This window comes from Miniopterus natalensis, chromosome 4, assembly GCF_054644295.1.
Source record: "Miniopterus natalensis isolate mMinNat1 chromosome 4, mMinNat1.hap1, whole genome shotgun sequence".
NCBI lineage: Eukaryota > Metazoa > Chordata > Mammalia > Chiroptera > Miniopteridae > Miniopterus > Miniopterus natalensis.
Window position 1 is genome coordinate 95,475,735 of NC_142084.1, and position 70,322 is coordinate 95,546,056.

At 52.8% G+C, this 70,322-nt stretch overlaps 1 protein-coding gene across 1 annotated transcript; it reads left to right on the forward strand.

The window, feature by feature from the left end:
* The first annotated feature begins 7,936 nt into the window (after positions 1-7,936).
* Positions 7,937-43,479, forward strand: NSG2 (neuronal vesicle trafficking associated 2). The gene is made up of 4 exons (XM_016208780.2): positions 7,937-8,065; positions 19,372-19,455; positions 41,316-41,426; positions 43,288-43,479. The coding sequence occupies exons 1-4, from the start codon at positions 7,937-7,939 to the stop codon at positions 43,477-43,479; spliced, it is 516 nt and encodes a 171-aa protein (XP_016064266.1).
* The last annotated feature ends 26,843 nt before the right edge of the window (positions 43,480-70,322 follow it).

Sequence of the window (70,322 nt, forward strand, 5' to 3'; positions counted from 1 at the left end):
TTCAATTCTGGCCAAGGGCATGTACCTGGGTTGCAGGCTCGATCCCCAGCCCTGGTCAGCACTCAAGGCAGCTAATCTGTGTGTGTGTCTCACATCCATTCACATCAGTGTTTCTGTCTCTCCCACTCTTTGAAAAGCAATGGGAAAAATACCCTGCAGTGAGGATTAAAAACAAACAAAAACCCCAAGCAAGTAAGACTTAGCTACGAAGAGACTTTTCATGGGGAATACTAAATAAAGTTCTCTTTCCTTGGTGGAGATACAGTTTATCCCCTGGGAGGGGACACTCACATCCTGGGTGCACTTTGTTTAAGAACCACAGGAATATTAAAAAATATTGAAAACATCACTAATAACCAGGAAAATGCAAATCAAAACCACAATGAAATCTCTCCTCACAGCTGTTAGAATGGCTGTTATCAAAAGATGGAAAAGATCTGTGTTGGCGAGGCTGTGGAGCAGTGGAACCCGTGTGCATGCTAGGTGGGAATGTAAGTCAGCACAGCCACTGCAGGAGACGGCATGGGGGGACCTCAAAAACTTGAAAGTACAACTACCATATAACCCAGCTGTCCGCTTCTGGGTATAGATCCAGAGGAAATGAAAACAGTGCCTCCTTGGGGTGCCTGAGCCCCAAGTTCGCTGCAGCAGTAACCCCAGGAGCCGAGATACGGAGCCAGCCTGTGCTCGTCATGGAGAGTGTAAAGATGTGAAGCACGCACACATACACAAAACGGAATATTACTTAGGCTTTAAAAAGAAGGAGATTCTGTCATTTGTGTCAACTTGGATGAAGCCGGAGGACATGCTAAGTGAAATCAGCCAGGCCCAGAAGGACACGTCCTGCATAGTTTCACTCATGTAGACCCAACAACAGTCGAACTCAAAGCAGCGGGATGGTGGTTGTGGGGGCGGGGGATGGGAGTGGGGCGGTGTTGACAGGGTGCAGCTTCAGTTGTGCGGGTGAGTGGCTCCGGAGGCCAGCGTGCCCGCAGTCACTACAGTGACCAATGCTCTATTGTGTATGGTAGTCTCCCTTATGCACAAATTGGGTTTCTGTGGTTTCAGTTACTCAGAGTCAACCGTGGTCCGAAAATATTAAATGGAAAATTCCTGAAATAAACAGTTCCCAAGCTTTAAATTGTGTGCCATTGTGAGTAGTGTGATGAAATCTCCTGCTGTCCTGCTCCCTCCCGCCTGGGACATGAATCATCCCACTTGGTTATCAGATCTGCTGTCGCAGTGTAACGGTGCTCGGGTTCGAGTAACCCTCATTTTACTTAATAATGGCCCCGAAGCTCAAGAGTAGTGATCCTAGTGGTTCGAATATGTCGAAGAGAAGCTGTAAAGTACTTTAAGTGAAAAGATAAGATGTGTAGGAACAAACAGTATAGGGAGGCTTCAGCACTAGCCCCGGTTTCAGGCGTCCGCTGGTCTGGGAACGTGTTGGTGCTTGAAACTTGCCGAGAGAGTTGATCTTAAGTGTCCCCCACACACGGTAACTGACGCGACGGATATGTTCATTAGATTGGTTGTGGGATCACTTCGCAATGTACACCTATATCAAAACATGGCATTTCACCCCTTAAATAAATACAGTATTTATTTGGTGATTATACTTTAATGAAACTGGGAGGGGGAAAAAATAACATGTTTGTAGTCTGTTCTCTCTGGTGGATTAGAGGGTCTCAGGGCCATACAGGAATTTCCCGCAAGGTCTCCCACGATGCCCACATTCAACTCTTTGATTTCACCACGTGGCTTACTCATCTCTTATAGATCCACTGTCGGGGTTTTTAAAGTTTGTTTTCTAGAACTCAATAGATTTTTTTTTCTCTAGCAGAAGATCATTCATGTTTGTTCCATTAATTGAAAATAACATATTTTGGGGAGATAAGGGAAAAGTATTAAGAAAAGATGAAAATCACCCGTAAGATCATCCAGGGAAAAAACCCTATAAACATTTTAGTATCTTTAAATCTTTATATTTTCACCTAGTTGAGATGTTTAAACAATTTGATTCCTCTTTTTACTTAACATTATAACCATTTCCCATGTTAATGCAATATTCTATGACATTTTTAATGACTGAATAATATTTCATCATATGGAATGAACCAAAATTTACACATCCACCCCCTGGTCATTAATATTTAGGTTGGAAGAACTCAGTCCCGGTTCTTACTTGAATAATCACAAATAATCACGTAATTTTAAGGAATAGTGGATATTTCAACACAGAAGAACAGAGTGCGAAGGGAGCATGTACAAGAAGAGTCGAAAATAGTCTGGGGTCTCAGGAGACCTTTCTGAGGAAGTCATATTGAAACCGCTCTGAAGAATCCTAAGAAATTAATTAAAGGAGTGGAAACCTCAGAGGAAACATCATGTGGTAAGTCTCCCGGTTGGGGAGGAGTGTGTGTGAGGCCAGGAAGGGGGAGGGTGGCAGGTGGCGACGCTTGTTGGGTACGCAGGGACAAATCATAAAGAACCTTAGAGGCTAAGTTTGAGATTTTGGTGTTTATCTTTTTTTTTAAGCCTCTGAAGAGTTCTAGGTGAGGAACGCACGTCACCAGAATTCCCTTGTACAGAGGCTGCTTGGACTGTGGCGTGAAAAGCAGATGGGTGGGGAGGAGGCACGGTTGTCAGGAGGCGTGGGAGCTGGGAAGCCACGGGGGGCTAGGGGAGTCGTGGAGGTAGACAGGGTGGGCTGATGCGGGAGAGGTTTGGGAGGACAGTCATCAGGCCCGGTGGCCGGGTGTGGGAGTGAGACAGAGGTCAGGAAGGCCTTCGTTCCCGGCTGCAGCCCGCCGACGGGGCCACGTGGAGGAGCGGGGCGGGGGAGAGCTGAGTGCCTTGTTGGGCATGTTGAGATTCTGAACCATTCAGATGAAGATGTCAAGGGAGCAGCTGTATTTTGGGACCTGAGTCCAGAAGAAATCTCTGCTGGAGATAAAATTTAGGAGTTACAGGCATATGAACGGCACCTGAAGGCGCAGGGTGTGATTGCCAAGTGTGACATGGAGAGAGCCGGGGACAGCTGCTGCGCTGCCTAGGTGGATCGCCCTTCAGGCCTGAAAGTCCTTGTCCCTAGCTGTTGGGCGACAGCCTTAGCTATTCGCCCTGTCCAGGAATTGGCCTGAGCCGAAGGCAGTCACCTTGCCCAAGGTCTTAACCTGCTGGGGGAGGGCACCCAACTGCATCTCAACTAAGCGCAGCTAAAAGGGCCACCCTATCCGCAGAGGTGCTCGTGGGACTGACTGAAGGGTTTGTCACGAATATATTACAGTCCAGGTTGTCTGTCCGACCGAGTCTGCTCCTTTCCTTCCCTCCCTCATGCTGAGAGCCCTCCCTCCTGAACGTCCTGCATCCAAAGCTCTCAGACTTGGCTTTGGAGGAGCCTGTTCTGCAATCAGCCTTCCCGCCCAATTGCGGACAGCCTTCCACTAGGAGACGCAGGTGAGGGGGTCACTTAGCAGAAGAGCCCCTTGGAAAGCCTTTGCAAGATGAAGTTCGAGGCAAAATACAAAAACTTCCTCAAAAAGCCCCCTATCCTCATCAAGTCACTGCTTTCTGAGTGCCTGCCCCGGCTGCCATTGGAAGGGTTCTCCGTGTCACCGCCTGCTATTGAGCTGATGTCCGTTTGCACCCACAGGGCTGGCTTCCCTAATTTGGAGAGTCCCCTCCTGTCTCTAGCCAATGGGGGGAGTTTCAGCTGCCTTTCTGCCTTTGCCTCTGCCTCTCCATTGTCTTTTTTTCCCCTTTAAGTCAAAAGTAGGCAATGACCCACTTCCTTTTTAAGAGGTAGGAGAACCTCATGCTTCTCAGAGCTTTCTGGCTGCTGTTATTTGAAATTTAAATATAGAGCTCCTAGTGAGAGCCTGAGCACAGCACCCTTTTATGCTTGCCTCTGGGAGATTCTTAGAACAGATTTCTGAAAGGCTTATATTTCTATCACACCATCAAATTTGGAATAACATTCTTAAACTGAAAACAAGATCTGTGATGAGACATTTAAAGTGCTTTTATCATCTCCTTCACTGGAGATCTATCTGTACATGGAAACAAAACAAAACACTTAATGCCAAGATGCTCTGAAACCGATCGTAGAAGCATCCCAGATTCGTTGAAACTTAGGCATGTCAAATAATTATTTTCACATGGAGCATCATTTGAGCCCATTGGAAAAAGACCCACATTGTATTCATTTTTCTCTCACTTCCAATTCTGAGAAGAGTGTCTCAGGAAATGGGAGTAAAATCAGCAAATATGCATCAGTGAAAATAAAGACTCAGGTGTAACCTCTGATGAGTGAGGGGAAAATGGGAAGCAGGGAAAGCACACACAAATGTGCGCTAATTATCTCATTTCCGCGGGAGGAGAGCAAAGGAGGTGATTTTATTCTCGAGGCTCAGAGGTGAAAGTCAATTCAAACATGTTTCTGGCATATTAAAAAATGACCAAAGACATAATTTTAAAACTTACATGTCCCTTCCAAATAACTGGAGAAAAAATGTTTATGTAGAAAACAATGAAGGAAAATCGTAAGTCATAAAAATTGTGACAAGTATAAGACAATACATGTCATTGTCAGACTTAACTATAAGGAGTTAAATCCCATATAAAAAGATTACTTAAAATGACCCAGTCAAGAAATAAAGTGCAATTTTAAAAGGCTGGGAAGAACAAATAGAAACCATGGAAGGAAGGGTTTGCAACCGTATTTTAGGAATTCAAATCACAAAACACTAAATGGACAAAGATTATTTTATATTCATTAAAGCGAAGTTCACAAGAAGATGCCACATGGTGAAACTATGTGCCAAATAACAGCTTTAATGCAAGGAGAAACTCCACAAACAGTAGTACAAAATAACAGCGCCCCCTCTAATTTCTTGACAGATCGAGCAGGTAAAAAAATCAGTGACAGAACAGAAGATTTAAATAACATACCAAACTTTATTTAATACTTATGTATGAAAATCTATATATAAAATATAATTTTTTTCTTTTATAAATAATTCATATCTTAGACCTCAAAGAAAATGTAATATACTCCTAAAAGCAGGAAATACACAGAAAACACTCTTGGACTACATACAATAAAACTAGAAACTAGTCTCCAAAGATATAAATTAGCAACAATGAAAACCAAGAGTTTACAAATTAAAATAAAAAAAACCAACAAACTTATTTTACTGAATGACTCGAGCCAGAGGAGCAAATTTTCAGTTATAAAATAGTTGAGGAGTGATAATGAAAACTCAGCTCTATGTCAGAGGTTAATTAAAGTAATAGCATTAATTTCTTTAATTATCAAACAGGAAGAAGGTGAATGGATAAACTAGATATTTGTCCCAGGAAATTCAAAAGAGAAAAATGAGAGAAACTTCAGGAAAGGAGGAAGAAGAAAAGAGATGTATTTTCAGTCATTACCTGAGGGTGTTTTTTTCCATAGCTTTTCTCCCGCACGGGCCCCGGCTGGGGCCGGGATCGAGCCTGCAACCGAGGTACGTGCCCCTGGCTGGAACCGAACCTGGGCCCTGCAGTCCTCGGGCCGACACTCTAACCACTGAGCCAAACCGGCCAGGGTGAAAATAATTTTCTTAAAGTGTAACTTCAAAAATGATTAATATAAGAGATGATTTTTAAAACGCTCATCTAATAACTGAAGAAGAGGAGGTATTTGTTTTGTACTTGTAGACATTGTCTTAAGCCCTTTACACGTATTAACTCATCTAATCCTTCTAACAACCCAATAGTATCCTCAGTTTACAATGAGGAAATTGGGGCACAGAGAGGTTAAGTAAGTACCCAAGGTCATAAATCTAGCAAATGGCCGAAGTGGGAACTGACCCCAGACACTGTGGCTCCAAACACTGTCTTTAACGCCCACACTGCACTCAAAATTATTAAGGAAAATGGTTACAAACTCATAGGAACAATAAGTAGCAATTAAAATTTTCTAAGTGAAAAAATGCACATAAATTATATGCTAAACACACACATTATTTGAAAATACTCTTTCTAAGTGATTTATGGTGAAAGCCATCTAGAACTACCATTGATGCTCAAAAGAACAAGTATTTCTTTGTTTCATGCGGTAAGAGCCACACGCTGCCCTAAGGGGGTGTTTTCAGGTCAAGAGTGAAGCTGGTAAGCCCTCTACTGCCCGGTGTGCTACTTCGGGGTACGGATAGGTGTCTGTCGTCTGGAGGACTAACACTCCTGTCCACCTTTTGAAAACACTCCCTTTCTTCCAAGAAATGCTTCTGTCCACTTCAACATGTGGCCACGGATCAGGGTTCAAGTCCCAGTTCCCGGTGCTCCAGCAGCTCTGTGGCCTTAGGTGACCTGTGTGATCACAGTGGCATTGTGAGGACTGCAGTTCACTTTCGGACCCCGCTCGCTCTGAGCTAAATGCTGTTCCCACATTGTCACATTCACACCTCCCACCAACCCCACCAGCAGGTACTGTTAGGAGTCCCATTGTGCCAACGAGGGAAGAGCCTGGAAAACTGCCCACCCACTGCACGGAGATAATAAATATCAGTCCCCTCTCTCCCTTTCCACAGGCGGAGAGTGGCCCGCGGCCTGCACCTCTCTGAGTTTCATAGATTGTTCTGGGGGATCTTCAGATTTATTCATTTATTTCCCAATAAATGTGCGTCTCCGGTTTTCCTAAAGGCCCAAAGATTGCTCGTTATATGGTATGTTACGTGTGTGTGACCAGAATCCCTCCCACTTTCTTGAAACCATTTTGTCCCGTGCTGGTTGTGGCCATGCATGAGAAACAGCAGGTGGTGCCAGATGACAGATGGTGCGGGAGCCGGGCCCGGGGGGAGGGGGCGCGAGCGAGCGCGGGGCGGGCGGGCGGCTGCCGGGAGCTCGTCCTGCTCTCGCGGCGCCGCGCGCTCCGCACTCCGGGTCCAGACGCACGCGGGGCGCTGTCCTTTCAGCACCACGAGCCCGGCCGCGGAGGGCGCTCGGCCGACCTCCCCTTGGAGTTGCCTGGAATCTGCTCTGACCCCCGAGAGCGCAGCGCAGTAAGTAGGCATTTGCTTTCGCCATAACCACTCCCCAGTATCCCCCAACCCTCCACCATCCCTTTCACCCCCGCAACAACCCGATTTTGTCTAATGATGTGCCATCAGCGGGACTGTCAAGAGACGTTCAGTTGCGCTGGGCTTCTGGGGGTGGGGTGGGAGCGCCATTCGCCTTCCAAGGGAGCTGGAGACGAGTAAATGCGATTTGTTTATTTAGTTGGCAATCTTGCAGTACAGGGCTTGCTAACTTTCCATGGAAGCAAAAAAAAAAAAAAAAAAAGGCCCTTCGCTATTGAGGAAATGGAGGCATTCCTCGCCGAATGACAGGGTCCGTTCAAGTCGGTCCCTGCCTGTTTGGTTTTTGTCTTAGGAAATTGTATCTCCTGTGCAAGCTGCGTATTATGTAAAAGGGCACGCTACCCACAGAGACAGTGAAGGTATTTGTTGTGCTTTGGGGAGGGTGCTGAAGAGAACCCAATAGAATGAAACAGCACCCAGGGTGGTGGGTGAGATTTACCATACTGCAGGGCGACCAGAATAACAGGATTCAGCTGTGCTGAGAATAAGCTTCTCCCCGAGACCCTGTCCCCACACGAGCTCTCGTGCCTTGCATATTCTGTTAAGCTTGTATATTTTTGTGTGCCTGAGTCTGGGATGCTCCCAAATTTGAGGGCTGTTGAGCCCTGTGGGCAGATGGCGTATTTTGATGGTTGAAGAAGTTGTACTGGATAATGGGAACCGTGTCAGGAAATCTAGCAGAAGACCGATGCCCCATCTCACATGGGAAGCCGCCCGAGCGAGCTGTGAGGAAGGTGTTTTTCCTCCCCACCTGGCTGCCCCCAGTAACTAGACCCCCACTGCTTGCCCAGGTCAGGAAGAAAGGCGCAAGGATGGTGAAGCTGAACGGTACCCCCAGCGAGAAGGGCACCAAGCCGCCTTCGGTGGAGGATGGCTTCCAGACCGTCCCTCTCATCACGCCCCTGGAGGTGAATCACTTGCAGCTGCCAGCTCCAGAAAAGGTAACGCAGGTCTCCCTCCTGTCAGCCCACCCTCCCCCTTCTCAGAAATAAAGCAGCAAAACATCCCACCCCCAGAGCCTTTCATTCCCGCACCAGCCAAATGCGTTCCCTTTCTTGTCAAATGTAGTCATTCCTTCCAGAGACATGACGTCACTCGTGTGATTTCAGATCTGTGGTAAGTGTTTCTTCGTGTTTTTGGTTCACACTTCCTTTTTCAAGGTTTACCAAAGCAGATGAGTCCTAATAAGCTTCTAAATGGCTTCAGAGAAAATGGTCTTGAGTATTTTGGGGAGGTGTTTCAGAAATTGACTGGTGTAGGCTTGAGGACAGAGACTTGGATGCAGGCCAACAGCATTTAGTTAGCACCTGCTAAGGGCCTGTCCCAGTGCTGGAAGTTGGTTATAAAAAGAAAGATTACAGCATCCCTACCCAGTATAACACAATGCGAGCCTCGTGGTGAAGGCTCTTCCTGAGCACTGCAGACTGTGAGCACAGGGTGGAAACAACGCAATTCCGGTGTGTGTGTGGGTGGGGAGACTGGGAGGACAGGTGAGGTGGGCTGCAGAGGACACTTGAATTTGGCTTTTGGAGGTGAGTACAAACCTTCCAGGTAGACCATGGGAGGAAAAGGCATTTAAGACTAAGGGAACGCAGGTGCAGAGCGTGGGGAGCTTGGGGACATAGCGTGGCAAGTGTAGAGTGTCTTTAGGAGGCGTGGCTGGAAATGAGTGCCTGGTGGAGGCACATCTCCTGGCAAGGGTATAGTCCATGAGGAAGGGAGGTGGGCATTTATGCACAGGTGCGTGGGGGAGGGGCTGGCCCGTGGACACAGGTGGGAGAAGCGCCACCACTGAGGAGCCACCCCCGAGCACCTGGGGTTTATCCTGTGCGCTTTTGCACACTGGATGAGGGAGGTTTGGAGGCAGACCGTGGTGTCCCCTGGCTGAAGAGCAGACAATGGCTCATTCCGTCTGTTTGATTTCCTCATTGGCGTCCCGGGAGGGCATTGTGTGTCTTAACCAATTGGCTGTATCCAGTGAACAGAAGGGGAGCCGAGCTAGATAAAGCTCCTGGCTGATTGGCTGTGGGTGGAGTCACCTGTTTTGAAAGTGCAGAGGTTGTCAATATGGGAATGGGCAGGGGGTGGCAGGAATGGAGAAGCCTCGAGTCCTCCTGAGAAACAGACAAGGTCTTTGAAAATGAAATTCGCACCGGCAGTGGACGCTGCGGTGGTGCGGAGGGACAGTGCTAAGTGGGTGTCCGGTGCAGGGGCGGCAGCGGTCTCCAGGCTTTGCCTGCACATTAGGATCACCTGGGGAGCTTTTGCAACTCCCAGAATCTAGGCCACACCCCAGAACAACTGAGTGAGAATCTCTGGAGGTTAGGCCAGGGCGTCAGTTAATTAAATCTCTCCAGGTGACTCCTGTGTGCAGCCAAAGTTGAGAACCACTGAGCTGGGAGTTGGGGTTATGTGCTCATACAGGTGAAAAGGTGAAGGGTCAGAGAAGTTTGATTAGTTATCAAGCTCAGAGAAGGGGTACGTGGTGATGCTGGAATTGGAGCCCAGATATAGTGAAAGTTGGGAGAAGGGGAGATATTCTCTGGATGCTTTATGAGGCTTCAGGAAAAATCTTTACCCTGCAGCCAACAGCTGCAGCCTCAGAGGTCTGCATGCCCCTGAGAGGTGTGCAAGGAAAAGGGATTGTGGTGCTATCACCTCTCCGCCAACTCCTACGCACACCTGCAAGCCATCCAGAGATACTGTGGCCTCTGTCCCTGTAATTCCTCCACCTCACCCCACCCCCCTGCCTCCAAGGGCTTTCTTTTCTTCTTGAGAGAGGACACAGGCCCACTCACCACTGAACACCTAGTCCAGATGGACCAAACACCTGTCCCGAAGCCTGACGGATAAATACACTGCGGACCTGCACGGAAAGGGAAACCAGTGCGTCCCAAAAGAGACAATCCCTAAAGGGACACATCCCTACGGGGGCACATCACAGGCTCCTCCTGATGTTCATGACGAAGTCTTCCTCCCAGGTGGACCTCAGTGTCCTCCTCTGTGAAGTGGGGACGATCATACCTGCCTCACAGTGGTCAGGACACAATGAGAAGTAGCCTCATATATAAAGTGCCCAGCACAAAACAGTAAGAGAATAGGAATGACCATTTGCAAGTGCTTCCTAAATGCTGGGTGCTGCTCTAAGCCACACACACACACACACACAAACTTTCACCTTTTTAATAGTTAATAGGACCCAAGAAGGAAGTTGCTACTTTAATCCAGTTTTTAAAGATGGTGGAACTTGGGCACTGAGCGGTAAAGTAACTTCCTAAGGCACATAGCTGGGAAACACCTGGCAATGTCTGGGGAACCCAGAACCCAGGGAGCGTCATTCCAGAAGCTTCCACCTTGGCAGGACCAAGGAGCCGGCTGGCCTGGGCGTCCACAGACTTGGGCTCGAGCTCGAGCTTGAGCTCAGCCGCTGACCCACAGTGCAACTTGTGGCAGTTGCTTCCCCTCATTCAGGCCTCTGTCTTCTCTTCCCTGAGTGGGAAACTGAATTAGCAGTTTTCTGTGCTGGTATTTAGGTTTTATAATCTTTACGGGAGCAAACATGCTTTCCCCTGACATTAAGACACGTGTCAAAAGTGGATTCCACTCCAGAAGCCAAATGGGCCCCCCAATTGCTTCATGGTCGTCAGATTCTGCGCCCCTTTACCAGCTGCCTTGGCTGAGGACGTGAGCAGGCTTCTTAAATTGCCCAGCCTCCTTGTGGGTAAAGTGGGATGACAATATTGGGTGGTAGTGGGCACTGGGCAGGAGCAGCGGGGTTGGGGAGGCAGGTGGACTTGTGTAGACTTGGTCCTGGGTTGGCACTGAGATTTGCCCACCGAGCAGGAGGGCCCTGGCTCTCCTGATCTCTGTAGCGTCAGTCCTGGCACGCAGTGGGCAGTGGGTAACGATGGCTGAGTGAGGCCCCTGCCCCTTGCCTAGCCTAAAGCTGGCATAACTACTCCTCCACTGGGCAGGTGAGGGATAGACAGGAATCTAAGCAGTTGATGGCTTTCTGCAGGCCGCAGGAGCAAGTTCCTGAGAGATGGATCATCAAATTTCAGGATATGCTTTTGGTTTATGTACGTGACCACAATAACCAAGATGTGCCCACAAACCCTCTTTGAGGTTACTACCGTTATCCCCACTTTACAGATGCAGAAACAGACTGAGAGAAAAGAGTGCAGCCATGATCTGCACACAGGTGTGCTGGGAGCGAGCCCCAGACAGGCGGGGCCCCGCCTCGGCCGAGCCCCAAGTGAATCGTGCGCTTGGCGAGCCAGCTGCCGGGCTCCGAGCCAGCGCTCCTTCCTTTCCACTGGTCACCTGGTCGTTACACACCCTGGCCCACCTGCTGTGGGAGGGAAGGAGTGCATACAGCTGGAGACTACTGATGCTTGGCCCGCTTCGTAGTTTGCATGGTAGACCACGTGGGCTTTGTAGTCCTAGAGACCTGGGTTCAAACCCCAGCTGAGCTATTTACTTGCCATGTGGCTTTAAGAGAGTCGCTTAGCATCTCTGGGCTATGGGTTTTTTCCACCTGTAAAGTGAGCATGATACCTACCTAATGGGGTTACTGGAGGGTGTGTGTGTGTGTGTGTGAACATTGTTTGAAGGCACACAGATGGCGCTCATTGATTCAGTTTCCTTTCCTCCATGGAATCAAGAATATATCTCCTAAAGTGGACGTTTTTGGAAGCTGATTGTAAAAGTGAAACGTGCTGAGAAGGATGGAGTTTCAAGGATGGGGGTATAGGGGCCGGGCGTGTGGACTGGGAAAGTGGGGCAAAGGAGATGCCACTCTTGTTCCTGAGTCCTGTGTCCTTCCTTGAGGCTCTTGTGGCTTCACCAGAGTGGATTTTTTCTCTCTCAGACATGGGATTAGAGAACCATCGGCCCTCCCCTAGGGAGCAGCAGAAATGCCCATCTCTGCAGGTTCCAGCTCACAGAGCCCCCGCTCTGCTTTTCAAAGACTCGTAAGAGATGGGTTAATCATAAATCACCCCGAATTGGGGGGAAGGCTCTGACTAGGCAGTTCCAACAATCAGATATAAAATGACCACTAAGCATTTTTAAAATCCCTTATAATTTAAAAACTCAATTTTTAACAAAATACATCACTCTTATGTATCAGATGGTAAAAAAATTGATGATGCCTGGTGTTGCTAGCACTGGCAGTAAGCAGGTCTTCCCAGTGTCCTCTTGTTGGTTATATAACTGGGTGCACAGCTTTTCAGAGGGTGTTTGACGTTGTTTATAAAATTTAAACTGCATACACCATTTTAGTGGTATGCGTCCAACTGGTAGAAGGTTATCCTATGGGTATAGTTTTGCAAGTATGCAAAGGCCTGTATATATTGAAAATACTGGGAACAATTGGAATATTCCACGAGAGGGAATGGGTTAAATAAGCTCTAAAATGAGGCAGATTTGCCTGGCTAACGCGCAGACACGGAGCTCAGTTAAAGCGGCTTTAACAAGCATGGCATGGGGTGAGCCCATTCGTGGGAATGCATGTGTTTTACTCTCATAATTTATAAAACAGTTTGGAAAGTCACACAAGAAAACCAGTAAATGTTTAAGGTGTAGGGATGGGGATGGGTGGGGCAGTCTGAAGATTTTTATTCTATATTTTTAATACTTTTTACCATGAGCATGTATCAAATTTTTTATTTTAAAAAAATCAGCCCAATTCCACAGATGGTAAATAGTCTGGGAGCGCATAAGGGACTTGCTCACGTTCCCACACGGAGAGACGCGTAGAGGGAGGCAGGGTCCCCGCGGTCTGAGGGAGGCTGTAAGCAGTGCTGTGTGAATTTGAGCCCTGACTCCACCGCCTGCTTGCTGTGTGATCCTGGGCAAGTGTATTAGCCACTCTGACCCTCCGACTTCTCACTGTTAAAATGGGAACAGTGAAATCTTCCTCTGAGAAAGTACTTGTCAAGTGTTTATCACAGCTTCTGGCACAGAGCAAATGCTTAATGCAGGGTTCTTGCTACCTAATCTCTGCTGCTATTGTTATTGTTATTATCATCAACTCAGTCCTGGATCTTTGTTCCTGGAGAGTAGAGCTGGCCCCGGGCTGCAAGGAGAGCTGAGCAGGAAGTGGGCTGAGCTCTGGACCATAGAGGGCAGCCCAGTGGCGGAGCTGGGGACAGGATTCCGCTCACGGAGCAGGCCTCTGCTCGGAGCAGGAGCTGGGAGCCCCCGGTAGAGGAGCCTAGGGAGACTCCCGCATCTTGCCCCTTACTCACGTTGCCGCAGAGTTGGAGAGGCAGAGGCTTATTGGGCTAACTGGTCCACCGAGGCCACGCTGGACAGCCCTCCTCTCTGCCTCTGAGGGAGCAGGGGCCCAGCAAGGAGAAGAGACTGATTCCACCTGATAGGAGAGAGCAGGATAGAAAGAGCCCCGGACTCGGGATCCACCAGTCGTTCCATTCTAGAATCCTGCTTCTGACAAAGTCTCCCTCGCTGTGTGACTATAGCAAATCCCTTTCCCTCTCTGGGCTCCCATCTTCCCATCTGTGAGCTGATGGGATTGGACAATACCCCCACGGATGTCCTTAGGGCACTGACATTTTACCCTGTCTCCTGCCCCCAATACCAAGCTTCAAGGGTCCAAGGAGAGACTCAAACCCAGAGCCATGGAGTGTGGGACAAGGAGTGAAAGGGGCACCAGGGAGAGGGGTCCCAACTAAGTATTCAGGCCCCATCTGGGCCACTTGGCCATGTCTCTTTAGAGATAGGGCTCATTCCTTCATTTGTTCAGCAGCATTTATGGAGCCCCTACTGTGTGCCAGTTGCCATAGGATCAGAGCTGGAGCATAAGGATCCTTGAATGATGACTTTTCTAGAGGGTGGCACTTGGTTCTGAGCCAGAAGCCCAGGTCCAAGGCCTGGCTCTGCCTATTTGTGGCCGTGTGAGGTCGTGGAGTCCTTTCCACTCTCCATTCCTGCCCCTCATCTGTATAATGGAGATAATCACTCCTCCCCAAGTGGCTGTGAGGACTGGCTGTGACATAGGAATAAAGCGTGGGGCACAGTGACAGGAACAGAGCGGCACCCCCTTTCTAAAATCCTGACAGGACAATCTTTGGATGTCAGCTCAGCCACTCACCAGTCCTCCAATCACAGGCAAGTGACTGAAGGCTCTGGGGCTAAATTCCTAGCCTGAAAACGGGGGACAATGGTTTTCAAGGCGAGACTCGAGGGTTGGAGAGAACGTTGTGGGGTGAGTCAGAAGGCACTGGGCCCCCAGCACGGTGCCCGGCACATAGTAGGTGCTCAGCCACCAGCCACCCTCTACCCTGCTCTGGAATCCCTTCTCTGCCGCAGGGATGAGCCGAGGGGTGCAGCTCCCATCTATTTTTGGCCTGTGCAAGTCCAGCTCATAAAAATACAATCTCGCTCCTTGTCAGCACTTCTGCGCCTTTATTTATTGTTCCTGCCAGTCCTGGGGCCTCGCTTGTGGGACCCTCTGCATTATTGATAATCCCGGGAAGTAGTATTTTAAATTTTTATGGTCTGTAGTTTGCGCCATCTGAACCACCATGTATCATCTGGCCTTGCCAGGGAGGGGATGTGCCCAGACGAGGGGTCCCCCCAGGATGAATAATTCATCCCTTTTTCACGGCGTGCTCACTTCCCAATTACGTTAAACGATGTCCTCCGTATCGGTCGCCGGCAGGACAGTGGGAACGGATATAGAAATATGAGAAGAAAACACATTTGTTTCCCTGCCCAAATCCACAACGACATTTGAAAAATCTGGAGGTTCATTTTTCCAAGTATCTCTAAACCACCCTCTGAATGACAGAGAGCAGGGGGAGTTTTTCCCTGCCCTCTCCCCACGCTTGCCCCGCTTCTGTCCCTGTTCCGGGAGCTGGGGCTCTGTTTGGCCCCGTTTGTTTTCAGCGATGAGCTTACAGCGGTTCTCTGCACTTTTATTTCCTCTCCCCCTTCTTTGCTTATGCAAGCTGATCCCCCAGGGCCCAATTAATAGCGATAGGCTTATATTTCTGTGCTTCCCCCCTTCGCAGCACTAAAAAAAGTGAGTGTTACTGTATCTCCTTCCACAGAAGGGGGGTGTCTCTGGTTGGTCTCTGCGAGGACAGGACAGCGAGCTCCGTGATGCCCAGGAGCCGGTGGATGCCAGTAGCTTTGCGGGCTGGGCGTTTGTGCCGTCACCTCTCCAGGGGTGGCCGCGGCGGCAGAGGCTGCTCTCCCTGCGAAGCACACCCGGGAAGCCCCCCTCTGCTTGTAACCCTCCCTCAGCTCCTCGCCGCCCTCCAGCTCGCCTCCAAGGTGCCTGGCGTGTGGGTCAGAGCCCCTGTCTGCCCCTCGCATCACCTGCCCGCTGCTCTGGCCACTCAAAACCACCCCTGCGTGGTTTCCCCAGGGGCTGGCCTCCGGGTGTCCTCCGAGTGTTTGCTAGAATATGCTGCCCACTCGGTGTTGGTTTGGGGAGCAGGAATGGAAACCGGGAAGCTGCCTGGAGCAGACAAGAATGCTCTGGACTAGGGGGGCAGAGTGTCACTGGACAAATGGGTTGACCCAGGAGGAAGCAGGAGCTGGTGATGGAATGGATTTGGGAAGGAGGGGAGAGGGAGGGTCATGGGAGATTCCTGGATATGATTTGACATAAATGATGGTGTGGATAATGCTACTACTTCCTGAGCTCAGATTACATGGGGAAGAAAATGTTGAGGGGCAAGGTGGGCCAGGGACCCCAAGAGCACTGCAGTGGACATGACGCATTGAGGTGCGCCAGTCTGAGGGCAGGTGTGTAGTGGGGTGATCCGGGTGCTGGGTGAGGTCCAGCTGCAGATGAAAAGGTGAGAGTTAGGAGGGCGGGGGGGCGGGTAGAGGAGGGAAGATGCCCCAAGAAATCTAACATTGAGAGTCACGCCAAAGAGGGGCCCGTCAGTAGCGGGTAGAGAGCCCAAGGAGAGACCCCCGCGGAGCCCAGGGAGGAGGGCAGTTCAAGGAGCAGCAAGCGAATGAGCCCAGAGAGCAGGACTGAGGTCAAAGGTGAGGCCGGCGGACAGCCCATCGGTCTGTCCCAGGCAAGTGGGCCAAGGCCTGCGCTGGCGTGGAGACGAGAGAACACTTTCTTGGAGGGGAAGGTAAAATACGATGTCCCAACCTGGGGTGCTTTGGAGAAAATGGGGCTTAGCTAGAGAGGGGAGCAGAGGACTGGGGCCTGACAGGGAGCCGGGTGCTCACCTGGCCCTTGGCCTGTGTTGGAACTGGGGGCGTTGAGGAGCGAGGCTCTGAAGCCAAAAGAACAGTTTTCACTAGAAAGTCACTCAGGACATCTCCGGGTGCAGGGCCAAGAGGACGTGGATTTGGAGGGCTCTGACCCCAACTCTGCCTAAACCCTGCACCCACACCCGTTACTGCAAATGGCAAATGGGATACCCCAAAAAGAAATGTTTTATATATTATACGTATCACAAATTACATATTATAAACATAGAAATTATACTCACAAGTAATATATAAAGTATATACATATAACTTGATCTAGAGGAAGTCACACAGCACATAGAAACGCTTTTGGGGTTCGATATCTCTTGTGCGGAGCACTGCCTGTGAGAGTCACCCGGGAGTGCGTAGCGCCGCTGCATGGCTTTCCATCGTATTTCTGTTTTATGAATAAACCAGTTTATCCATCCCCCTGTTAGTGGGCACCAGGGTTGTTCTCACCCAGGGGTATTATGAGAAATGCGGGTGTGGAGATTTCTGCATGTACCTTTTGGTGGACCCATTATATTTTGAGGTGTTTTTTGGTTTGTTGTTTTTTTATTTACTGGTGCCAAGAAAATCTATTGATTTTGTTATACTTATTTAGTATTTGGCTGTCGTACTAAATTCTAAGAGCTTTTCAGTTCATTTTTCTTGGAGCACATTGCATCAGATAGAAAGCTCTCACCTCCAGCGACAGAAAACCTGACACAAATTGGATGGAGGCCCAAACTGTATATATATTTGCCCCAGAGTCTAGCTTCGGACAAGTGTGACTCAAAGGGCAGGTGTCATAGGGCCCACCTCCGTTACTCTGGGTTCCTCTTGGCTCCGTCCTGCTTTGGGTGCTGCCTGGGTCTTCATCTGGCTCCCCATAGAGGCAACGGTTTTACCTCCACAGCTCCAGAGCTCAGGCCCTCACCGCAACAGGCCAGGCAGAGCTGCTGCCTGGGGACCCCCATGCAGAGCCAGGGGCTTCCTTCCCCACGCCCCTAGTCAGCACTGCCTCAGATCTCATTGGGCCAAACTGGGCACCTGGCCCACCTCTGAGCCAATCAAGTTTTGTGGCTCATAGGCTAGTATGCTCTGATTGGCTTAACCTAATTAGGGGTCATCCCTGTCATCAAGGGGGGGATCAATCCCACCCAACCACAAGTGTGGGCTGCCACAGAGTGAGGCAGGGGTGAGCTCCCAAAAAGAACGTGGGAGGAGCTTTAGACTGAAGGTGGAAATGGATGCCAGAGAAGCAGCCACAGAATGTTTATTGTGACAACTAGAAGGATATTGCCTGTAATGACTGCTCACTGTCTCATCCCGACAATAATGTATTTTCAGTTCTGTCTCCTGTTTCAACATGTCGGCCACCGCAATAGGGTCTTTCAAAGATAGTTGGAATGATGAAGATGGTTTTGAGCTTTTTGAGAAGCTTTGGGAAAGATGTTTATAAAAACAAAGAGGCAGAGGGAAGGACTAGGAAGCAGATGCTTGGTAACATTTGATGTGTGATGTGTAGATGCTTGAGACCAGTCTGCTGGCGAAGGGTCTAGGAAGGAAGGGATCAAGCCAAGTGGCCATGGAGATGGACTTGGCAATGCGGGAAGCTGTATTTGTTTTCTACTGCTGTGTAACAAGTTACAGAAAATTAAGTGGCCAGAAACAACACAAATGTATTATCTTATAGTTTTTGTCGGTCAGGAGTCCAGGCACAGATGCTGGGTTCTCTGCTCAGGGTCTCACAGGTCTAAAATCAACATGTCCGCTGGGCTGCTTCCTCACATGGCACCTGGGGTCCTCTCCAAGGCTATTCACGTTGTTGGCAGAATTCAGATACTTGTGGCTATAGGACTGAAGTCCTGTTTTCTTGAGTGACCCGTAGTTGGCTGAGCTCACTTTCAATTTCTAGAAGCTGCCCTTAGGTACTAGCTGCATGGCCTGCTCACAACACACCAGCTTCCTTCTTCAAGGCCAGTCTGCTATGATGGAGTTTTATAACTACGTCATGCCACATATGAGTGACTATCCCATTCACAGGTCCCACCCACACTTTTGAGGGAGGACATGCATACTGGGTGGGGGCAGGGGGTAGGGGTGGGGACCTAGAGGGCCATCTTAAAATGCTGCTAACCACAAACGGCCAAGGCTGTCATCAGCCCAAGGCTTTGGATCACAGGGTACAGTGACTTGTTAAATAGGCGTTATGTTATGATTATTGTCCGTATTTCACAGGTGAGGCCCTGAGGCTCAGGCAGCTTCCGTGTCCCTGTAGCCCTGTGACACTCAGCAATAGTCATGGGTGATCTGTCAGGCTCCTTTCTCCTTCCACTTTGCCTGCATAGTGGGACAGAGTTCCATGCAAGTCTTGGCAGGCTGACAATGTATCTTGGTAAGATATTAACCACTTCTGCAAAACATTCAGACTTTAGAAAAATAAGCATAGATCCAATAGCCCTTTATGTTTCTCTTTGTGGAAGTCCCTAAACCAATTTAGAATTAAGTATATGTGCAAAGGTGTAGCTACACGATGTTTATCACGGCCTGTTAGCATAACCCAAAATGTAGAAGCAGTCTAAGTGTTCAACAATAGAGGTTAATTAGATTAATTGTAGTATATGTACACACTGAATATTATGCTACATCAAAAGGCAAAATACACACTTTTCTACGTGGGAAAAAATGTTAGTATAGTGTTGTGTGATAAAAGCGGGTTATAATTCATAGAGTATAAAGCCATCATAAAAGGATCTATGTGTTTGCACAAATAGCAAGTATACATAATATCTGCATCTCTATGCATATAAAAACATCTGGAGAGGTGTGACCCAAATTGCTGCCCATGGTGGTCTCTGTTAGAACGGGAAGGGTTGTGGGTAATTTGAATTTTCTGTTTTCTTCTGTGTGCTTTGAGAGGGAGGTTCTTTGTTTTCTGCTCTTTATACAACATGCAATAAATTCTAGTGAAGTGTTTGAAGTCTCCACGCTCGCTGACTCTGCTTGAACATTCCAGGTGATCGTGAAGACAAGAACAGAGTATCAGCCCGAGCAGAAGAACAAAGGGAAGTTCCGGGTGCCGAAAATCGCCGAATTTACGGTCAGTGTCTTGATGGTGTAACCGAAAGATAAAGGTAAGGCTGGCTTGGGCTGGCTCAGACACCCCACACTAGTGGAGCTGGTCCTACTGGAGATTGGAAAATCACATGGGCTATTTCTGGACCATTTCTCGGGGCCACACTGTCTGGGTCCCTGAGTCTAATCGAATAAAAAGCTCCGCCTCTTGAGGATGACTCATGCTCTCTTCTGCTCTGCAATGTTTGGGTAACTTGGTATTGACAAATGCATTTCATTTCTCCTTTCTCTTCCTGTCCCCATCTCTCTGCCTGACCATCTCAGTCTCCAGGAAATGTGGCAAAGATGTATAAAGAAACTCAGATATTACTCAGGAGATGGTTGCAACAAAATGCAATAAAGACAAAGGGAAAGAAAAGCTGACTTCTCAGCGGAAAAACCAAGTGGTTGCCTTTCTGTTTCTCAGTGGAGGAACCTGTGTCACTGGGACAAGTTGCATGAAGGAGCCATGAAGCGTGCTCTCTGGGCTTGGAAGGAGGAGCCTCTGGGAAGTTTCCTGGGGAAGTCACTTAGGAGAGCAAGGATTGTGCAAAGGCCCTGAGGCTGGAGGGAGTCTGGTCCCAACACTGAGGCTGGGCTCTAAGAGGGGTGTGGGGAACAGGTAGAGATGAGGCAGGAGAAGTGGGCAGAGGGCAGACAATCCAAGGCCTAGTAGACTGTATGGAGGAGTTTGGGTTTTATGCTAGGAGCCTCTGAAAGGCTATAAAAAGGGGAGAGACATGATTGAGTTTGGGTTTTGACCAAAGCACTGGCTTTTATGTGGCTGATGGACTGTAGTGGGCAAGAGGAACTGTGGGGAGACTATTAGGCTACTTCAGTAGTCCAAGTAAGAGTCAACAGTGGCTCAGACAAGGATGGTGAGTGGATAGAGACATGGGGAGACCTAAAAGATGTTTAGGAGGCAAAGTCAGCCGTGGAGGCAGCAGAACAGGTGGTCCTGTGGGTGGAAGTTGGAGCAGTCTGGCTGGACTTTAGCCATGTGGCCACAAGCAGGGCAGTGAACCTCATTTATCAAATGGAGATAAAAGGAGGATTGCTGTGAGGCAACGTACAGAATACATGCAAAGCACTTGGCTCTGTACACGGTAAGCGCACAGCTAATAGTAACTGTTTTGTGTCCACTGTACGTGGGGGCTTTGAAAGTGAAAGCAGTGCTGGGTAGGTTACATGGGAATTGGCCTGTGGACATGGGTAAGCACACAGGTCCGGCTCTGTCCCTGTCTTCCTCGTGCGGAATCTGTGTTCCAGCAGCCGGAGGGAGTGTGGCATCTTCCCAGAACGGGGACTTCCAGGATGCTGACCGCTCTTTGAGAGCAGGAGTGGTTCTTATTTTTGGCTGTGGCTTCAGTGTCTGGCACACAGCCTGGGGCCAGGAAACGTGGACTTGGCCTGAGCTAACTGCAGGCGCACACAAGAGCCAGCAGGTAGCTGTGTGGGGAGGGCGGGGTACTGGGGTGTCGTACATGTGCATGGGGCCCGGGAGTAAAGGTGACCTGTCTCCTGGCGGCAGGGGGCTTCAGAATATGCCCAGATTCATGGAGAAGACTGTTTACTGCACTGTTATTTATAAAACCAACGCATTAGAAAGGGTGCTAGATTGCCGACAACTCTCTCCTGAGTCCGTAAGCAGGACCACACCCATCGGGTGGGCTATTTTAACAGTTTCCCAGAGTCGCTTTTTTTTTTTCCAGAGTAGTTTATGCTGAATTATGGGCTCCTGAGAAACTTCTTTATTTTACTTCCCTGTGCTTTCCACAGTTTATATGAGCATGTACTATTTCAATAACAAATAAAAGTAAAGTTATTTTTAAAATTTGCTCTTTTTACCAAACAGAGTGTTACAAGCTTTTGATGAAATTGTTCCTGATTTTGCAGTCATATAAAATGATGGTTATGAAGGCAAGTAATAATTCAGGCAAATGCTTCGAGAAGATCATGTGGGAAAAGCCGGGGTTACGATCGTATGTTCTCTGGGATGGGAACTATGAAAAACACAAGCGTGCAGGGCACAAGGACAGTGCGAGGCACGTGTCCAACTGCCCCTGCGCTGTGGCGGCCGCGCTGGGCCGTGGTTTTGTCGGCGCCTTTTCTCTTTGGCCGCTTTTGGCGATGTGGTTATTTTATCGCGTCGGGCACCCACGGGCTTCTGAGAAACGGGTATGATTGTCCGATCCTTGTGGGGGACGGTGGCCAGAGCGGTGGCGTGACTTGCTTACCCCACTAGCCAGCGGCAGAGCTGGCGCTCGGAGCCGCGGGCCTTCTGCTCGGTCCCACTGCCTGCAGCTGGTGAGCACAGGTTGGCACAGAAGCCTGTCAACTGAGGGGAAAGGGGGGCTGGGACCAGCCCCATGCGGCTCGGCTACATTAGGCCTGGGGGTCAGGAGGGAAAGCGCTGGGTCGGGGGCAGCCCTCTGCCTGCGCTGTCAGGGGCGGCCCTGCCCCTTGGGACAAAGTGGGAGGAATGGAGCGAAGTCCGTCGCTTATGAGAGGCTGTTCGCAGTCATTAGGCCATTTGCCTTCCTAAGAGAGCCCCCCAGGCCTGGGGGCACAGGGGGCTGATGGGAGATTAGACGGGGCATCGGGAAGGAGGCTGGGGTGGCAGTTACAAAAGTGTGGGGTCTGAGCTGGCAGCTGCAGCGCCGCTCGGGGTGCAGGTGGTTGGAGAGGGAGGGCCTGGGGGCTCCTCGGAGTTGGCTTGCCTGACTGGAACAGGGGGCTGCCATCCACTGAAGTGGGAGGCTGGGGCCCTTGGGGGGGGGGATTGGTGATCTGACCACCCTTGGAAGTAACTGGTCTGGAGCACAGGATGGAGACTGGGGCTGGAATCCAGGGCTGGAAGTCAGATACTCCGTTAGTCTCAGAGAGTATGAGGTTGGGCCGCCCTCCAGCATATTGCTCATGGCAGAGGTAACCATGGGGACAGCAAAGACGCATCCGTCCCCTGTTTCAATACCTTCGCAGAGGGGAAGCGGCTTATGACTGCACACTCAACACTGACCCGAGAGAGCAGCTCGTGGCAATTATGCTGTGAGAGAGAGGAAAGCAGGGTGGCAGACGCAGCTGAGGAAGGTGGGCTGAAAGAATTGCTGGAATTGTTGTCTTTTCTAAAGCAAGAAGGCTCTTGCAGTCATTGCCAGGGTTTACTTGAGAAGAGGGGGCCGTGCAGAGAGAAGACCTCCTTCTAAAGCTGATTTTGCTATGCAAGGTGCTATGGTAGATGCTGGTGCTGTGGGAAGGGCTGGTGCTGTGGGAGGGGTGGTGCTGTAGGGGGGCTGGTGCTGTGGGGGGCTGATGCTGTGGGAAGGGCTGATGCTGTGGGAGGGGTGGTGCTGTAGGGGGGCTGGTGCTGTGGGAAGGGCTGATGCTGTGGGAGGGGTGGTGCTGTAGGGGGGCTGGTGCTGTGGGGAGCTGGTGCTGTGGGAGGGGTGGTGCTGTGGGGGGCTGGTGCTGTGGGGGGCTGGTGCTGTGGGGGGCTGATGCTGTGGGAAGGGCTGATGCTGTAGGAGGGGCTGGTGCTGTGGGAAGGGCTGATGCTGTAGGGGGGCTGGTGCTGTGGGGGGCTGGTGCTGTGGGGGGCTGGTGCTGTGGGGGGGCTGGAGCTGTGGGAGGGGCTGGAGCTGTAGGAGGCGCTGGTGCTGTGGGGAGCTGGTGCTGTGGGAGGGGCTAGTGCTGTAGGAGGGGCTGGTGCTGTGGGAGGGGCTGGTGCTGTGGGAGGGGCTGGTGCTGTGGGAGGGGCTGGAGCTGTGGGAGGGGCTGGTGCTGTGGGAGGGGCTGGTGCTGTGGGAGGGGCTAGTGTTATGGAAGGTGGTGGAGCTTGGAAGGTGCTGGTGTCATGGAGGGTGCTGATGCATCTGGCCATGCTCTCAGCCCGGTTGTCCCTGGGCAGGTGTCACAAGGAGCTGAGTGTTGTATTTGGAGGCCGCCTGTATTAAGCTGATGAGAGATGTTCTGGGGAACTCCTGGGCTTTGCGGCTAGACTCACCTGGGCAGCTCAGATTATGTCCTCTGAGCTTTATAATCTTGAGAAAGTCCCATCATCTCTCTGAGCTCCTGATTCCTCATCAGGAAACCAGAACACTGTCTTCACATAAGCAGTCTAAGTCCTTGGCACTCTAGGTCTAATGGAGTAATCGTTTTATTGCCTTCCTGTTCAGATCCCTTTTTTCCTCCTGGGTTCTTAGCTTTCTGCCTAATTAGCTAGAGTTTGTCTATTGGCTGAGACAGACCTGGGCCTCCCTTCTCTGGCTTTCCCCTGGGAATGTGGCTGGAAAACCTAGAGGAATTGTTCAAAGGGTCGCCAGTTTAGTGTCAGAGCTCACGGGTGGTCCCAGGCTTTCAACAGTGGCCCCTGGAGCCATTTCTTTGCCTACTGGGGAGTAGTAGGCAATAGTTTTCAGTAGGCTATTTCTCAGCACATCAGCTATAACATGAATAATCCTAATATCTGCTAAAAATGCTTTTACATACGCTTTTCAGCCTAACAACAGCCTGTGAAGTTGGTCCTGGCATTACTACCCCACTGTACAGATGAGAAAACTGATGCTCAGAGAGGTAAAGTGACCACAAAGCCACTGAGCCAGGACCTGTCAGAACAAAACAACCCAGCTCTGTGCCTCTGTTTCCCACTTTCTCTGCCACACCCCTGTGCAGCCCTGCCCTGTCCATGCCAAGCCGTAGCCTCCGCCTTCTTCCCGACCTTCCGGTTTTGCTTCCCTTCCTTCCTTGTCTCCATTAATGTTTGTTCCAGGCCAGGCTCAGGCCTGTTGCTGGGAGAAACAAAGATGCACAAGACAAAATCCTTGCTCTTGATTTCGCAGATGTGTGGATTAGATGAGAATGTTCTGGCCACCTTCTCGGCTGTACTGTCCCTCTAGAGTCCCCTTCTCTGGGACACCTCCCCTGGTCCTCTCAGCTGGTTAGATGCCTCCTCAGGGCTCTGGGTCACACGGGGCCTGATGACTGCTCCTGCATTTGCAGCCACCCACCCGTGTCCCAGCCTCTGGTCCCCGGAGGGCAGGCTCACATTCGGCCCATTGTTTGTTCCCAGTTTCCAGTGTGATGCTGGCATAGAGCGGGTGTCAGGTGGGTTGGAACTTGAGCCCTGGTCTTTTGGGACAGCTTCAGTATCCATCCCTGAGTACACACCCTGGGTCAGGGGCAGTAACACACTGGCAGCTGTGGCCTAGGCCAGCCAGATGGGAGGGTGTCCAGACAGCGGGGGAAGGATCAGGGGATGCCTGCAGCCAGACCCAGAGCACAGCCAGTGGGGAGCAGGCAGAATGGGAGGGACGCATTAGTGCAAAGGGCCCGGGACTCCCCATTCCTGCCAGGCAAATGGACAGATGGGCAGGGAGAAGTGGAAATGCGAAGGCTAGAACTTGCCATCCAAAGAGCTGCTGTCTGTGGGCTATTATTAAAAGCAAACGACAACAGCAATCAGAACAGAAATAAAATAAAAGCCCAGCTGGAGCACCAGGTCTGACATGATAAGGGGTGATTTTTCACTGTTTCATCCGTCCGCTGGTCCGGTCAGCTCTGGGCTCCTGTTCTGTTCCCACATGTGATGGGCACTTCACTTATGTCATCCCTCTGCAAGGTCCTGGGGATCAGGCTGGGCACTGTCACCCCACTCGCAAGTGAGGGAGACAGACACTCCCAGGAGGCTGTGAACCAGGTATGCTCCCAGACTGTAAGCAGGTTTTAGGGGGGCTGCTCACAGGAGTGGAAGGGGAGCCAGCTGCCTGTGCATAGCTCCCCAGGGATGCTGCTGAGTTAGCCTACCTGCCAGTCCTTTCTTTCCTTCTTCTCTTTCTCGTCTATCTGGCCAAGGGATGGGCCTTGGCACTCTGCTCACATTCCCCCCAGTGCCAGCATGGGAGGCGACCCAGCGAAAGGCAGAAGCAGCCCCCCAGGGTTGGTGCCATGGCTCAGCGGGCAGAGTCCAGGCCACTCTCTCTCCTGAAAGTCTGTTTTCTGTTCTCTCTCATCTCCTGCTGCAGGCTCCTCCAGGGCCCTCTGCCTCCTTTCTCAGCCCCCTCACATCCACTCTCCCCGCCGAGGGAGGAAGCTTCCGGAAGCCCATGCCCCACAATGGCATCGCCATCCTCTGCACCCTTCTGCAGCTGCCGTTGCTCACCTGCTGCCTTCCAGGTGCCCTGAGCTGCCCAAAGCGCCGACCTGGCCCTCACCACATCGTGCACTGTAGGCCTCCCTGTCCTGCCCATCTGACTCTTCCACCGAGAATGCCTTTGTCACCTTCAGCACCGGGCAAACCCCTATTCATCCCTCAACACCCAAGTCAGGGCCCCTGGCCTGTGTGGTCTCGCCCGCCATGCCCAGTCCGTCCTTCCTCCTTGGGGCTCCCACACCTGCCCTCGGACCCTCCCTTCCAGCACCAGTTACAGTGTTGGCCCCATCGAGTTACCTGCTGTGCCTCCCACTGACTTGAGGCTGTAGGTGTCGTCTTTGCACCCCAAGAGCCTCGCCAGTCTCTGGCCACCCTCGGCACCAAAAACCATCTTTAATAACTGAGTAAACAGGTGGATGAGCACACAGAAATCTCCCCATGGCTGACGCTCCCCGTGGCTGATAGCACAGCCCGGCTGCCTCCTTTCAGTATCTGTATTTAAAATCAGGGCCTGGCTTTGCTTCTTGTCCGGCCCGTTTTCATCCAGGTCGTCTCCTCATGCCACCGTCCTAGGGAGGTGACACCCCACTTTCAGCTTTGCCATTTGCTTCTACCAATTTTTCATCAAAGCGCCAGGAACTACCTTCCGTGGGTAGGATTCTAATATTTGCTGACAGCAGCAAATGGAGATAAGCAATGTTACTTTATTATCTGTGGTCTTGGTTTTTATTGCTCTCCTATTTTTAAAAAATTTACTTTGAGGAGCATTTTAAGTAAGTTATTAAAAACACTGCCCTCTGGGTTAGGAGCAGAGCCATTTTCGGGGGTGGGGGAGGCACATTTGCATGTGAGTGCGCATGGAGAAAGGCCGCCCCTCTGGCCAGGGTTTTATTGAAAATCAGAATGAAGGTGCTGCCCGTGTTTGTGGCAGTGGCCAGGTGCTCTCTCCTGGCCCGATGCAACTGTGCAATTAGAGTGACCTTCAAAAATCTACATTTTTGTTGATAATTGAAAAGCAAGTGTGGCTTAATTTGTGTTTTTTAAACAAAACCATTTATGGTCTGTGTCAGGAGGAACGTGCTCAGGGTCTGGAGGAGGGGCTGGATGGTTCAGTGGCCGCTCCACAGCCAGTGACCGGCTGCTTCCCTTCTCCTGGATTCAAACACTGGCAAATGAATGCCGTAATAAAGAGAGTCGCATATTAAGAAATGCAGAGTAGAAGGAGACCTGGAGTTTAGTGAGTATCCTCACTCCCCAGGGGGCTCCTGCAGGGAAGGGCTAGACCTGGTCCACACCCGCTCCCCAGGGCCAGTTGTTATAAGTTTGCACACCACTTGTTCAACTGTTTGAAGCTTGTAACCAATGATAGTGGGAGTATTTACACCATGGAAATGGGCAAACCCTACAAGTCATGCCTCCTCCACTCCCCCTGCCCCCAAGAGCCCGTCTCCCAGCACTCTACTGTGAGAAAGGCAGTGTGGAAGAAGGGAAAACATGGGTTGGGGTTTGACCCCGTGGGTTTGTGTGAACTAAAGCAAGTCACCTTGCCCCTCTGAATCTGTGTCCCCCATCTGTAAAATGGGGTAACAGTGTGCACATTATAGGCCTGATGTGACGGCCAAGTGAGATAATGTAAGTCAACACTGTTCCATGGTAGCTTCCAAGTATGAGCTTCCTCTTGTTATTACATGACAGTTTCATTTCTTCTGAGCTGATCATCTGACTGGATGGAACGCTTCCACCTGGGTTGGGTCTCCTGTGGGCAGCCATGCCTGGCTCTGCCCTCCTGACATCGCCCTGGCCCAGCCGTTCCGCCTCACTCACCCTGCCCTCTGTGCCAGCTTTTGACCCACCCCCTCCATCCATTAGGAGCAGAATCAGATCTGATCACCAGATCTTGCCAGGTCTTTGATGGCTCCCTACCTCCTCCAGGCAGCAGCGTGAGGACCTTCGTGTGGCATCGCGGGCTGTTCCACAGGTGGTTCTCACTGCTGGTGCCAGTGCCTCTGCTGACTCCCTGCTCTCGTGCTGCCCGTGGTGCTCAGGGTTTCGCCAAACCATCCCGCCTCTTCACACCTCAGGTCTTTGCCTAGTCAGTGTCCTCGGCCTCTGTTGCCATCCCACATTTTCTGCCTCGTGACCCCAGGTCTCAGCTCCTCCAGAAACCTGTCCTCTGTTTCCCAAGTCAGGTCCTCATCTGGAGTCCCACAGTCCCAGCGTCTCTCTCGGCTCCTGCACCTGTCACTGCTCTGCGATGGCACTCAGGCTTCCCTGGAGTTCTCCTGTTCCCTGGCAGGGCTGCTGAAGGCAGCACTGAAGGCGGGGCTTCGTAAAGTCTTCTCAAATCCCACATGGCGGTTCTGAAAGGAAGAGGTCCGTGGCAAGGAAAACAACATTTTAAAAATTATTATTTGTAATTAGTAACAATTGCTTCCATTTTATTGAGCCCCTATTATGTGACAGGTAGTCAGCTGATCACTTTCCATTTTATATCTGCTGGAACTCATGAAGAAGGCATCGCTTTTGATGGACAGATGAGAAAACTGAGGATCAGATAGGTTAGTTAAGGGACCCAAGATCACAGAGCCAATAGGGGCCGGTCAGGCTTCTCTGACCCACAGCGCTGTGTGTCTATGAGTATGTTGGTGTGTTCTTGTTTCTAGACCATCTCCCAAATCAGGAAAGCCCGCTCATTTGGGGAATTGGCTAAATTGAACTATCCTATTAACCAATGCCGCACCAATAAATTTAATAGATAAAAGAAAAAGAAAAAAATTAAACTAAACTGAGAAGTGTTTGCTAGAATGCTAGAACCTTGCCGCCTATCCTTGCTATTTGAAAAACACTGGGCTAATTTTCCTTTGGCTTTCTTTCTTTCTTTCTTTCTCTCTTCTCTTTGTATATACTTTTGGCCAAGTCCTGAAACGCATTGAGCCAAAAGAAAACACAGAAGCAAAAGATTTCCTAAGGGAAAAATGCCGTTTTCCCCATGGCTTGTCGTGTGGCCTGCCTCGTGGTCCCATCACGCTGTGGGAGGTTTGATCTCCTGACTTTCTCTGATTTCCACGGCTACAATGCATAAGTATATTAAATGTGATTTTTTTTTTTTTTTTTAAATGTGGTGTTTAAGCTCCTGGAACTATCAGAGGAAGACAGGTCCTAATAAAGTGACTGCATGTGCAGCTTGTGGTGTCACCACCATGTTCTATAATTATAAGAAAACTAGTTGTCATAGCAACTGCCATATAGACCCAGCTCCTCCTAGAGATGCTGACAAGCTCCCAGCTCTGTGATCTGAGCACTATGGAGAGAATTTGGTTCTCTGAGGGATTCAGCTCTCACTTGGGAGATGATCACAAACTCATTCTAAGTCTCCACAACCTGGACTTGGTTGTACTGTGCAATCTGATAGACCGGGGTGCAAATGCTGGCTCCAGATCTCACTGGCTGTGTGACCCTTAGACCAGTCACCTCACCTCCAGGACCCTATTTCCTCTTTTGTAAAAAGGGGTACCAGTGCCCCCTTTGGAGGTTGTGGTATTGATTATGTTTGTATGTGCCTTGCAGAGGGCCTGTATATATATCAGGCAGCTCCCATTAACCTCTTCACTGTGAACAAATAAAAATAAAAGAATACTGAATTAGGTGGGATGCCTTTATAATCTTTATTATTATTATTAATTTGGATAGCCTTTGTGGCTAGATAACCAAATTAGTAAATAGAAATTCTAGCATGAATCACGTACATCATGGAGAGGGAGGGAGGGAGGGAGGGAGGGAGGGAAGGAGGGAGGGAGGGAGGGAGGGAGGGAGGGAGGGAGAAAATGAATATTCAGTTAGATGAGCTGACTTGAATTAGAATCCTTCCAATTTTTTTTTTCTTGTATCGCATTTCTCCAACACTAAGGAAAGGATCTATAATCTCTAAAAAAAAACAAACAAACTCTAAACAGAGTAAGAAAACCTGGTTTCTCGTCTCAGTCCCTGCGCCTCCGTTTTCCTATTTGTAAGATGAGGGAGTCCGGTGGGCTGGTCCCCAAGGGCTCTTCTGTCTTTGATGTTTGACAACAGTGGTTCTCAACCAGGGATGGTTTTGCTCCCCAGAGGACATTGAGCAGTGTCTGGAGACATTAATGGTTGTCAGAACCGGTGTGTGTGTGTGGCATTTAATGGCTTTAATGGGTAGAGGCCAGAAATGCTGCTAAGCATCCTAAGGGACAGGACGGCCCCCATAACAAAGAATCATCCTGTCCCAAATGTCAATAGTGTCGAGGCTGAGAAATCTTGGTCTGAGATTTACCACCATGGTTATTGGTCTAAAAACAGAAATCATGCCGCCGTCAACCCACCGAGATGCGTCAGATTAGGCGGGTGTTCAGTTTATTTCCTACCCATCCCCTGGATATTTGAAGCCCTAGAAAAGCTAGTAAAGGTAAAGACAGAAGACTTCTCAAGGGCCTAGGGGGCTTAATAAAAAATGAGATGGCTGTGGAAGGCGGGGTGATACGTTCCTTTGGATTTTCTTTTCTCTTGGTGCTGCATAACTCTCAAAGACCAAATGCCCTGATTTATGGGCAAACAAAGTAAAATGCACAGAATGCAATTTTAGGTCCATAAATAGCTTTATTGTGATTTTTCTATAGAGGACAGAGATGAGTCTTGTGTATATTTCAACTGGACCCTCATCTCCAGCTTCCAACAGTATAGAAAGGCATGAACTGGAAATAAGTCTCCTTTTATTTCTCTTAATAATCCTTCTCACCCCAAATATCCATTGTCTATGTCTGTGCTGTCCACATGTGGCCACATACACTTAAATTAGTGAAAATGAAACAAAATTCACAATTTAATTCCTCAGTCCCACAAGCTACATCTCAGGTGCTCAGTGGCCACATGAGCCTAGTGGCTGCCACGTTGGGCAGCTCAGATCTACGGGACACTTCAGGTTCAGAAAGACCTTCCTACGCTCCCACCCAGAGGCATCCTCTACACGTCAGCACGTGTATATTTATGTACGAACGTAGACATTTGATAGCCTTGTTCATTTTCTCAAATGGAACCATTTTATACACAGTCCTCTGTACCTTGCTTTTCCCCTTTAATAATAAATCTCAGAGCTCCTTCTGCATCAGCACATGGAGACCCTCTTCTGTCCTTGTCGGTGACTGAGATGTTCCTAATCTTTCTCAATCAGTCGCCTATTGTTCTAGTTGTCAGTCTTCCGCTGTGGTGAACTTCCTAGCTTCCTAGTGTGTGTCACACACACATGCGCCTCTTTCATATATTTTGCAAGTATATTTGGAGGGTATAAGCATCTTCATCTTAAAAGCCTTGCAGAGAGTATGTGAGTCTTCAGTTTTAATAGATTTTTCCACATCTTCCAAAACTGTCCCGCCGATCCTTCCTCCCTCATGCCTATGTATGTGTTCTCTACATTGTTAGTTTCAACAACCTTTAAAAGTTTCACCCACCTGATGGATAGAAAATGGCGCCTCAGCTTTGTCTAAATGTGTCCGTCTTTCATTATTGGTGAGATCAAGCCTCTGTCCGTGTGCTCATTGACTCTTGACCTTAGCTTCTCGCCTGGAAAACATTCTATTTGGTTGGACCCCTAAACTCATGTTTTCTTCTGGTACTTTTATGATTTTATTTCTTATGTTCAAATGTGGATCCATCTGGAATTTGTGAAGAGTAAGCTGGGAATCCAACTTTATTTCTTTGTGAATGGCCAGTTGCCAGTTGGTCTATGATCAGTAGCTAATCCTCTCTCTGACCTGATGTGCCAATTTTTAAAGATACTGCATTCCCATATGTATTTGAGTTAACTTCTGCGCTCTCTTTTCTTCCATTGCTCTGATAATTCTTTGGTATTGAAAATGAGACAATTCTTTGGTATTGAAAATTGAGACAATACCAAATTTTCTCAATACCAAATTACATAGTTTTATACTACATCTTAAGATCTATGTAAACTGGTCTTCCTCCAATCCTTTTACTTTTCAGAAACTCCTTACCCATTCTTACATGTTTGATTCTCCATATAAATATTAATATATCATTTAGGTTCTAAAAATCATGCTACTTTTTAATTGGGGTTCCATAAATTTATAGAATAATTTGAGGAGAAGCTACATCTTTAACATTTTTAGTCTATTGAGAAACAAGACTTAACTTCGCATCGGTTGAAGTCTTCATTAAGGGTTCTCAGCTGAGCTTTAAAATCATCTTTACAGTTCTTATTAACTTTATTTCAAAGAATTTTACCTGTTTTTTGTTGATATTATAAAGGGGATGGACCTTTTTTTCTGTTTATATTTTTAAACTTGTTATTTATACTTAATAAAAATGTCTCTGAATCTTGTACATTTGCCACCAGGCAGTTACAAACTTTTCATATTGTTTCTAATAATTTGTTTAAAAATTTGATTCTCTGGGTTTTCTACAGAGATAATTGTATCATCTGTCCATAATGTTAATATTGCTTCCCTTTTTTGGTATTTAGTTTTCTTATGTTATTTCTTCTTTTCAATTTTTATACTCCTAACATCATTTTCTTGTCCAATTGCATTGGTCAGTACTCTCAGGTCTAGTGTTTCTAGTGTTTGACCATGTACATTTTGATGGAATTTTTTTCTGCATTTAAGTTGATGGTCATATGGTTTGGCTTCTTTGACCTAATATTATGGTAAATTAATGTGGATAGATTTTTAAATATTAAGCTATTCTTACATGTCCTCCTTTGGTCATGGTGTAGCACTGAATTCTGCTTATTAATATATTATTTAAAATTTTTGCTTTATTAATATTGTGAGGTGGTATTGAGGTCTTTTTTGTGCTCTCTTCGTCGGGTATGGTATCAGTGTTATCTGCCTTTGTAAAGAGAACATACATACCTTTTTCTTTCTCCAAGCTCTAGAAATTTGAAAGAGTAGAGAAATAATCTGTTTCTCCAAGTTTTTTTGAAAGACAAAACAAAAGAGAATTAACCCATATAATCATCTGGCTTAATAATATATGAAAGGGGGTGGGTAGTTTTCAGTAAATATGTGAAGAATTAATAAACAAATTCCATTTGTACCTAGCTACCTACTCCTCTAAAGCTTTGAAAGATGACATTTTTGAAATGAACCCAGTGTCATTCTCTGACCTGTAACTCCCTTCAGAGACTTTTCTGAAGTGGTCCCATTCAGTCAATACGTATTTACAGAGCAGCTGCCGGTTTCCCAGGCCCTGGGGTAGGTGGTGTGGGTGATTCATGGAATGCCAGACACATCCACATCTAATGCTCCTGGAAGGCTGGCTGTAGCCAAAGTCTCCATTCACGTGAATTTGATTTTAAAGCCACATCGTTCATCATGGAAATTAACGGAGCTCAGGGCCCTGTATTTATAGTCACCTTCGGGTTTGCACGAGTTGTTCCTGGACCTACAGCCAGCATCTCGGGGCGGCACACACCCCTGCAACAGCCGCCGCCTGCGCTGGAGCTGCTGCCATCTCCGATGCTGGTCTTCAGTCAGGCCACAGTGGTCTTCGGACGGTGGAGCCCGTCAGACCTGCCTTACTCACCAGCCCCCTGTGTGACCCTCTTCTCTTTACCTCCCTGGGCGTTAGGTTTTTAACCTATGAGGATCTAGATGAAGATTCTAATTTTGTTCTGTGAGACTTAGATGAGACATCGGATAGAAAGCACTGGAACACTGTTGGCACCCAGTAGGCCTGAGTTGATCTCCTTGTTTTGGCATCTCCCCACATACCTAGCTCGGTACCAGACTAGGAAGGAGACGATCATGGGTTACTTTCAGAGCCCTTGGCTGCTCTTCCTATCTCTCAGTTTCACCCCCTCCCATTCCATTTCCAGCCAAATGGCCAAAGTCATTTTTCAACCTCAAATGGTGCCACGTCAGTTAACACAGATATTAAAAACACCCGTTAGCTCTCTGGTACTCCAGTGCATTTGTAAGTCTGCCATCCATGCTCCTTCTTGAGCTTGCCTCTGTTTCCCTATCAAGCTTTCCCTTTCCCCATCGTGTACCAGCCACACCTCCAGGCCCTTGCACAGACTGTCAGCTCTGCCCGGGTGGCCTTCTCCCCCGCCCCTTCCTGGCCTAAGAGCCCTTCCTGCAGCTGTGCTGCTCACCTTGACCCCTATAGGTCCCTCCTGAGGGCAGAGGCTGCGCATCCGTCAGCCCTGCCCCGTGTGCCTGGCCCTGGGCCTGCCGTGGACGAGGTATTCTGCCAATATCTGTTGTCGGGGACACAATTAGCCTTTAGGTTTCATGGTAAAATATGAATGAGATTTTCTCCGTTTCAGTTCTCAGAGGAGCCCTGGGAAAATAGTTCTTTAAAACACGAAAATGAGGCCAGGAACATCAATTGCGCTTCTCGGCTGTCCGGGAGCATGATTTCCCCGCGCCTCCCCGGGCTCTGCAACATAATGGGGAGCAGAGGCACCTTTCATTTAACGTGGATTTCCAGCCAAGCTCAGGCCGGGAGCCACCAAACCATTCAGCCACCAGCCTGTGAAACTCAGGGCACACACTTGAAGGGCCCCAGCCGCCTCGCATGGCCCCTTCCTTCTTTGTGAGTAACCACGAGCTGGCCGCACAGCCTCACCAATGGTGTTGCAGTTAAACACCCACGGGCCGAGGTGCCTCCGTCCACAGTGGAGGGAAAACAGGCCAGAGTCAGATGGCAGGTGGGTATTGATGGGCATCCCCGGCGTCCAGGCACTGTGCTGGCGGCATTTAGCCTCTCCTCTGACCTTCGTAGCTGCCCGATGATGGGGACATTATGTCATCCTTTCTCTGCACAGAGGACAAGTCAGAGCTTGAGACAGCGACTCGCCCGAGGCCACTCGAGTTATAGAGGAGCCATTCGTGCATCTTCTGAGCGCTCAGTTTGTTCTTATCTTCTGGACTCTGGATGTTTTAACGGATCCAGTTCCTGTCTTTGGTCAGGCTTCTAGAAGACCTGGAGCCAGCTTATTGCCCTCCTGCTGCAAGTGTGGGCACTGTTATAAGACCCGCCTCCAGTTTATGGCCATCCCCAGTCCTTCCCTTTATTTATTACTGTTTTCCTCATCTGTAAAGTGGGGACATAACCAGAATGCCTCCCACACAGGATAGTTGTGAAGACACAATGGAGAGACCCTGAGGCGCTCGAGGCAGCACTGGGCACCCCGTGAGCTCTCTGGGAGTGTCAGGGTTACTAAATCCTGGGGCCTTTATGCTGCCCTCGGTCATTTCTGAAACAAGAGAGCGGGTGATGAATGAAACTAGTTAGGTGGTGCTTACTGGCTTAGCACCGATTGATTGAGCACCTACCAGGGCCAGGCGGGGCCCTCAAGGAGCAAACAGCCAGGTCCAAACCGAACTCAGGTTTCGCCCAGGCAGGTGTCAAAGCACTTCCTCTGCCAGCTTGTTGTGGTTTCCCTCCTCCAAGCCTAGGGCTAAGGACCTTCTACACCCCCTGTTTTATTTTCTGTGTTCAGGAAGAGGCCCTGACCGAACCTCACCCTTCAGCCTTCACCCTTCAACTCTGCAAAGAGCAGCTTCTCCTGCAGGAAGGGGCGCTGATGCTCCCTCTGGGTCATGACACTCAGGGCATCCCGCCTGCCGGGTGGCGCTGGAGAGAAGGGCTGGACCCAAGGCCCAGACCCGAGCGCAGCCGCTGTGGGCACTGGGAGGAGGGAAGGTCATTCCACCAGGTCCTAGGCCCTCACCCCAGTGCTCTAGGCGGAGGTCTCTGCGGCCTGCAGGTGGGTTCTGTGTGCAGCGTCTCGTGCCTGCGGGGTAAGTCGCTCATCTTTGAGGGTCAGATGGTTCATAAGGGAAGGGCACTTCCATTATGAGAAGCCAGGGAGAGTGGGTGAGGGGCTGGGGCCAGATTCCTGCCCCAGGAAAACCAGGGGAAAGTTAATTAAGGCTGTGACTCACAGACCATTCTGATGAAATCAGGAGGTCCAGCCGGCAGCCTGCTATTTTAGTGACAGGAAGCCAAGTAATTGGCTCTCCAGGCAGCTGCTTAAAGAATGTATTTCGATAGTGACAATAACAACGCCCAGCACTGCTGGGAGCTTCACATCCGGCATCGGTGGGAGTCATCCCGTGGGCCTGGTCCTTGGGCCTGGTCCGTGGGCACTCTGATTAATCCCACATTTGTAAATAAGAAGACTGTGGCTCAGAGAAGTGCTACCACTTGCTTAGGTCACACAGCCAGTCTGGTACTAGACCCTGGCTCCTCCCACTGTCCCACCAATGATTCCTTTTTAAACCTCCGCGCCCCAGTTTCTGAATAGCCCAGAGTGAACTGCTGCACCGCTTGTACCCTGAATCTCTGGAAGCCCTTCATTTGCTCAATAATAAAGTCCAACCATGATCAAGGGAGCAGAAAAAGAGCTTCGTGGCCTGGGTGCTTGAAGCCCTTCTGCCTGCCTGTCTGGATGGGTTTGCAGCCACAATCGTTCCCCATGGAGATGGCAAGGCCGTGTGACATCTCAGTTTACCGAGTGTCGCTTTGTGACAATCGCCTCGGTAAGATGGGTGAGGGCCTTCTTGTCTGGACCACTTTTTACAGAATGTGGGTGATTGACGAGGTTGCAGTGGAAGCTCCAAGGCCTCCCCTTGCCCAGCAGCCCGGGCAGGAGGAAGGCCCAGGTGTGTTGAGCAAAAGGTAGAAACAAGAGGCTCAACGTGGCCTGGCTGTGACCCTGGGGAGTCCCCGCAATAGGCAGGGATAAGCATGTCTTCATCAGTCATTTCATGGGCTCAATAACGCTGTGCGTGGACATCTGGTGCCTGGCTTGCAGTAGATGCTCAATAAATGTTAGGTTCCTATTCTCCAACCAGCAATTCCTTCCCTGCAGGAGTCAGCGCTCCGCCGCTTTGGAGCTGTTTCGTGGACACACAATCTGACCCCTTTAATCCCCACCCTGCCCTGGACGGGAACTGGCCGCAGGTGCTCATGTGCTGCACCCTGGCTCGCCTGGGACTTCATCGCCTCCTTCTAGAACAGGTCGGGGGCAAGTCTCCCGGTCTCGGCCTTTACTGCCACCTGCTCCCGAACCAACCACTTTTGAAACCTTGTTTCCTATAAAATAGAGTTAAAAACATCGACTTTATAAGGTTGTTGAAAGGTTTAAAATGAAAGCATAGAGTTGCATCTGCTGCCCCCAGGTTAAGAGCTGGGAAGTTTCGCTTATAGTTTAGGGTCTCTGTCTTTTCTTGAAAAAGCAGATCAGCCATTATCTGGGCCTCTTCCTGTCCTTGGCAGTAGTTGCCTGGGGCAGATGGGACACGTGCCCTCCAGTCCCCTCCGGCGCCCAGCATGCCCCATTTCCTCACACCTGGACTTCCTCACTGGCTTGTGTGGTTGTGTTTGCACATAGTAGGTGTCTAGGAAAGCTCAGCTCCTTCCTGCCTGACAGGCTGTTTGAATCTGGGTGACATGTTCGATCTCTGCTTTGCATTGGTCCTTGGTTTATGGGCTTATAAAGACACAACCTCATGAAGTGAGGCCTCGGCTGCTCCATCCCGCAGGAGGCTCACTGCCAAAAGGTCTTGATATCCTTTGGTTCAAGTTTACCGATGGTGTGAACTTTCAAAATGAAAAACACTTCAGGAGGCCAGAGATGGAGCTCTCGCATAAGCCGGGCCCCTGGACCCTCATTTCTTCTTTTGAATGATTATGCCAATCGCAAATTAGACTGGGAAATGAGTTCTTGCTCTGGAATGTTCCAATTTAAAGTGTGCTTTTTGTCTTTTAAGGGTTTCACAAATATTCATGCATTCCTGGCTCCAGCCTGGCTCTCACTTCACCTCCTTCGTGCAGGGAGGCCCCTCTGGGCTCTGAGAGGGACTTGAATTCCTGCTCAGAGAAAGTCTGAGGCCGCAGATGGTCCCTTTTCCTTCCCCTTTCAAAAGGCAATTTACAGAGCAGGGTTCACCGGGGCCCAGAGAATGGGCTCTTTAATGGGTCTGCAGGGCTTCCACGGGGAGCTGGCCCCACAGTGTGGTAGCTCTGGCTTTTGGTTTGCGGGGGGGGGGGACCTGCATCCTAACAGCACCCTGGAGGCAGCCGTTCCTGGGAAGGGGGAGTGAGAGCAGAGTGGGCACAGCCTTCGGGCACCTGAGTCCCAACCCTGCAGCTCCATGCTCCGCTGTTTGTTTCCTCAGACACATGGCTTCTTTGGGTCTTATGGTCTTTGTTTATAAAATGGGAAAGGTGATAAGACCCACATTTATAGGGCTGGTTTTAAACGGCATTAATAAGAAAGTTAAAACAACCTCACTGTGGTTAATAATTCTTCATGTCCATCTTAAGCTTTTCCAGTGAAGTCATCTTGGATATGGGAGCGTGGGCCATAAGCCAAGCCAACACCCTGTCCAGGCACCGAGCCCAGCTGAGGAGTTAAACAGAGCAGGGGGGTAAACAGCACAGATGCCTGCTCTCCAGACCCGTCCTGCCATATTAGGCTCGGCGTTGCCACCCAAGGAGAACATCATGGCAAAAATTGTTCTGATCCGCTCACTTACTGACCTGCCTGCTGCAGACCAAAGCCGGCCAGTGATCTGTGTGAGCTCACACCGCCTTTCAGCATTGCTCCCAGTTCATAGATGGAGAAACTGAGGGAGCTCAGCGCAGACTCAGGGCCCAGGATTTTACTGGGGGCTGGTCACAGAGGTCCCCCTGCTAGTGCCAACCTCCCAGGAGGAGGGCACCTGCTCAGCAAACACCATGTTGTTGGCACCGTGTGGGTACAGAAAGCCACTTGCACCCGTTCTGCGAATGGTGGGAGCCTCCTGATAGCTCAGCTCCCAGAAGCCAGCAGGGGCCAACCTTGCAGGCAGACCTTTCCAAGGTGGCAGCCTCAGGCCCGCTGCGTTAGCTCTTTCTGTGAAAACTCCTCCAGGACTCCTGCCAGGTGGGGAGTGTGTATGTGTTGTGTGTCTGTGTATGGGTGTGTGTTGGTATGCCTGTGTGTGTGTGTCTGCATATAGGGTGGGAGGGGTGGGAAGGCAGAAGACTGGGGAGAGACCCTTCCTCCTCCTGGACAAAGGTGCCACACTGAGAGCGGAGTTGATACGCTGTGTCCCCAGCTGGCTGGTGTGCAGAAGACCCTGCCCCGTGTACTGTTGTGGGGCTGGCAGGCGTGATTTCCCACTCGTGCCAGAGTTATGGGACGACGTGGAACAGCTTCTTTGGCTCAGAGCCCCCACTGGCACGCGTAGCAGTGCCACACGTTGGAACTGGAAGATGATTTCTAATTTTCCAAACCAATTTTGCTGACCTGATTTTCTTTTTTTTTTTATCAACTCTTGTGCCAAGAAAGGGGATTGAGGAATGAAAGTAGCTTAATGGAACACGCTATGTGGCTGCAGGCTGGCGTCTCCATGGAGACGGGATGCAGGCTGCATGCAACCCACGGGCTGGGATGCAGTGAGACGCTATGGCTCTGACGGGGCCCTGCGCATGGATGGCCCTCCTAGACCTTTGTGGAAATGCTGGTTCCTGGGTGCTGTGCAGACAGGGGGCCAGGATCTTGGGGTGCAGGGCCCAGGACTCTACGTCTGATCTAGCTCCTTAGATGGCCATGAGGCTCAGTGAGCCGTAGGCCTGTTGTGTCCTGCCGTGAAGTCAGCCCCACAGTGGGATGATGGGGCTTTTAGCCCCTTCATGAACTGCTCAGAGGAGTGATTGAGGAGGATCCTTCTGGTGGCCAGCAGGGATGACAGATCGAAAAGGGGAGGCAGAAGAGACCAGGGAGGAGACAGCCCCCTCAGAGGTGCTTTACGGCCCCATCAACACAAACCACCAGCAAATCTTGTAACCAGCAGGACCCGCGGCCCTCGGAAGCCCAATGATGGAGGGCACAGCCTTGCCCGGGGAGCTGTCAGTAGTTCAGGGGGGACGGGGCACAGCTGATGGAGGCCCAGTGTGACACCTGATGGCCTTTGTGCTGAGAAAGCACCCGACCCAAATCCAGCTCCGTGATGCTCAGTTGTAGGGGTAACAGCATTGGCAGCATGAAGCACTAGCCCGTCACTTTCGCATTCGCATGGTAATCGTCACGGTTGTCCCTTGTGACAGTTTGCGAAGACTCCTGCAGGGAAGCCCTGTTGCTAATGGTGGAGCTGAGGCCTCTCTCGGTTAGGGGGCTCCTGGCAGGTATGTGAGAATGTCCTGTGTGACCACAGAAGGCGGGATGGGCCACACACGGGCAAGAAGAGAAGCAGCGGAAGAAGCGAGGGTTCCCGCAGGGTGCGCAAAGCCGGGCTGGAGACGGTGGCAGGGTGGTGATGGGTGACTTTCCTCTTGGGCTTCCAATTCTGTCTTTATAACCATGGGGCAATGAGTTTTTAATTTAATTTTATTGTTCTGTTCATCGTCGCCTGAGGGTTTTTTCCTTTGATGTTTTTAGAGAGAATGGAAGGGGGGAGGGGGGAGAGAGAGAGACAGAGAGGAACATGGATGTGAGAGAGACACATTGATTGGCTGCCTCCCGCACATGCCCCCAAACCCGCTGTTTCCTTTGTGAAGCCCTCCCGTTCGGGATCCACGGGGCCAGCAAACAGCTCTGCCTGCGGGGAGCGGCGGGAAGGCCCGCTTCCTCCTGCCTGCGCACCCTGCTCTGGGCGGGAAGACAGGTGGGGACCCCAAGGTCGATTTTATTTTTCTTCTGAACCAAAAAACCCTTTCTCTCCACGAGAGAAATTCTAGGCCTACTGACTCAAAGGGCCACCAGCTTTTAAAAATAACACGAAGAAAAAATACTGGTTTTATGTCCTGGGGGGCTAGTTCCCCTGCCACTTTGTACAGAGCTGGGAGGGGCTGTGCCAGCGGAGGTGCCTCTGAAATCAGCCAGCTCCTCCTCTCTGGCCAGTCCTCATGGTCCCCCAGTTTGTAGTTCATGATTAAGGGCTGGGCCTTCACTCTGGGCAATTTGGAGACCACGAGATGCTTTTGAGCAGAGAAGGGATGGATGTGCCTTGACTTAGACTTTGAAAGGGCCTCTGGTTGCGGTTGTGTGAACCCGCCGCGGGGATCGAGGAGACCGCTAGTTGGAATGCTGTCTGAATACTGCAGGTGAGGAGTGATGATGGCTTGGGCCAGGGTGGAGGTGACCAAGGTGCCAAGAAGTGGTCGGATTATGGATGTATCTGAAGGCAGAAACGACGGCTCCTGCTGGGAGTCTGAACGTAGAACATGAGGAAAATAGAGTAAAAAATGACGTCAAGATTTTGGTCTGAGGGACTGCAAAGGTAGAAGTGACATTTCCTGAGAAGAGAAAGTGCAGGGGGAGCAGGTCTGGGCGGGAGGGCAGCAGGTGTCGGGTTGGGAGTGCGTCTGGATGTCCACATGGAGGTGAAATAAGCAGTTGATACCTGAGGTTGGAATTTGGTGCTGGCGTCGGGGGTGGGGGTGGTGATGGAATGAGCATCTGCCCTCCTTCCCAGACAGTTAACAGGGAAAGTAAGTGGGGTGAGATCACACGTTAGATAAAGAAGGAGCTTCAGAAAGTATCCTGCAGAAGGGGGAAACCGAGGCCCAAAGAGGGTCACACTGCAAGTTAGTGATGAGCTGAGACAGCACCAGTTCTCTGGGCCCCCTCAGCCCTGCCTGCCCCGGGCCTTGCAGGCTGCGGCGTGGACTGAGGCAGGAGCCGAGGCTGGGTGACTCCCAGTTCTGTTCCCCTGCAGGTCACCATCCTCGTCAGCCTGGCCCTCGCGTTCCTCGCCTGCATCGTGTTCCTGGTGGTCTACAAAGCCTTCACCTATGACCACAGCTGCCCAGAGGGCTTCGTCTACAAGGTAAGGGACCGTCGGCTTCCACGGGAGGATTTACCAGTGTCGTCCTTTCACCGGCGCCCAGATTCTGGGTGTGGCCCCCTCCCTGCAGACTATTGAAAGTGTAGCGTGTGTCTGGCCAGGGGGTTTCGATTTTGCGGGAAGGACTCGGTCTCCAGGAGACAGCGGAGCCCCTCCCTGAGGCAGCACTCGCTCTGCAGAGGTGGTCAAGCTCCCGATGGAGGAGAGCCACTCTCCTTCTGGAGACACCGCTCCGGCCTTGGAAAGCTCCCCCTTGGCAAGGAGCATCCCAGTTTGATGGCTAACCCGTTGTCCCCAAGGGGCCCCGTGGAGATGGAAGACAGGGAGCCTCTGAGGGTGTCTCCCCAGTCCGACTGCGCTCCTTCCCTTGAAGAACTGAGTCAGCTGCATGACCCCTGGGCATCTCCTCGCCCCTCTGAGCCTCCATTTTCTTACCTGCAAAATGGGCACAGATAATGCCACCCACAGGCTTTTGTGAGGCCTGGAGAGAACTTGAGTAAAATCAGTTAGCAGAGGGCCTTCTAGGTGATGGGCTCTCAACAAACAGCTGCAATAGGGACAATGTCTGATTTGGATCTAAAGCAGGCCGTTCACCTTTATAAATTACCCTTTTAGCTGAGAGCCTGTTAGACATTTTCATACCTGTTCCCTCAACGGAGCTGCACGCCCCCCACCCCTGTTCTGAAACATAGGGGTCTGGCCCCCATTTTGCATCTGAGGAAACGGAGACGAGCGTTTGGCGAGCGGCATTTCCCGGGCCGTCACCTAACATTCCAGAGCGGGAGAGTCGGGTGCGGACTGTCCCCCTTGGAAGCCCGGCCCCCGGGAAACACACACATGTGACGTCCAAAGACACGGAGCTGAGGCTCTTAGTATGAAGCTGAGGTTCTGGAAGATTGGTGATAGCTATCATAGGGGGCAGTGAGATGTAGCCACACGGTGGACTCCGTGCAGCGGTGAAAATAAGGCGGGAGGTGTCCAGACACGGATGTGGAACCCCCTCCACGAGGAAAATGAAGACGAGGTGCTGCGGGGCGGGTGGGGGGGCAGGCTGGCTTCTATTTGCAGAAGGAAGGGCCGTAAGAATGAGCTGCAAGAGGGAGGAAAAGGGACATGAAGGGAGTGCCTTGGCGGGGTGGCTGGGAGGGAGCGGCGTCCAGGGCATGGGGGGGGGGGCGCGGCGGGGAGGAGCCCGGATTCTCCCCAAGTCTTACTGAATATTTGTCCTTGACATATTGAAAATTAAGGGAATAAGAAAAGTTCCTGAAAATCAAAAGCAAGCTAAACAAAGAACCTAGCGAGGTCAAGTTGGGGACACTAACTTACAAAGACATGAAATATTTCAAATGACTGTGGAGCACACTGTTCCCTCAGGGATGTACTCTAAGGATATAGAGAAATCATCAGTCTGGGCGCCATAACCGGGGGTGGTCTGTGACCATTTGATATGTTTACCGGAGGGCGATGCAAATATGTAAGCATGTCAACGTCGTCAGGAGCCAAGGCTGCTGACAGAGAGGAGACACAGGTGTAAACTCAAGGAAATAAGATAGACTTTGGCTGTGGGCAGTGGCCCCAGGTGGAGAGGACCCGGTGCCACCGACAGTGTCCATGACAGTGACACAGCCAGTAACAGAGGAGGTTGCCCTTGAGTTAGTATCAACATCAGGTTTATTTCTCCAGGCTCAATAAAGTGTCGGCTTTGACGATGGTGACGACGCTGGGGAGCCCGGCCAGGTGCTGTCACCCGCTGTCTGGCTGGGGCCCCCAGACGGGGTGGCAGTGTCTCAGGGCAGGTGGGAAGCAGTAGTGAGCCGCCCCTGACTGTCTCTCTCGTCCCCAGCACAAGCGCTGCATCCCGGCCTCCCTGGACGCCTACTACTCGTCACAGGACCCCAGCTCCAGAAGCCGCTTCTACACGGTCATCAGCCACTACAGCGTGGCCAAGCAGAGCACTGCCCGGGCCATCGGGCCCTGGCTGTCGGCGGCCGCCGTCATCCACGAGCCCAAGCCGCCCAAGACCCAGGGCCACTAGAGCCCCAGTGCAGCCAGAATGGGGGCGGAGGGGGACCCCGATGGCTAAGCCAAGCTCCAGTTCCAAGACAACACTGTACTCCTGGGAGGTGGGGGGGGGGCCGGGCGGGGTGGGGGCTCACCTGACCTATCGTGCGCTGGGGTTGTCCGAATCGCTCTTTCTTTTTGTCTTTGGTATTGTCGCTTCGTCCCCGAGTCAGGCTCATGTACAAAGGCATGTTTCGTGTTGACTGTTCCCATGTAAGATATTTTCAAAGCCACTGCTTAGTATTTGTTAGCGAAAATAAAACAGAAAAGGAAAGAAACAGAGAAGTCAAACAGAAAAAAGATGGATCTGGCTGCATGTGGCGGGCGTGGCGGGGCAGCGAGGACCCTCTGGGCCGTGAGATGAGCTGCGGCTCGGTGCGGGCTCCGGGAGGTGGGGAACCCGGCGGCGCAGGCGGGAGACACAGGCAGGGCTTGGCCGCTGGCTGCAGGGCGGAACACGGGAGGGACAGGCAGAAGGACTGGTTGGGACGTTAGTGAGCGCAGGGAGCCCAGCGCAAGGCCACCGTGCCCAGAGGGGTGCGTCCTGCAGGGTTAGCGGGAGTCTGCACAGACCGGCTGCGAGCCTGCTGCCGGGGTGAGGGTGGTGTCAGCAGGCAGAGAAGCGCGCAGATTCCTTTGTCTTTCCTGGTGTTTCTAGATCTAGGCCTGGATCTGCCCACGCTCCTGAGACGGCCGGGCCGGAGGGGACAGGAGGAGAGGCTGCAGAAAGGACGCAGGACAGGACGGGTGTGTGACTCTGGCCACGCTATAAGCTACAAGCACAGGCACCGATTTTTAAATTTTTGTTGCGTTGTTTGTTTCCCAAAGTGCTAATAACAATGAGGAAAACAGTAGGAGTCGTAACCGGGAAGCTCAGGGGGAGCGGGGAGGCTCGAAGGTGGGGCCGCAGCACCGCGAGCTCGTTTCTAAAACCAGCTGCAATATGCGACCCTGGTGTTGGCGGGACACCCGTCCAAACTCCCGGAGCTGGTTCTAGAAGCTCTTGACAAGGAGGCTGCGCCAGCCCTGGTCAGGCCTAACCCTGCCCTGGGCCACGTGGGCACTCACACCCACGGCCCTCCCCGCAAACATTTCGGGGAGACCCGCTCTGCCGGGTGTCGGCTCCAGGCCCACAGGGCCAGGCCTGGCTGGAGAGGTGACAATTTGAGATGTGTTTCCCCACAAAGCTCTGAGGGACCATTTAAAGGGCGTTTTTGTGGCTTGCTTTGTCGCTGATCACTGTACGCAGCAGCTGGGTCCCAAGACTAGCACGGCTCCCATTGTCCCGCCAGACGCCATCATCTGACTCTTCCTCCCTCCCCACCCCTCGGCCCCATTACCCAGAGTCACCTGTAAATTCATTGGTCATCTGAAGCCAAATAATGAACCGTCCCTAGCCAAACCGCTGAGCGCTTTATAATTTCGTGGTGTATTTTTGTCAGTAGGTAGCAGAGGCTGAAGTATTTTTTGGTGTAATTCTTGAATTTTTCTGACAGGAAACAAATAAAGATAGATGTGTCTGAGAGTTGTGACCTTCCTTTGTGACTTTATCTTCTGCTCAGCGGGCCAGGCAGGGAAGTGGCTGGGGGCGGGGGTCCCTGAGGTCAGGGGGAGCTCTGGGGACAGTGTCCTATGAGGCTGGGGCTGGAATTGGATGGGGGGGGCTCCATCCTTAGGTGACAGGTCTGACCGATGCTGAGGTCAAAAGCAAAGACCAAGAGAGGCACCTGGCTACTTGCCTGCAGCCCCGTGTCCTCCACGTGAGCACCTGCTGGGCACCTGCTGAGGGCCAGGCTGTGCAGGGCCCGGGGCGTTCAGTGTGAGTGACGAGTTTCCCTGCCCTGCAGCCTGGAGGCGGAGGCAAATGTGGAAACAGACATGCGCAGGAAAAGTCTGGGTGCCACCAGCCTAATACGATTGGCCGTTCAGAGGGAGAGGGTGGGCAACGAGTGGGGCCCCACTCACGAGTAACGCGTTGAAATCTTCTTTTCACCTTGGAAGGTGGGGGTTATTGACCCCATTTGATAGATGAAGAAACTGAGGCTCAGAGGGATAAAGAGGTGCCAGGGGCTGCAGCAGATGCGCTGGGATTCAAGCCCAGGTGTGTGTGGCTCCTTTGCCCCCTCGACTGTGTCTGTGAGACCCTGAGCAGTGCCGGTGAGGTTGCGGCCATTCCTCAGCCAAGTGGCAGTATCGTGAAAGCGAACGAGCCCATCCCCAGCCGGGACTCGGTGTCCAGGGTTCACGCCGAGGATAGCAGCACAGTGCCCCGTGCCCTGTGCCATTGATTAGGTGCTTTGTGTCCTGGTTCAAGTGCCTCCCGTGAGGTAGGTGTCGCCTCATCAACGTCACTGCTGTCCTGTCCTCAGCACCCGGATTCGGAGATGAGGGGAGGGGGCAGAGCAGCAGGCGGCTCCTGAACTCCCGGTCAGCGGTCAGGGAGCAGCCCCCTGTGGTTCTGACCGCCGGGCTGGCACCAGCGTGTGAGCCACGGTGCCATCAGCACTGCCGGCTCCCTCCGCAGCCCGGCTGGGAGCCGAGAGCCTGAGTTCACGCCTCTTCTCCAGCTCGGGCGGCAGCCGTCGAGGGAGCGGCCAGGCCTGGCCGGGCTGACCGGGAGGCCGAGAGGCCCAGCTGGTGGCTGCGCCGGGGTTGTGACCGAACACGCGTGGCTGGTGGGAAGAAGGAGAGGGCACGGCTCCTGCCTTTGGGGCTGCCCAGCCGAGCACGGGTGTGAGGCCAGCCTCCCCGCACCGCGCAGCGCCGGCTCCAGCGCCTCTCAGGGCCCGGGCGGGCTCTCCACTCGCAGAGCAGGTTGACCCATGTGGCCAACGTGTAAACACCCACTGTATTTTTCAATTACACAAAGTCAACTAAAGACTTCATGGACACATGTTCAAACACTGTCGCAAATGCATTTGCTACTCCACTGCCTGAAAAAATAACCCAGGGCTGTGGGTATGTGACCCGAGAGGAGAGAGTGGCAGGGATCGGAGGCGGCGGTGGGAAGGACGGGCCCTGGGACCAGGCGCTACTCCCGGGGGGTCAGAATTTTCTCATCAGAAGAAAGGGGGGCCCCTGACTGCTCCCATGAACACCGAGGCCTGGGAGGTGAGTTCTAGGAGAGCGGAACCCAAGGGGGTGGCCGGGGGAGCCGCTCTGGTTTCGGAGGATGGGGTTCACCGAGCGCTGCTGGCTGGCGGAGGGGGCGCGGCGCCAGGACACCATGGCTAAAAACCACCTGCACTCATGGAGCGAGCTGTTCGTGGCCTTTGCTCACGTTTTAATCCGCTGGCCGACACTGGAAACCTCGCCCAAGGTGTGCAGGGGACCCGGTGAGGCAGAGGCTCTCAGGAGGGGTGGGGGTGCCGCGGTGGGCATCAGCCGGGGGTCAGTGGAGGAATTCAGGAGGGTGGAGAGAAGACAGCACAGAGCCATCCTCCAGGCCACTGGGACAGGGGACAGCTTCATGGGAGTGGGGGAGGGGGCTCCTGGTGTCTCCCCTGTGCCCAGCTGGGCACAGAGGTCAAACAGGCACTGGAAGCTGCCCCCACTCCCCGGGGGCTCACAGTCCAGGCTGGGCGGGAGAGCGGGGGACACGCACAGCCAGACAGCTGGGGAGAGGCCGCGATGGTGCCCGGGGGGAGGGGGAGCCCGGGTGGGGGGGAGCCCAGCTGTGATCAGGTCAGGAGATATTTAGGGAGACAGGCATTTTTCTGTTGATCAGTTTACCCGCATCCACGCCTGAGCTGTGCTCTCATCCAACTGGGGGTGTGGAAAAGGGGAAGAAAGAAACGCTGATAATCTTCCCAAGAAGCACACAACAGCATCTCTTAAAGAAAACACCAGGAGACAGAGCCCCTGAACAGTTGCTAGGAAAGGGTTGGTTTCCATGGCAACATCAACTCAGCCTGGCACCGCGGGGTGTTTCTCTGCCTCTGACCTTTTCTCAGAAATGATGTTCCTGAGAACCCAGGCCCAAAGCACATCACCCCAAGATGCCCACCCCTCCCTGGCTCCCTGTCTCTCTCCGGCAGTCCTTGCCTTTGTCTCTGCCTCTCTGGAGGTCCCTGGGGAGCACTGTGCTGGGTGTGGGGTGGGGCACAGGGCAGAGGGGAGCACGGAGTCCCCAGAGGAGCCCGGCCTCCAGGCTCAGCTCCTCCCCAACCTTCGGCCTCAGCCAACTCCCTGCCTCTCTCTGAGCCTCAGTGTCACCATCTTTAAAATGGGGATGGGAATTGTACCGACTACCTCTTTTGCAAGAATTCAGTGATTGTTTTTAAAGACTTGCCTGTAGCCGGTGCTCAACAAGCTGTAGCTACTGTATCTTTAATAAGCCTCTTACTTGGCTTGTTTTGTTTCGTAAATTGGAATTATTTATAAGTACCACCTGCCCCCATAGGGTTACTGGGGCTTAAAATAAGGCAGGGCTGGGACCTGCCCATAACCTTTCCCTGGACTTAGCTGGCCTCAGGCCTGTCTCCCAGTCTCAGGAGGGTGGCCTTATGTTGTAGGTGTTGCGTGGGACCCAGTGGCGAAGTCTCCTTGACCACCTGAGCCAGGTGCTCCAGGAGTGCCCCTGTGTGGGTTACGTGAGTGCCCCTGTTGTAGGTGAGTCTTGATTGCCGTTGGGCCGTCCATGCGTAGGGTCGACCTCTGGCTGGCTGACTGTGAGGATCGACCCCGACCACAGTGTCCGGGCTGCTGTGCAGGCGTCTGGCGCCTGCCGAGGTCTCCCTTTGGGTGTGTCGCTCATGGAGCTACTTGGATCCTGCTCTGATGTGGTCTGAAGCGGCCACTGGATGTGTTGGTTCTGGGGCCTCTTGGGAGTGACACTGCCTGTGACTGGCCCTGGCAACCTGTTTGTAGCTACAAAGGGATCCACAGTTGCTGGCTGCCTCTGCTGGGCCTGGGTGTGCGTGGGAAGGGCCAAGCTGTGCAATAAGGCCGGATTCCACCGGCACCCACGCCGCCTGCATCAGCTGCTGGGGGTACAGGCGGGGGACCTGGTCCCGCCCTCACCCCCGGTCCTCTCCTCACAGAGCTAAGGCTGCCCAGGAGACAGGGCACAGGGTTGCAGACGCTCCCAGGGGACTGTTGCAGGGAAGCACCCCACGGCCTCTGCGGCCAGGGCTTCACAGAGTGGTGACACGGAGAACAGCCCACAGACAATAACAGCCAGTATCCTGGCAACAGGGACACCCTCGCAACAGCCCCGCCATGAGCTGGGTGGCAGCAGAAACAGGAGAGGAGCTTCGTTTGGACCAGATGAGCTGGGAAACAAACTCTCTCCCACGCAGGTTTGCCGCTGACCCTGGGACGCCTTTGGCTTCGTGAGTTAGATAAAGGAGCTTCAGCCATTGGGCTTCAGGTCTGCAAAGGGAGTCGGCATCTAATTGCATTTGGAAAGAAAACAGAGAAAAATCTTCTCAAGTCATTACCATCTCTTCCAGCATGAGAAGTGGCGCTTTTCATGAGCTGTTCCTCAGCCCTTTGCGCAGTAACACAGATGAAAGCCTGGCGGAGCTGGGCTCGGGCCAGCCCCGCAGCCCATCCATCCTCCCGCCACACAGACGGGTGGCTGCGGGGTGGGCGCCTCCTTGTCGGAGAGAGCGCTGCCCTCCCAGGATGGTGACCGTGACCTGAAAAGCAGCGAGCAGAGCTTTGCGCCGGGGCTTTGGCCTGCAGACCCTCCTGCAGCCCTGGGAACGGAGCCTCTTTCCAAAGGAGGCCTGGAAAATACGGCCAAAAAGGGCACCGGGCCATCTGCCCCTCTCCCATCCGTCCCTCTTTCATCCAGGCCCATCAGACAGCTTTACTGTGGCCGAGCGAATCCTGTGCAAATAAATTTCCTTTCCCCAAAGCGAAGGGACAGCTTTATTATGTTTGGCCCTTAATGCAACGAGATGGGGAGAATTCGATTCGCCAGATTTCCCGCTGAGAAGAGCCCTGTTTGTTCGGAAGAAATGCCCTCAGGAGCCGAGTTGTGATAAAGGGCGATAGCCTATGGCAGGGGCCTTCAACCAGTCCCACCCCAAGCCCCCTGAAACAATCATTCTAGAAAGCTTTGTTTTCCCGTGCACAGTTTTAGGTTGGTAGGTAGAGTCTCTTAAATCAGACATTTAAAGGGTTGTAAGAGGTGGAAATTACTATTTCTTGTATGTTACGTATAATATTATATATTATATATATAATTCTTAAAGCTCTTTCAGTTTTGAAGACTGCCTGCCCCTCGCCTACACAGCAAGAACATTTGTTTAAACCATCAGTCAAATCAAACTGCTAGAAAATATCTGACTTCATTACTTAGTTCAAATATATTTGATCTTGAGACAACTGTACCGCTTCTGAATTCTAATTCTCAAATAGATGATAGATAGATAGATAGATAGATAGATAGATAGATAGATAGATAGATAGACAGATGATAGATAGATAGATGATGATAGATAGATAGATAGATAGATAGATAGATAGATAGATAGATAGATAGATAGATAGATGATAGATAGATGATAGATGATACGTAAACAGACTTGGCTGCACCCATCACCACCATGTGGACCATACAAGCCTCTTCACCCATCTGAGCCTCATTTTCTATAAATGACAAACAATACTTTCTTCGCAGGGTTGTTGGAAAAGCAAATGAAATAATTTAGATAAGTGTGCGGCATGGAGCAGCACCGTGTCCATAGTTAACCACTAACTCAGGATCACTGCCCTCTCCCCATCTCCTGTCACACTCACGGCCCGTCTTCAGGCCCGGGCTCTGCCCTCCCTGAGGGGGGCTCCTGGCCTGGCCCGTTGTGTCCGGGTCCCCAGAGCGGGGCTGGGCAAGCTCCGGCCTGCGCCCTGGGCCTGTCCATAAGCTTGTCCCGGAGCGCAGGCCCCCGGTGTTTCCACGCTGTCTGTGGTGCCACAGCCCTGCCGAGCGCCTGGGACAGAGGCCCGCACGGCCCGCAAAGCCTTAAGCATCTGCTCTCCTGCCGTTTGTGGAAAGAGTTTGCCGACCCCTGGCCTTGAACAATGTCCAGCACTGAATAGACAGATGCTCGTAAATAAATACGTCTTTGGAGAATGAACGAGTGAATATGGGCTGTGGTAATGGGTTAGCTCAACTGGAATTTTCCTCTTGCTAGATTTTTTTTTTTTTTGACAAGCAGGTTCTCTCCCTTGAGCTAACTGGTATTTAAAGCTGACACCCTGATTATTAACTTCATCTGGATGTGGCTGGCTGCGTGGGTGGTGAAGCCCTGGAGAGAGGAAATGAGAGGAAAGATAAGCGGGAAGAGGCGGGCGGAGGCGCGGAGAGCGGAGGCGCAGGGCCGCCCCTCAGCCCTCTGAGCAGCCTCTGCCCCGGTCGGGCTCGCGTTCAGTCGGGCCTGGACCGGTGCAGTAGCCCAGCCCACAGCCCGGCACGTGGGAAGCACTCGGGGTTTGTTGAATGCGTGAGATGGCTCAGTGTGGAGCCTGGACAAGAGAGCAGGAGTGGAACCAGGGATGGAGGGGACAGTCCAGCTTTATCCAGCCGAATGCCTCAGAGAGATCAGTTTACCTCTCTGCTGCAGCAAGAACAAGGGCCTTGTTCTGCCTCCCTCTTAGGAGTGCAGAGAGCCAAGAAGGACCGAGTGGGCAGTGGAAGGAAGAAAGCGGGCTCATTTACGGAGCAGCGACTATGTGCCGGCACCGAGGAGGACATTTCATACGCTTTCATCAATGTTCACAACCAACCACTGAGGCGGCGAGGGCCAGATGGGAAACTGAGGCCTGGGAACTTAGCCTGGTGGTCTTTTCATGTCTCCTTGAGCTTTCTGATCTCGGTTTCTCCCAGGGAAGAAGGGGGGAAGGGGTGACTTCCTCAGGCGTAAGCGGTGAACTTGTCATCCGGACACTGAGCGAGAACATATGGAGAGGGGCTGACAACTTACTAAGAGCAGGCGCCGTCCATCGTCTTAATTCGACGCGTGATGTCATGATATCAGGTAGAAACGCTAGTGAGTCTTGGCTGTGTCTGTCCCGGGCACTCTGGCACTTGCTTTGACAGGCACAATTTTGCTAACCTCACGCTTCACCCCCATTCTACAGATGAGGAAACTGAGTCTCTGAAGGGTTAGGGGACTTGCCCCAGGTCACAGAGCGGGTCAGGGCAGGACTGGGATTGGAACTCTCATCCGGTGGCTCAGGCCACTAAGCTCACTGCTTCTCCTTGTGTTAACTTATTTGTTGTTGAGAAAAGGTTTGCTTTGTTTCCCTTGCAGAAAACAAAGGTCCCCACTTAGTGCTTCGAAGGAAGGGTGATTGGTTAAGGTGATGACAATGTTGTGCGAGCAGAGTTTTCCCTGCTAAGTCCGACACCACAAACAGCTCGAGCAGCCTGATTCTCTTGAAAGAGCTGTTAATTAACATCTCGTTCTCACGGAGGTAGGAAAAAAAACAGGTTTATTACATCGAGGGAGAGGCCTTTACCAATTGTCGGAAACAAAAAGCACAAAATGTGAGAACATGCCTGTGGGGGCTGGAGCGCGTGGGGAGTATGGCCAATGACTTTGCATCTAGAAGGTTTTCGCTTTAAATGACTCGCTAACCAACACCCAGAGAGGCTCGGGCAAGGCCCGATTTTAGGTCGGACGGCACTGAAGGCAGCTGGTGCGCGAGGCAAGCGCCCCGCCCTGCGCTGGGCTGCGGGGCTTGGGTGCTGCCCCCCGCATGTGCTCCCCCTCTCCTTCAGCTCATAGATCCTCCTGTGACGTGTAGAGTGGAACCCGGGGCTTAGCCCGTCGGCCTTTTGAGCTCTTTCGTTGCTCCAGGTGATCTGGGCAAGTGAACTGGGGTCCGGGAGCCTCGGGTTCCTAATCTGTAGCATGGGCACAGAGCTCACACCTGCACAGTAGATAGGGCGGCCGTGAGGGGTAAAGAGATGCACCCGGGGGTTCCTGGCCCGCAAAGTGCTCAGAAATGTTAGCTCTCGTCACGATGATCGTGGCCTGCCACGGTTTATGAAATTACAGTCACGCTCTTGAAACTGTGCAGTTAAACGCAGGCACGTTATCGCAGACTTCCCCGAGGATCCCACCACCCGGGCCCCTCGCCTGGGGCTGGCACATGCCCGTCTCCTTGCTCGGTCGTTCCTCTCGATGCCTGACTTTCTTCTGAGCATTTTTTTTTCTCCTGGGCCAGAGGGCCAATGGCTCTTTGGGCATCTCTCCTCTTGGTGACAGTCCTGTGGCAGGAAACTCGCCGATCTGGGAAACAACATCTGTGCAACCGAGCCTGCGGGGAGGTGGTTGACAAGATGTCCCTATAAACAAAGGCCCTGTATCGAGCTCGGCCCTGGGCGAGGTTCGGGGCTCTCCGTATGGGGGGCTCTCCAGGGCTCCCTCATTTCTCCTGCACTGTCCCCCAGGCTGCACCCAGCTTCTCCCCGGGCTGCTGTTTCAGTCCTGCCTTGAGGGTGCCCAGCCGTCCAGCCTGCCTGGGGCTGAGGCTCATGGTACCTCGTTTCTCTTCTCCCTCACCCTGGTGTGACCGCGACGCCCCTCCCGGACCCCTTCTCGTGGCATGTCTCCCATCCCTCTCCTTCTGCCGGTCCCTGGCTCTCTTTCCTGTCCCTCACCAGCCCCAAGAGACCTCAGCCCTAAAGACAGCAGGACTGGGGCCTCTCCTGCCCTCACCCTCCACCAGCCCATGCGCCCTGCACTGTTTCATCCTCACAGCGCCCTGCGAGGAGGGGACTGTCATTATTGCCGCCCTATAGATGTAGGAGTTCAGGCACCCAGCCTTGGCCACACAGCAGGTGACTTGTGAAACCAGACTTGGAATCCAAGTGGGTGCCATGCCCAGCACACACCCAGCAGCTGCCAGGGCACCCTGCCTCCCGCTGGGAAGGGATGGAGGGTGACGGTAAAGCTGCCGAGAGTAAAGATTCAAAGACCAGCCGTCCCGTTCCTGCCCTCGGGTGTCGGCTGCGTGGCACTTATCCCCGGGTTGGCGTGAAAGTGCGCCCGGCGCCACGGTAAGTGTTTTACCCGCATCACTTTATTTAGGCTTTTAAAGAATCCCGCAGCCGCCGCAGAAAGTGGCTGTTAAAGGGACTCTCGGCCGCAGAAGCGAGTCCTGCGGGGCTAAGCGGTGGTCCCCGGGCCACGGCTGGCAGCAGCCCGGCTGGACTCTGTCCCCAGGCCTGTAGGAGAAGCTGCGCCGACTGGGCGCCCGTCGCCCGCAGATGTTCGTTTTTAGGTCCTTGTGCAAATGACTGATGCTCCCAAGGCAGCGGACGGCATGTAGGCTTCTGGGTCCCCTCCCAGGCCGCTTTGGCCCTGGGCTCAGTGCAAGGTCCTGCTCAAAACTAGCCTCTGAGTGACAGTGTCACAGGGTTACCAAAAATCCCATGTGTCAGGCTCGCTTTCTGAGTGGAGGGATTTGTTGCGGGTTATGGAAGCGCACAGGGAAAGGACGCCGTTGGTGGGCAGCTGCTCTCCAGTGACATCCCAGAACTCCAAGAGAGGGGAGCGTGCCCATGGCCATTTCACAGATGAGGAGACTGAGGCCCGGGGCGTTAGCTCTCACTTCCACGGTCTTACAGGTTGCACAGGGCCTGCTTTCCTTCTCTTCTGCTTTCCACAGTGCAGGCGGCCTTGCCCAGAGCTCTGGCCTCAGTGCCAAGTTAGCCCATTAATCAAGCGCTCATGAGTCCCGCCTGGGGCCCGAGTTTGGCCGTGTCCTGTGACGAAGCCCTAAATCCCTGTGGGGACGCAGGTCACGGTGGCCCAGGCTGGCGGAAGCTCTTCTCATTGAAGCCTTCGGAAAGGCTGCATTAACTGGCTCTCTCCTCAAGAAATCAGTATTTTTAGTGGCATTTCAAAACCCTAGGAGAGAAACCTGCTGAGCACGGGGACCTGACAGAATTAGAAATTCTCCTTGAGTCTGGGCGTGGAAAGGAGATATAGGAAATCTTTAGTCTGATGGATCCTCGGCCCAGGTGTGCGGGGAGAATTGATGAGATCAGACTCGAGGAAAAATGCAAATTCCAGGACCGCTGTCCCAGGAGTCACCGGCGGCACCGGCTGTGGTCCCGACTTGTCCTTGATGTGGGATTTGGGGATTACATCACTCACGAAACAGAAACTAAGGCCCAGGGGAGGTAAATGGCCGAGGCCCACAAGGCAGGTGGTTCAAGAATTGTTGGAAACTTATGTGGGGAGGAAATGAGACTTGACAACCAAGAAGGAGAAAGGCAACCTGTGCCCGACCCGGGGCGGCCACAAATCAGAGGGACCCGTCCACAGCGAGGATCTTCACAGAGCGGCAGGCCCTCTGGGACGCAGCGGCTCAGGACCTGGCGGGGCGGAGGAAGCTGCCCTCGTCTGCTTGCTCAGGGTCCACGTCACCAGGAAAGTGTGAAATTGTCCTCGCTCGGTGACCCGGACAGGCCACGTGACTTCCTGAACTCATCCAGCGACTCTTGAGTGTCTGCGGGGCCAGGTGCGCCTCCAGGTGCTGGAGACAGGACACACCGGGAACAAAATCAAGTCCCTGCTCACCCCCATTCTCGCGGGAAAAAGATGGTTTGTGAATGAAAATAATTATGGCATAAAAAGCTAGGGAGCGATGGTGAAAGATGGAGGCTCGGAGGTGCCACACGGCTTCTGGCTTCGTGTTGGGGGAGTGGAGATTGTTGCACAGGTGGGTGGATGCAGTGGCTCTGCCGTCGGCTTTGCACACACCTCAGACGGGAGGGTCTGAATCCCCCCTGGGCTGGATGAGCCAGGACCAGGTGGGCAGGAGAAACAAAGTCGAGTAATACCAGAAGAATGGAATCCAGGGTGAAGGCCGTCCAAAATTATGATTAGAATTGCAGTGAATATTGAGGTTATGGGGAGACAATTGATATCTTTACAATTTATTTCCCCATCCGGGATTGGGGCATGATTCTTCATTATTCAGGATTTTTCCTTGTTGCTAATATTCGTTTCAAAGTTTAATAATTTTCTACAGAGAGGTCTTGCACAGTTCTTAGTAGACTTATTCCTAGATATGGCATGAGGTGTCTTTGTTTTTGTTATGAATGGGAATTTTAATTACATTTTAGAGTTGATTACGTAATAAAGGAAATTATTAATTTTTAAGTGTTGTGCAGATATCTACCTACTTTCCTTTTACTGATGCCTCCTATTAGTTTTGTTATTTTGTTAGCTGGCTTTCATGGGAAATAATACAGTAGCATTGCCTAAAAACAATGACGAAGTTCTTTGTAATTTTAATCCTTTATTATTTTTTCTTGCCTTATTGCATCAGCAGGGACATTGAGTAAAATGTTGTGTAGCAGGGTGATACAGAGATAATCCTTACCTGTTCAAGTCCTAAGAGGAAATGCTTTTATATTTCACCAGTGTTAAACATCAACTATTAGAGTATGACTTTATTTCAGCAGAAATAGATGTTTGATTTTATCATGTGCTTTTGAAGTCCCTATTGAAACAATCACATATTATTCTCTTATTTGTTGAACTAGTAAAACTTATTTATTTATCTATTTATTTTTTATTTACTTAGGTCCTTATCTGAGGCTATTTTTTTCATTGCTTTTCACAGAGAATGGAAGGGAGAGAAAGAGAGAAACGATGTGAGAGAGACACATTAACCAGCCGCCTCCCGAACAAACCCCAACCCGGGCTGGGGATCGAGCCCTGCAACTGAGGTGCGTGCCCTTGGCAGGAATCAAACCCGGGGCCCTTAGCCCTTGGGCAGATGCTCTAACCACTGAGCCAAACCGGCTAGGGCTCGTGAAGTTCATTAATATATTTTTCTGACATTGAATAGAAAAATATCTTTGGCGCGAATTTTGACATACTATTGGATTGGATTTGCTAACATTTTGTTCAGCATGTTTACAGCTATGTTTTCTGAGTGAATATAGTGTACTATTTATTTATTTTTTAGTTTTGATGTCAGAGTTATGCTCACAGACTAAGGAGAAATGATTTCCATCTTGTTATATGTTCTGGAACAGTTTATAGATCATAGACAATGTATATCTTTTGAAAATGTGATGGCATTTGCCATAAACCAGTAGAGTTTATTTCCTTTTTAAGGGACAGGTCTTCATTTACTTTTTCAATTTCTTCTATGTTTACTTATCTATTTAGGTTGTTTACCTCTTCTTACATCAATTTTAATAATTTATATTTTTCTAAAAAGTCATTAATTTCATCTAGATGCTTACTTCGTTGACATTAAGTTGTACCTGGCATTTCTACATTTTTACTATCACTCTTATTTATAGTTCCTTGCCTTCTTTCATCTCCAAAGTTATTTTTTAATATCTTCTCTCTGATTTTCTTGATAAGGGTTGCCAGAGAAGTATCTATTATATTGGTCTTTTCAAAGGACCATCTTTGGTTGCATCGATCAAATTTTCTGATTTTATTTTGCGTGAGTTCTATTTTATTAATTTCTGTTGTCATGTTATTTAATTGCTTCTTTCAGTTTAGAGAGTAAGTTGTTTAGTTCCTTCTGCCTTGTTTGGATTCATGCTAAGCCCTTTTCTTGCCAACCTTTGTGGTTTTCTCATAAATGCACTTGAGACCATAGATTTTTCTCTAAGTGACAGACTGGCTGGAGATGTTACCAGTGCTGAGCAGGACGAGACAAGACGCCGCCAGCCCGCGAGCACGCCTGAGCACCCGTGTGCGAGCCGGTCGCCAGTCGCCGGTGCAACATCAGCTCGGACTTGTTTCTTTCCCACAAATCAGGTTCCAACAACTCCAAAGAGATTTTTAAGTAGGAAATCAGCTCATCCCAGCACCATTTCTTGTTGGTTTAGCTTAAAACAACTTTTGCACACGTTAACATGCTCTGTTCATGTGCGTGCCAGTCAATCATTTAAATTCCAGAGCATCTACCGCCTGCTCAGGCTGTAGCAGTGAACCAGATGTAGTCTCTGTGTTCAGTGTTCAGTCCGGTGGGGGGGGTGCGGGAAGGGGGGGTAGATATATAAATAGGCAACTTCAGTAAATGAAACAAGTGCTCTGAGTCTAAATATTTTAAGACCCGAGAGGAAGGATGGATTTAGTTTGCATGGAGGTGAAAGGGACCAGAAATTTGGGAGGCTCTCCCAAGGGGGTGGCACAGGCTGAGGTTGGAGGTTCAGCCAGGAGTCTGTGGGGCTCCGGGGGAAGGCGCGTCCCGGGCAGAGGAGCCCACTGACATGCAGGAACCGGGCGGGGGCGGGGCGTCGGCTCTCCCTGCAGAGCCCGGTCTGGCTGCAGCCACGAGCTCATTCCTGAGGAGGGGGCAATACCGGAGGGTCAGTGGTGAACCCCCCGAGGGGACCGGGAGGCAGAGCCTAAGGCACTTGGCCTCATCCTGTGGTGGGGTTGGGTGGAGAGATGGAAGCCAGGGGCCGAGGGAGCGCAGGAAAGGGCTCCAGAGACACCTGGGCCTGGGCTGCTTCCAGGTTTGCACCAGCACAGCTGGGGGTGGGTGCCAAGAGGGCACCCAGCGCCCCTTCTCTCTACTGTTCCCCCCAGGCACCTGGCCCCTCGACCAGCTGCTGCTGGCCTGAGGGCCGGTTCCCAGGGGCCCGCGTGGGCAGCGCTTCTGCCCCTGCGCAGGGGGCGCTCTGAGATGGGCGCACCCCCTCCCCTCGGTTCTGTGACCTGAGATGGGCCGTTCACCTCTCTTATATTCAGTTTGCTCATCTGCGAAATGGGCAGCTGGGAGATTTTCACAATGACCCCCGTAAAGTCCTTATGTTCTTGTTAAAACGTCAGTACAGATTTTCCAGTTCCCCGGCTGGGCTCTGAGGCACATTTATTCGCTTTGATTTTCCCTTAGAAAAGAAAAGCCTTAGTTAGTGTGATGAAATGAAGTGGTTTATGTATTTTATTTAACAGGAAAGGGGGGAAACCTGCTACAGAAAGGGGTGCTGCCCCTCAGCGGCGCAGCCTGACACTCTTCCTTTGTTTGCCGCCTCCCCCTGGCAGCTTAATGACACTCCGGAAGGTGGCACAGGAGAGCTTTGGGTTGTCACGGCAACCGGCGCCAGCGAGAATCTGAGAATTCTAGCCCTTGAAGGCTGTAGATTTATTCCCGTTGCTCAGGGAGCAGGGCTGGCTGTAGAGATGGGGGTGGGGGCAGTGGAGGGTCCTGCTGCGGCCATCGGAGGCAAAGGAGGCGCTGGGATGCCCGAGCTCTTGTCTGGGGGCCCAGGGCAGTCTCTGTTCCCTTTCCCCCGACTCACATCCAAACCCCAACATACCAGGAGATGTAGGAGCAGGGAGGGGGGAGGGACGGAGGGAATTCTCTCTACAGCCTCGGGCAGCCTGCACCACACCCAGCGCCCTGAGCAACTGGCGCTCTGCAGGGACTTTGGCAGGGGCTTGTCTGAGATGCAAACATCTCCCCGATCTCCCGTTATCCCCTCCTGCCCAGGCTTCCTCACAGATGGCAAAGCCCTTTTCAGCGGGTGGTTAGTCAGTGCTTTGCAGCAACCCCACAAAGGGAGGCACGGGTCCTGTGCCCATTGCACAGATGTAGATGTGGAGGCTCAGGGGCCGCACTTGGGAGCCAGAGGTGAACCGTAGCTGTGGGGTCTGTCACCAAGGATCGCTCAGTCTCCAGGGTAGACACAGGGGCCACAGGGGACAGTGGGCTAGAGGTGTGGGCTGTAAATGGTTAAGGCAGAGCCTCCACAGTGATGGGGGTTCAGCAGAAGGCAAATCCCCTCAAGTATCAGACCAAAGAGGAGAAGACAGGACGGGGGCGGGGGGGATTTAAGGTTTGGGGCAGAGGGAGCAGCAAGCTGAGCCAACCACGGGGTCACTGGTTTATCAGGTGAGGTGTGCATGCCCCCTCTCTGCACGGCGGCTTCACCTCCAGCCCAGGCCTGTGTCAGGTCCCAGCTATTGTGGGTCTTTTCCTTCCAGGCTCAGAGGCTGCCTGGCCCCCACTGATCCAGCTGGCGTGTGGGCCGCAGGCAGGCTCAGCGCAGGCGCAGCAATGCTGAGAGCTGGTGGGTGAGAGCTGGTGGGTGAGGGCTGGGGGGGCAGGGGGAGCAGGGAGGGCTGGGGAGGGTAGGGGGCTGGGGGAGCAGGGAGGGCTGGGGAGGGTAGGGGGCTGGGGGAGCAGGGAGGGCTGGGGAGGGTAGGGGGCTGGGGGAGCAGGGAGGGCTGGGGAGGGTAGGGGGGCTGGGGGAGCAGGGAGGGCTGGGGAGGGCAGGGGGCTGGGGAGCAGGGAGGGCTGGGGAGGGCAGGGGGCTGGGGAGCAGGGAGGGCTGGGGAGGCAGGGAGGGCTGGGGAGGGCAGGGGGCTGGGGGAGCAGGGAGGGCTGGGGGAGCAGGGAGGGCTGGGGAGGGCTGGGGAGGGCAGGGGGCTGGGGAGGGCAGGGGGCTGGGGAGCAGGGAGGGCTGGGGGAGCAGGGAGGGCTGGGGAGGGCTGGGGGGGCAGGGAGGGCTGGGGAGGGCAGGGGGCTGGGGAGCAGGGAGGGCTGGGGGAGCAGGGAGGGCTGGGGAGGGCTGGGGGGGCAGGGGGAGCAGGGAGGGCTGGGGGAGGGCAGGGGGCTGGGGAGCAGGGAGGGCTGGGGGAGCAGGGAGGGCTGGGGAGGGCTGGGGGGGCAGGGGGAGCAGGGAGGGCTGGGGAGGGCAGGGGGCTGGGGAGCAGGGAGGGCTGGGGAGGCAGGGAGGGCTGGGGAGGGCAGGGGGCTGGGGAGCAGGGAGGGCTGGGGGAGCAGGGAGGGCTGGGGAGGGCTGGGGGGGCAGGGGGAGCAGGGAGGGCTGGGGGAGGGCAGGGGGCTGGGGGAGCAGGGGGACTGGGGGAGCAGGGGGGCTGGGGGAGCAGGGAGGGCTGGGGGGACAGGGGGGGCTGGGGAGCAGGGCGGACAGCGCAGGGAGACCGGGATTCCGATGAAGCGCTGTTGCCCTGCCTGGGGCTTTGCCATCGGTCTCCCAGGCACAGCGCGGGCGTCTGTGTGCAGACATTATGCTCAAGGCTGTGGGGTTACCCTGACACCCTCAGCGGGCCCAGGGGGCTCCCACAGCTGGTATCCGCCTCCCACCTCCCCCCACAGCCAGGGCCAGCCGGGCCCCTGTGCACAGCCAGGATGTTAAGGAGACAGTTTGCATGGAGGGCGAGCCGGGCCTTTCATCCTTGCCGGTCCCAGTCCCACTGCCTGCTTCTTCCTCTGTCTAGGGTCTTCCTTTGTCCAGAGGGAGGCGGCTGGTATGGGCACCCCTCTTCTGAGATTTGGGTCGCACCCCACAAGGAAGGCCCATTGGCAGGCGCTGCCAGAGAGATCCTCGTAGCCCCTGAAAACCCCACACCCCACAGCACCAAGAGCTCAGTTACTGGCTGGCCGAGCTCATTTCTGTGGCCGCATCGAGGGACGGGAGAATCCCCAAGTCTGAAAGAAACCCAAGACTCTAACAGAATCACCGTTTTCCTGGGCCTTGGCTGGGTCTCCTCTGGCATCATGCCCAGCACGACTTAATTATGCCATCGCCATGCAGCGGGTGCTGCGCTGGGGATGTGGGCAGCTAATGCAGCCCGCAGGAGGTGACAGGATTCAGCAGGGAGGACACCAGGACCACGGGCCCCAGGAGGGCTTCTGAGCAGTTTGCTGATTCGAAAAGCCAGCTCTGCCGTTGAAAGTTCCTGGGCGAGAACTTACCACCTGCAGAATGAAGCTGAACTCTTGGGCACGGCATTCAAAGCCCTTTGTGAGGGGACCTAGATCCCCTTTCTGAGTCTTTCCCTTCCACCTGCGCGCTGGCAGCAACGGGCCTGCCCGACCCCATGGCGATCACGTGCCCCTTCTCCCTTCCTGGCTGGAGTGGCAGCAGCTCCAAGAGCCAGCTCCTCGCCCTGCAGGGCCCCTGCCACAGAGGCCCTCCCGCTGGCACGTGGCCTTTCAGTGCCCAGGGTGAGAAGACAGCTGCCCGCTGTGCCCAGAGGAAATGTCAGGGGTGATTCCCAGAGGAGAAGCTGTGAAGGGCTGAAGCCTGAAGTCCATCCCTATGTGAGCATGAATATAATGGGGACAGAAGACCCTTCCCCATCTGGGACAACAGTCACGAGGTGGGCAGCTGGCTGAAGTCAGGCACACTCGGCAGGGATGCTACTGCTCGGTGATCCTTACACACACACACTCACACACACACGGAACCAAAGCAAGTGTTATGAGGCAGGGGGCTTTTCGCTCCGCTGAGCCCGGGAAGGGTGTGGGCTTGAAGGCCAGTGAATGGGACTGGGGGTGAGTTACTCTGTGTAAGGGAGGGAGGAAAGTCAGGGATGCCTGAGGGTTTGGATGGCGAGAAGGCCAATTATCCAAAGGAACCCCAAGAACTCGAGCTCACGCTTACTGTGTGCCAGCTAACTGCATGTTAGTAACGGCCACTTGAAGAACCGGGGGTGAGTGATTTGCCCGCAGTCCCACCCGGGAAGGTTCAGGCCGGACCCGAGCCCTGGCCACGGGGATCCAGGGCGCAGGTGTTAACTGTTGTGCTATGACCCAGCCTCAAGCCTGACTCCTTCAGTTCTCATATGAGCCACGTGAGTTAAGCCATGTGAGTTAAGACACGCCGGGAGGGGCTCACAGCTCCCAAGACAGGCCTCAGCCGGGAACCCACCGGATGGGAGTCCAGGGCCAGAGCCCTTTCCCGGCCGCCCTGCCTGGGCCTGGGCCTGGGCCTCGGCCTCGCCTCTCGCTTGCCCGCTGATGGCTCCGGAAGTCCCCGTCGACACTCATCCACATCTGTTCTTCCGTCTGGGAACAGCAGTCCCTTCCCCGAGACTGCTCACTTTTCCGACATCTGTGCTCAGCAAGCAACACATCTGTTTCCGCGCAGGGCTACACCCGCCGGTAACGGTTATCCACGCTTCTCAAGCTGGCTGCAGGGGCGAGGAGGCCCCGGGGCCCCTTCTCACAGAGGGGAGGCCGACGCCCTAAAGCGAGCTGGCCACACTGAGCCGCATCTTTGACTTTGACTCCAGAGTTCCTCGAGCCACTAAGGCCTTAGTTTGCTTATTTATTGGCCACGGAACCAGACAAAGCGAGTGGAGAGCAGGGCTCGGCTGGGGAGCTGCAGGATATCTGTGAGTGCTGAGTGAACCCCGGCCTCCACCCCCCCCCCGGCCTCCGCCCCTCCGGCCTCCACCCCCCCCGGAGCGCATCGAAGCCTCCCGTGTCTGAGCCCGTGCGAGGCCTGGCGAGGGGACGGCGCCGTGTCAGGAGTGGGCAGGCGCTCCCACTCGGGACCGACACCGCGGGTGCAGCGGCAGGCGGAGGGAGGACTCAGCAGGCGTTGGCGACATGGGGCGCACCTGGCCCGCTGGGGGAGGGAGGCGAGGGAGCTGCTCCGGCTGCGGCCAATTAGCCTGCGCTCGGCCTGGTCGCTGACGCCCCTGCGATGCTGTGCGAAAGTGCAACGTTGTGAGGAAGAAGAGCCCTCCCCCAACTTCAGGGGGAGACAGCAGAGCCCCCAGATCCGTCTAAGTCCTTCCTGCTAACTGGGGCCCCTCAGGTAAACCTACGCGGGAAACGCATGAGACTGCACCCATGGCCTGTCCTCGGGGCGGGGTCGCAGCCCAGCTGAGGCTTTGGTATCGGCGCCCCCCCAGCGAAGCTACGGGGTCCCCTGTGATGGGGCTTGAAGGGGAGAGGAGCTCAGCCGTCTGCCGTCAGCATGTTTGTTTTGTTGGGAACCTTGACTCCAGGCTGGTGGGTTGGTCTGGCAGCTCCTGCCTGGAGTTAGGAATGGGGGGACAGGAGTCGGGGGGAGGGCGGGTACCCTCAGGAAGCTGGTGGTGGGCCCTGGGAGACCCAGCTGAGCCTCTAGGGACAGGGACAAGCCCAGCTGCGCCCAGAGGATGCCTGGCTTCTCCAAAGTCATCAAAGCCCCCCATTGCCATGGCAACGGGGACTTCTTCCAATCCAGGCTGCTGTGCCTCTATTTATCAGGTCTGGGAGCCGCAGACCCGGATTCAAATCCTGTCTCTTCCACTCTAGCCCTTGAGGGCCCTTGGCCAAGTAAGTCCCTTTTTCCTCTAAGCCTCTGTCAAAAAATTTACGACATGGGAATATAACAATGGTGCCTTTTTATAAGGTGAAAGGGCAGAAGCTATCAAAATTTGATAAAAAATTCCACACACCAGAAGCACAAAGATGCACGCACTCCCACTCCCACACAGACACTATCACACGCACGCACACACTATCACACACACACTCACAGGTGTTCACTGCAGCATGGTTTTGAACTGGGGGAAGGAGGACACTGTTATGTTGGAGAGAGAACGGAGGGGCTAAGATTCCGTCGTTTCCCTGGGAGGGGTTATCTTGCAGCTGAGAGAGACCAAGGTCCTCTGTAGGTTCTGACCAGGAGAAGCTGTCGGCAGGTTATGAACTGGGGAAAGCAGGTCTCAGATCAATCTCTACAAACTGAGAAAACAAAAGCCCCAACCAAGCCAAACATGTTAGGAAGTCGGGCTGTGATGGGATGTGGAGGGGCTTCTGGCTGTAGGAAGTCGGGCTGTGATGGTTTGTGGAGGGGCCTCTGGCTGTAGGAAGCTGGGCTGTGATGGTTTGTGGAGGGGCCCCTGGCTGTAGGAAGCTGGGCTGTGATGGGATGTGGAGGGGCCCCTGGCTGTAGGAAGTCGGGCTGTGATGGTTTGTGGAGGGGCCTCTGGCTGTAGGAAGTCGGGCTGTGATGGTTTGTGGAGGGGCCTCTGGCTGTAGGAAGTCGGGCTGTGATGGTTTGTGGGGGGGCTTCTGGCTGTAGGAAGTCGGGCTGTGATGGGATGTGGGGGGGCCCCTGGCTGTAGGAAGTCGGGCTGTGATGGGATGTGGGGGGGCCCCTGGCTGTAGGAAGTCGGGCTGTGATGGGATGTGGGGGGGCTTCTGGCTGTAGGAAGTCGGGCTGTGATGGGATGTGGGGGGGCTTCTGGCTGTAGGAAGTCGGGCTGTGATGGGATGTGGGGGGGCCTCTGGCTGTAGGAAGTCGGGCTGTGATGGGATGTGGAGGGGCCCCTGGCTGTAGGAAGTCGGGCTGTGATGGGATGTGGGGGGGCTTCTGGCTGTAGGAAGTCGGGCTGTGATGGGATGTGGGGGGGCCTCTGGCTGTAGGAAGTCGGGCTGTGATGGGATGTGGGGGGGCCTCTGGCTGTAGGAAGTCGGGCTGTGATGGTTTGTGGGGGGGCTTCTGGCTGCCATTGTTGCTTCCAATGCCTGCATGGAGGTTTCAGAATCTCCCCCCCCCCCCCCCCCCCCCCGTCTTCTGCAGCCCCACTCTCACCTGGGAGAGGTACTCATGGGGGTCCTGGGAAGTGGGGATGGGCAGCCAGGTGAGCCAGATGGGGCCCAGCACAGATGTCAATGGATGTTGTGAGGGCTGCTGGCAGTGAGGGCTCCTCAGTTTCCTCAACAGCTGAGCCAGCCTCTTGGCACTGCCAACCAACGGCGCCTACCCTGCCAACACTGGGCTGACCGCCTGCGGAGCCAGCCCTGGGTGAGGCGGGTGGCAGTCTCCCAGCTGGCCCAGCTTCTGCAGCGGCCCCCGGGTGGGCTTCCTGTCCCGGGCTCTCTGTGGACCTCTGCCTTTTGCTATCCTGGCTTGTCCCCTCCCCGCCTCTTGTCCACACTGATGCAGATACGTCAGGAGCAGGACATGGGCTCTGCTCACCCCCCACTGGCTTCCTCTCTGTCTGAAATAGGCTGCCTCCCATGCAGGGTTTCTTGGTAAGGGGACTAGGGAGTCGTCCCAGCTTTGGGACCCCACACCCCCCAAGTAAATGGCACTTTTTCCTGCCGGTGCTAGACTTTTCCTAAAGTGGTTGAAGCCAACAGACCTCAAGGGGCTGACCCAGCTTTCAATGTTTGCATAAAGCACCAGGCCTGGGTTTGCTGGCTTTTTAAAAAATATATATGTTTTTATTGATTTTAGAGAGAGAGGAAGGGAGAGAGAGAAACATCCATGAGAGAAACAGGTCGCTGCCTCCTGCATGCCCCCTACTAGGGATCGAGCCCACTTTGATGTGTGTTTTTGAGAGTGGAAGGTTCACTGTCCCAGTCACCACCTAAGCTCTCCACAAAAGAGGGAATGTTTATGGCTGGCCTCCTAACAGGGAGGCCTGAGGACACCTGCATGGCTTTTGGCTCAGGTCAATGCCTCCAAGCCAACCAGGGGAGCCTGGCTCCCCTGAAGACCACAGGGGCCACCAAATGACAACCATTCAAAGGGAGCAGTATTCCCTCACATGTTTCAGAAGGGGAAGCCAAGCAACAGAGAGGGTGGTCTAGTCACTTGGTCCAGCTTGTGTGGCCAGACCAGGATTCCAAGACATTTCTGTCCAAGTCCTGCCTGTGAGCCACACTCGACTGGCAAACATCTGTCACTCTCTATGGCTTGAGGTCCAGATCTTGGTGGGGACGCTGGGGAGGGAAGGGTTAACTCCGCCAGCGCAGGGAGAGGTCGGGGATAGCTTCCCGGTGCTGGCACTGGTTCCATTCGGATTCATTAAATGAGAATAAAAATTAATTGGATTTATTTGGGAAACTATTAAAGGTCCATGTCTTGCCTGGAGGAATGAGCCACAACACGAGCCTGTAGCCTGATGGTAGGAATTTCCTTTATAATTGAACATATTTGAAGATAGTGATTCCTGGCCCCGTTCCCCGCCCCCCCCTCCCTGGCCACCCTTTCTCCTCCCAGAAAGTTCCCACTAATACCATTGCCCGCGTGACCATCCGCACGCGCATTTACGGGCGCAGGTTCAGTTTCGGTGCCAATGATGGCACAGGGCACACTCGGCCTGCACCGTGCGTTCCTCCCTCCGGGGCTCACATTAGTTCACAATCGGTTTTCCTGTTCTTTTTGAAAAGTGTACTCCGTGTATGGCCCTGACCACAGTGTCGCTGCGCAAGCTCCCAGTAGTGGGCACTTGGGATGTTTTGACGAAGCGCTGATGTGACAATACTGAGAGGGAGCTTGATATCGACAGAGTTTGGCACAAATGTGACGGCGGAGCCGTAAGCGACACTCGGAGGAGCCGTTTCCGGGCGCATCCGGAGCGTGCTGTCCACAGGCCGCGCCAGGCCTCCCAGAGGGCGGCGTCTGTGCCCGTGCCCCGGCCTCAGGCCCCTCAGCACAGGCCCTCCTCTCACTCCCTGACCTGTGTCCGTTTGGCTGTGAGAAGTAGCTTTTCCGAGCAGTTTGATCCCCCTGTCCCTTGCTGTGAGTGAGACCCAGGATGTGTTCACCGGTTTCCGAAGGACCTGAGTGTCTCCGTTGGGGGGTCTCTCTGTTGTCTGACGTTGAGACTTTGGAGAAGCTGCAGCTGTTGGTAGACCAGGGTAGGTCCTAATTGGACAAGACTTGTGTCCTTCTAAAAGGGGACCTTTGGACGGCGATTTGTGCAGAGGGAAGAAGGTGTGAAGAGGGAAGGAGGTGGCCATCTAAAGGCACAGGGAGGCCTGCGAGAGATGGCCAAACGGAGCCTTGATTTTGGTCTTCCTGCCCCTAGAACTGTGGGCTGCTAAGTTTCTGTTATTTTTAGTGCCCCCTCCCGCCTTTCCAGCCTATGGTACTTTGTCACAGCAGCCCTAGCAAAATAATGCATGCTCCCACTGGCCCGTGTCCTGGGCAAGGGGCTACGTGTGCTCATCTGCTACATAGGGGTAATGACCCCCGCTTCGCAGGTGATGACAAGTGAGTGGCTCACGTCAGCGGCTCAGAGCTTCAAGCCTGGGAGATGGCATTTACCTACTCCCTGGTGGACCCAGAGGGCCTCAGTGTGGATCCCGAGAAGGAACTGACTTGAGCCACCAATGTCTTATATGCCCAAGGCCAAAGCCATGCAGCAGAGTGGCCGGTCCTGGGTTCTCTCACAATTTTGCCATAAATTACAGGCCTTAACCTGTGTGGGCCTCAGTTTTCTCAGCTGTACAATGGGGAGAGGAGTGGGTACAACCATCTCTAAGGATGCTCTGACTCTACTGTTCTGTACTTTGCTTTGAGGAAGGTATATTCGCGCAGATATATTCATCCTCTGCAAACAATCCCGATGAAAAGTCCACAACATTTTCTAATGCTTGGGCTTCCTTGGAAAGAGCTTCTCAGAGGAATGACTTGGTTCAGAGAAACGCATAAATTGGTAAGTCTCTCTAAAAAAATAGATTATTTACCTATAGCTGCTGCACTTATTACAGTTATACCCAAATCACATTACCTGGTGGGAGGGGTGGGTGAGCACGTGGCAATATTTCTGTCAAGGTTGTCATGGCTGAAAATGTTCAGTTCATTTCTCCCTGGCTGGGTGGTCCTGTTGGTTGGAGCGTCCTCTTGCTCCAAAAGGTTTCGGGTTCAGTCCCTGGTGGTGGCTTATACAGGAGGCAATCAATGGATGTTTCTCTCAAAAAAAAAAAAAAAATCAATTAAAAAAAGATATCCTCAGGTGAGAATTTTTTTTTAAATGTTGAGGTCAGTTCCAGAAACGTGTGTCGGGCACCTGGTGGTCTCAGGGACGGCGCTGGGTCCCCACTCCGCCGATGCCCAGCGTGAGACTCTGGGTCAGTTGCTCCACTTTTCTAGGATGCCACAGAGTCACGTCTATTTCATAGGACCGAGGGGATTGGCGGTGACAGTGTGCAGGAAGAATTTGGCACACAGAGCTCAGGAGAGGTGGCCGTTTCGTTTGCAGGATGTCGCTTCTCCGCCGGTGACCACGTTGAGCACAGGCTGCTGGCTGGACGAAGAGATCCTCGGGGTCTGGACCTGCGGCTGCCGTTTCCCGCCTGGCCTGTGAGTCATCACTGCCGGGGAGGCTGGCGGGACATCTGAGGGTGGGGACACACATCCGGCCCCTGGGCACCGGTCACACTGTGGGAAGGGAGAGTGGAAGGAGCACAGGCCTGGATGGAAATGCCCGACCCCTTGGACAGGTCACGTGCCCTCTCTGGTCATCGCTAGGCCCGGCCAGCACTATCCTAGGGTTCCAGCTAGCTCTTCTTGATGAAAGGGTTAGAAATTTTTAAAGAAAATTTAGTTGTGGTAAAATACGTATAACATAAAATATATCATAACCGTTGTCGAGTGCACAGTTCAGCGGCGTTCGGCACATTCCCACTGCGGTGCAGCCACCGCCACCATCCGCAGAACCGTCTCCATCTCGCACAACGTGCACCCTGTCCCCACTGGACACAAGCCCCCAGTCTCCTCCCTCTGCGCCTGGTGACCACCGTCCCCCTTTCTGTCCCTATGGCTACCTGGCTGCTCTGGGCACCTCATCTGAGTGGAATCCTTTGGTGACGGCTTATTTCACTTCGTGGAATGTCCTCAAGGTCCATCGCGTCGTAGCCCGTGTCAGTTTCCAGGGGATCCGTGGCTTGGCTTTGGCGGTGAGGAATCCTGCGCCTGCATATCTCTGTATTTTCTCGAGTGTGCTGTATTTTCTAGAATCGTGCGTGTCCCCCCAGTGCCTCAACTTTCAGAACCGAGAGACCTCTGCTCGGCATTCCTTCTGGGGGGGGTGAGCCCAGTGGGGGGGGGGGGTGAGCGTCTTGGCTGTTCCAATGAGCAAGGGGACCAGGGCTACAAGGAAAAGCAAAGAGCAAGAAAAATCCCACTTCGTCTTTTAACATATTGCTCGGCCAAGTTTCTCATTCCCCGTGTGTCTGGCGGATCCCAGTGCGATTCCTGTAGGCTGGTGACTCTTCAAAGGGAAGGAAGGAAGGGACACTTTCTCGGCGCAGGACAGGACCAGGTGGGGCCTGTGGTTCCGCGTCTCCAGGACAATCCTGCGGGGAGGGGTTGTATCGCCGACACTGCCGATGGGGAAGGGGCTCGTGGAAATAGGGCAGGAGCCGGGAGTCTCTGCTCCAGCCTCTAATTCCGCACCCGAGGCTTTTGCCACGAGCTCGCTTTGTGAATTCGCTTGGTTTGCGCTTTCTGACACTAAGCAAGAATCCACGTTTTCGATGGTCCTGCCTGGCCAGGTGGGGACCCGGCACCCTGCACGTTGGGCACCTGAGGGCTAAACCTTCTCTGGGTTCTTCAGATGGTTCTGATCTGGGCTCGCGCCCCTGGCAGAGGGAGGCAGGCGCGTGATTGGGGCTGTGAAACGCAAAGACGACGGGGACCGCTCTCCTCCCCTCCTGGGCCGGAGTTGGCCAGGCCTGGCAGGTGTCAAAACCCGGGGCCCGAGGGGGAGGAGCCGGGGAGCAGGGTGGGGCACCTGCCCGCAGGGTGCTCTCGGGGCGGCTCTGCGCCTTGCCCACGAGTGGCTGCGGCTGCCCCTTCCCTTGGCACGGGCTGTGCCTGGCCAGGCCGGGCTGATGACATGTGAGAGGAAGTGACGGTGTCACTGCTGGGCCACGATACTGAAAAGCCCACGTGTCCTCCCCACTCTCTCCCGGACGGTGGCCGACGTGGAGCAGACCTTGGTCAGAATGGCAACGCCACAAGCTCAGAGCAGCCGGGCCAGCGAGCTGAAGGTCATCTTCTCTCTGCCCCGAGATCCCACCAGACGCTGCATGAGGCTCAGAGCAGGTGTTCGCTGTGCTAGGCCTCTGAGATGCGGAGCACCGAGAATTACATCAGCGTAACCGGGGCTAGCATGGTCACTCCTCCCCGCCCGAGGACTCGTACTCCAGGCCGCGACCCTCCTGTGCCGGCTTCTCCGTGGACAATGCTGCATTTTTCCGTCCCATTGCCTAGCTGTGCCTTATGGTCAGCACTCTGCAGGAGTCTGGATGAATGAACAGATGCATGGGAAGCTGGGCCTCAGCTTGAGCCTGGGCTGTTCCTCTGCTCCTCTCAGACACACC

What these genes read in the sequence shown, in the direction of transcription:
- NSG2 (XM_016208780.2), top strand. Translation starts at nt 7,937, where the DNA reads ATGGTGAAGCTGAACGGTACCCCCAGCGAGAAGGGCACCAAGCCGCCT. An exon ending in AGCTGCCAGCTCCAGAAAAG is followed by an intron (nt 8,066 to 19,371) that starts GTAACGCAGGTC and finishes TGAACATTCCAG; the next exon opens with GTGATCGTGAAGACAAGAAC. An exon ending in CGAAAATCGCCGAATTTACG is followed by an intron (nt 19,456 to 41,315) that starts GTCAGTGTCTTG and finishes GTTCCCCTGCAG; the next exon opens with GTCACCATCCTCGTCAGCCT.